Here is a 72089-nt window from a genome sequence, read left to right as displayed (position 1 = left end):
TCGTTGGCTGAGGAAGAAGAGGATGATGAAGTCCCCCTCATCATGCGGCGGTGAGTTGTTTTTCATATTCTTGTTGCATTGAATTTCTCCTCTTTGTTTTGAATTTTAGTCTTGAACTTTTTGAAGTAATCGGAGGTCGGGTGTGAGTTCTTCCGAGGCTCCCGCGCCGACTTCTTCTGAAGCTCCAGTGTCGATTTCTTTGGTTGCCTCTGTCCCGAGCTGTACCGCTCCTCCGGTGCGGAGTTCTTCCACGACTCTAGCCCCGGCTTCTTCTGCGGCTCCGTTGTCGGCTGTCCCGCTCCCGTCGCCGGGTGGTGGGGACGTCTTCACCATCGTGGTTCCCCCTGCGAGACTTTCTCTTAGCTTCGCGAAGAAAAAAGTAGTCGGGTGAGTTGATTCTAGCTTTATCTTTTTGGCTTTTATCTTTCTTCCTCTGGTTTTTATTGGTGCTTCCTTTTATCACTTTTCAGTGTTTCGTCTTCTCTAATTTCTTCATCGACTTCTTCTCTGCCTCCCGCTGTGTCAACGAGTTCCGAGCCTCGAGACTCACAACATTCTGTTGATGAAGTCGCTACGGGGGCTTTAGAGCTACCTGGCGGAGTTGCGGACTTGGTCGCTCCGGAGGTAACTGTGGCCGTCGCACCGGGTCCTTCTGAGGGTTTGGCTCCAGCTTCCCTGGAGGTTGCTTTGGTCGTTCCTTCTTCGCCCCAGCCGGCCTCTCCTTCCCCTTCTCTTGCTTCCGGCGGCCCCTCCTTTTCTAGTGACGTGGTGCAACAGTTCGATGCCACTCATCGGTTATCGGAGCTGACCGCAGCCTGGGGGAGCTTGTCAACCCTCACGACTTCTTTTGGTGAAAACCTCCAGGTAGGTTTTACTGCCACTCCTCTTTTGCATGCTTGTTTTTCTTCTATCCTTACGCCTTGTTTCTCTTTGCTTCTTTTTGCTCAGTCTTTCTCTCGTGATCATTCTGGCTTCTTTTTCTCATCTGAAAATGAGAGGAAGTTGTCTTCGGAGGTGGACGCTCTGAAAGCTGATCTTGACCTCCTCCGGGCTGAGTTGGAGATGGAGCGTCAAATGCACCAAAAGGAGGAGAAAGCCCTTCGCGCCCGGGTAGTGGAGACGGAGAAACAGAGAGATGCTGCAGTGGAGTCTGTGAAGAATGAATGCAAAGGTGCTGCGGGTTCTGCCTGTTTCTTCTTGTATTTTGACTTCTTTTTCCGCTGACTTATTCTTGGGTGTCCTGTCTAGCTCTCCGAGTTGAGAAGCAGAAGCTCTCAGAGAGTATTGATGAAATGAGGGCCCTTGTCCGTTCTAGTCATAATAGAGTTGAGGATGTAATTACTCATGCTGAGGAAGAACTCGCCCTTGCTAAGCTGATTAGGCGTGGAGCTGACAGAGATCTTGTGCAGGCCCAAAAAACTATTGAAGGCTTGTCCGGGAAGCTAGCGACGACTACTGAGAATTGGAATGTTTTGTGGAAATCTTTTCGTTCAGTAGCCAATGTCCTCCGGACTCCAGTGGATGACGGGCAATCTTGGGCGCAGTTCATTCCCCGGATTCTGACTCGTTTCCAAGAGTTCGCGAAGAGGTGTGCCCAAGTATGTACCAAGAATGTGCTGGCCCAGGTCCGGGTCCTTGCTCCAGAGGCGCCTCTCTCCAAGATAGCAGAAGAAGCTGAAAGCCAAGAATATCTTGATGCCATTGAGAGGATGGAGTCTGAGGTCGAAGGTCTAGCCAGTAGGGTTGTAGACAGTCTAAATATTGACATTTCCCTTTCTGATGACAACGCCTGACTCAATTGAGCATCCCCTTGTAATATTACACTCCTTTTTAAATGAAGATTCTTTATTTTTGTTGATGTATTCTTTGCCTGGGTGCAGTTGAAGTTACTTGACTTGCTGAGTACTTTGTCCTGTTCCCGTCTCTGCTCCGCAAAAACAACTCTGTGCGTTATTCTGATGAGACCCCTCAATTTGTCGAGTACTTTTCTTTTCTTCCTCCTTTGTGATCCGTCGAGTGCTTTGTCCGTGCTATGACTTGTTAGATGTAGATCTTTGCGTTAACAACCTTTCGCCTGCGCTATATAAAACGACTCGGTATAGAATGTTGCCTTGACAAACTTCGGCATCCGAGTGCTTTCTTGAGTGGCGCTTGTGCTTTTCTGAGGAAAAAGTATTCCTATCTGGATGTAGCCCCCGAGCCTCTTGCTTTTCAGAACAAAGTGCTGGAGGGTCTTTTGAAGTTAAATTTCGGTCGACTCAGCCATTTTGCTTTTTGTTTTGGGTGTTAGCTTTTAGCTACCCTCATCGGCGAGCTCAAGCATTTTTTAGCTATTTTGCTCTCGGCCGGGATGCTCAGGCATGTTTTTAGCCATTTTGCTTTTTTGTTTTGGGTGTTAGCTTTTAGCTACCCTCATCGGCGGGCTCAAGCGTTTTTCAGCTATTTTGCTCTTGGCCGGGATGCTCAGGCATGTTTTCAGCCATTTTGCTTTTTTGTTTCGGGTGTTAGCTTTTAGCTACCCTCATCGGTGGGCTCAAGCGTTTTTTAGCTATTTTGCTCTCGGCCGGGATGCTCAGGCATGTTTTCAGCCATTTTGCTTTTTTGTTTTGGGTGTTAGCTTTTAGCTACCCTCATCGGTGGGCTCAAGCATTTTTTCAGCTATTTTGCTCTCGGCCGGGATGCTCAGGCATATTTTCAGCCATTTTGCTTTTTTGTTTAGGGTGTTAGTTTTTAGCTACCCTCATCGGCGGGCTCAAGCGTTTTTTTCAGCTATTTTGCTCTCGGCCGGGATGCTCAGGCATGTTTTCAGCCATTTTGCTTTTTTGTTTCGGGTGTTAGCTTTTAGCTACCCTCATCGGCGGGCTCAAGCGTTTTTTCAGCTATTTTGCTCTCGGCCGGGATGCTCAGGCATGTTTTCAGCCATTTTGCTTTTTGTTTCGTGAAAACAACTCGTTGAAGGTTATGACAAGACATGATGTGGATGAATGCCATCTTTATTGATCATGAGTATAAACTACTACATATGTTGTTGAAGAGTATTGCTTTTCGTCAATTGTGAACGTTGGTCCCTTGTGGCTTGCATATCTGTTTTTTCTTGAGTTGTTTCTACGCGTAGAATCTTCTTAGCTGGCTGATGTGCCATGTATTGCTGACTTCTTTTCCATCTTCGGTTATTAACTTGTATGTGCCTGGTCCGGTGACTTTTGTGACAATGAAGGGACCTTCCCATAGACTGAGTAGCTTATGTCGTCCGTCAGTCTTCTGTATCCTTCTTAGTACTAAGTCTCCGACTTGTAGTGATCGAGGTTGGGTACTCTTGTTGTAATGCCGTCTTAAACCTTGTAGGTATCTGGCTGATTGGAGGGTAGCGTTTACTCTGATTTCTTCTGAGCTGTCGAGTTCTAATCTTCTTGTGTGTTCCGCTTCTCCTTCATCGTATTGCTCTATCTTTGGGGATGTCCAGATCAAGTCGGCGGGCAGTACGGCCTCTGACCCATAAACTAGGAAGAAAGGTGAGTAGCCTGTTGCTCTGCTTATTTGAGTTCGTAGTCCCCATACTACTTTTGATAATTCTTCAATCCATTTGGACCCATAGTCCACTAGTTCTTCATATAATCTTGGCTTTAATCCGGCTAGTATGAGTCCATTAGCCCTTTCTACTTGTCCGTTGGCCTCTGGATGTGCAATAGACGCATAGTCTATACTGAAACCACAGTCTTGTGCCCAGCCCTTGAATTCTGTAGCTGTGAAAGGGGAGCCTAGATCTATAATGATTCGATTGGGCATGCCGAAGCGGTGCATAATGTCTTAGATGAACTCGACTGCTTTGGTTGCGCTGTACTTCACGAGTGGTTTGTATTCAATCCACTTGGTGAATTTGTCGATTGCTACGAAGATGTACTCGAAGCTGCCTTTTGCTTTTTTCAGGGGTCCTACTTGATCTAGCCCCCAGCAGGAAAAAGGCCAAGCGGGTGGGATGCAGATAAGATTGTGAGCTGGTACGTGGGCTTGTCTTGCAAACATTTGGCAACCTTTGCATTTTTTGACAAGCTCTTCTGCGTCTTTCAAAGCGGTTGGCCAGTAGAATCTGGTGTGAAATGCTTTGCCAACCAGTGTCCTTGAAGCGGCATGATTTCCACAGCAACCTGAGTGTATTTCATCTAGGATTTCTTTGCCTTCTTCAAATGAGACACATTTTAGTAGTACTCCTGATGATGCTGCTCTTCTGTAGAGTTTATCCCCTACTAGAATGTAGTTTTTGCTTCTGCGAACAACTTGTGTGGCCTCTGCTTTATCTGCTGGCAGTTTATTTTCTTTGATATAGTCAATGAAAACTTGGGTCCATGAAATGTTGATTATCAAGATCTGAACGCTTTTAGCCTGAATTTCATGTGTTGTTTCACCGGGTTGTTTGATAGAGGGAACTGATAGCTCTTCTATGAATACGCCGGGTGGAACTTTTGCTCTGTCTGATCCAAGCTTGGCAAGGACATCTGCTGCAATGTTGGAATCACGTAGGACGTGTAAAATTTCTAATCCTTGGAAATGTTTTTCAAGTTTTCGTATTTCAGCACAATAAGCACCCATGTTTTCTTTGGTGCAATCCCAATCTTTGTTGACTTGGTTGATGACCACTGCTGAATCGCCGTATACGAGTAATCTTTTTATTCCGAGGGTAATCGCCACTCGTAGCCCGTGGATGAGGGCTTCATATTCTGCTTTGTTATTTGTAGCTTGCCATAATATCTGAAGGACGTACTTGAGTTGTTTTCCTTCTGGAGAAATGAGGAGAACGCCTGCACCGGCCCCGCCTAGTTTGAGTGATCCGTCAAAGTACATCTTCTAGTGGTCAAGGATTGTATCTGATAAAGGCTGTTGAATCTCTGTCCATTCGGCCACGAAATCGGCGAGGGCTTGAGATTTGATTGCTTTCCGTGGGGTGAAATTGATGTCAAGAGCTCCAATTTCAACTGCCCACTTGGATATGCGCCCCGTGGCATCTTTATTGTGTAGGATGTCTCCGAGTGGAAAATCTGTCACCACGGTAATCTTGTGGCTTTTGAAATAGTGGCGAAGCTTCCATGAGGTAATGAGTAGAGCGTAGAGTAGTTTTTGTACATGCGGGTACCGGATTTTGGATTCTGATAGTACTTCGCTGATGTAGTATACGGGACGTTGCACTTTATACACGCGCCCTTGTTCTTCTCTTTCTATGACTATTGCTGTGCTGATTACGGTAGGAGTTGCTGCAATATATAGCATCATATCTTCATCTTTCTTTGGAGGTGTCAGGATAGGCGATGAAGTGAGGTATTCTTTAAGTTTTTTGAAAGCTTCGTCGGCCTCTATTGTCCACTCGAACTTGTCTGTCTTCTTTAGTAGTTTAAAGAAAGGTAACCCCTTTTCGCCGAGTCTTGATATGAAACGGTTGAGGGCCGCCATGCATCCTGTTAGTTTTTGCACATCTTTAACACTTCTAAGTGGTCCCATTTCTGTTATAGCTCGAATTTGCTTGGTGCTGGCTTCGATCCCGCGCTGACTGACCAAAAATCCGAGTAGTTGTCCTGAGGGAACTCCAAATACACATTTATTTGGGTTCAATTTCCATCTCCATTTCTTCAAGTTTTTGAAGGTTTGCTTTAAATCTTCAATTAGAGTGTCTGGGTTCTTTGTTTTCACCACCACATCGTCCACGTATGCCTCCACATTTTCACCGATTTGATTCCCAAGGCAAGTCTGGATAGCTCTTTGGTACGTGGTGCCAGCGTTCTTTAGTCCAAGCGACATGGTCTTGTAGCAATAGGCACCAAACGGGGTGATAAAAGATGTCTTGCTCTGGTCTTCTTCTTTTAGTGCGATCTGGTGATATCCTGAATAACAATCGAGAAAAGATAATAGCGCAGATCCTGCTGTCGAGTCAACTATCTGGTCAATGCGTGGTAGCCCGAACAGATCTTTTGGGCAATGTTTGTTGAGATCTGTGTAATCGACGCACATACGCCACTCGTCCATGTTTTTCTTCTGTACAAGGACCGGGTTTGCTAGCCAATCTGGATGAAGGATCTCCTTGATGAATCCGGCTGCCATCAGTTTTGTTATTTCCTTTTTAATTGCTGCCTTCTTGTCGGGTGAGAATCGTCGTAGTCGTTGTTTTATAGGTTTGGAGCTTTTGTTAACATCAATTCTGTGCTCAGCCAACTCCCTTGGGACTCCTAGCATGTCGGCTGGCTTCCAAGCGAAGATATCTTTGTTGTCCCGAAGAAAGTTGGTGAGCGCGAGTTCCTATTTTGCCGAGAGGTGAGCACTGATAGTTGCTGTCTTGGAGGTATCGCCTGTGCCTAAGTCGATTTGCTTGACGTCGGCTTCTTTTGGTGGTGCGATGATGCTGGGCTTTTTAGCCGGTATTTCTAATTCTTCTTGGCTTGTTTCTGCAGCGGTTGTGGCTATTTCTTTTCTTCCATTGTCGGCTTGCGCTTTAGCTGCAATTTGGATCGCCAGAACGTCGCAGTCAAAAGCGTGCTTTAAATCGCTTCGAAGAGAAAGGATACCATTGGGTCCTGGCATCTTAAGCAGTAAGTACGGATAATGTGGTATTGCCATGAATTTGGCCAGTGCTGGACGTCCGAGGATTGCATGATATGATGAATCGAAGTCGACGACTTCAAATTTGATAAACTCTGTTCGGTAGTTTGAAGGAGTTCCAAAGGTAACAGGTAAAGTAATTTGTCTGAGTGGCATGGCTGCTTTGCCAGGTACTATTCCATAAAAAGGTGTGCTTGTTGGCGTAATCATCTCGGCGAGTTGTAGTCCCATTTTCCTTAGAGTTTCTGAAAAGATGATGTTAAGTCCAGCTCCTCCATTGATTAGTACTTTGGTGACGGTCATACCAGCAATAGTCAGATCTAGAACTAGTGGATAATGGCCTGCATTTCCCACGCTAGTCCATTGGTCTTCTCTGGTAAATTGGATAGGATACTGTGACCAATTGAGGTATTTTGGTGTAGCCGGTTCTGCTGTCATAATGGTCCGCAGTGCTAGTTTTTCTTGATGTTTGCTTCTGCAATCCGGAGCCCCTGAGAAAATCACTGCTACCGTTCCCCTGGGTTTTTGGAATCCTTTGTCCTCGTGGTTGTTTTCTTCTCTTTTCTGATTGTCCTCTTTGGTGTTTTCCTTACTATCTTTTCTTGTGTATCGATCATTGAAAGTGTAGCAATTTCCGATGGTGTGCCTCCCACTAGGGTGCAATGGGCAACGTATGTTTTCAATGTCATCATATCTTCTGGGTTTGGGAAACTTCTTTGATTTGTCGGCCATTGCCACAGTATTGTCTGGTCTACGTTTTCTTTCTTGATGTCTGCTATTTCGGTGATTTTGCTTGTCCGGGTTGTCTTGGTTGCTTCTGTCCGGGAACCTCTCTCGTGTTTTTTCTTCTGCAGTAATCATCTTTTCTACTGTACGTCTGAATTCTTCATTGTTTCTTGGATTTTCTTTGCAGAAGTCTTGAAATTGCCATCTAGCCATGATTCCGTGAGAGAAAGCTTCAATTACTTCTTGTTCGGTTATGTCATGCACTTGAGCTCATAGTTCGCCGAATCGTCGATAGTAGTTTCTAAGACTTTCACCTCCCTTTTGCTTGAGTCCTTTTAGTTCTGCATGAGTGATTGGGTGTGTAATGATTCCTGCGAAATTCTCACAAAAAGCTCTTTGCAAATCCTCCCAATTTCTGATAGATCCTGGATTTAGTTTATCGAACCATTGGAGGGGCATGGCCTCCAGTGCCATGGGGAAGAAAAGGGTTTTGATATCGTCGTCTCCTTCGGCTAGTTCAATTGATTGTGAATATATTCTGAGCCATTGCTTTGGTTTAGTTTTGCCATCATACTTAGAGTGATTAGACGATTTGAATTTGTGAGGTAATCGCACTAATGCGAGCCTGTTCGTGAAGCAGGGGAACCTATCATGTGCCTTGGTTTCTTTGAATTCAGATTCGGCGCCTTCCTCTAGCCAATTGTTGTTCTGATGGGAACAATCTTGCGAGGTTGTCTGGGTAGGTACCCTGCTCCTAGTCTTCCTTAGTTGTTCAAATCGGTGGCCTTAATTATGTTCCTTCCTACTTCCTCCGTCATGGCTTCCACCCGGCCCAAGTCTTTCAAAAGCGGATTTCCTTTGATTTTGATCTTCTTGCCGGTGGGTTGTTGATCTGGCGGGTAGTCTTGATCGAGCTTTCTCTTCATGCGTTCTCGGGATTGTCGATCGGAGCAAGTCCTAGAGCTATTCATACTTCTCACCAGGATGCGAAGTTGCTCCGAGTTCTTCTAATGCTTCTCGAATCTTATCGTAAGGCGTATTCGCCGTGCGTCTTCCTTCGACTTCTCGTTGCGATTTTCTTTTGTCGTACTCAGCCAATTCTGACTCGTATCTGATCCAAGCTTCCCTGCGCTGCCTAGCATGGTGTTGGCGCCCTTGCTTCAACTTGTTTTTTCTTTCTCTAGCTTGTTTCTGACTATCTGTTTCTCCGTCGTAGCCCTGGGCAAAGGGTGATATGTTGGATTCTGATTCATCTAATGATCTGACATCGGGTGCTTCTAGGGGATTTAATGGTGACCGCGGTCGTCGAACCATGAGCACTTCTCGTGCATGAGTCGTTCTGTTATTGGCGTTAGTTTTCATGCTGTCGGAGTCACTGATAACTTTAGTGGATGCCTCGGTGTCGTAGATCGAGTCTCCTTCTTGGTAAGGTAAAATAGCTGTTGTTGTTGTGCCAACTAGTTGGGTTCCGCTACCCTTAGGAACGGAATCCGGCCAGTGGATGATACAGTCCTACGATGTTATCGTTAGCACGAGACCCTCCTGAGCTCCTGTCAGTGGTATCCCGAATCTTGGATTGAAAAATCTTTTGATCTGTCCCTGATAGGATTTTGTCATGTTGTCGAGCCCAAATGGAAAAGAACTCGACTTCTTGAGAGAATTCTGGGGGTAATCCGAGTTGTTTTGGGTTATGCTCTAGAATCTTGCCAAAAAAGAACTCGGTTTCTTGAAAGCACTCGGATAAAACTTCGCCTTGGAGCTTGAATTCGAATCGGATACGAGTGGTCGTGAAATCCGATTTGACTCGGATACTATGAGCTGCGCGAATCTTCTGGTGAGCTGATCCATTGCAGTTGTTGAAATAGGAACTTCTTTTAGATGATCTAGATCTTCGAGGAAATGGCTTTGAAGCTTGCCGTTGTTGTCTGCCTCGCAAATCCATGAGCCAAAGATGAAAGTTGATCCCGTCGGGAAAATTATGTTGTCGAGGTCCATCGAGCTCTCGGAAGCAAAGTCGCCGAAAGCCCCTACCTGGCGCACCAGCTGTCGATGTTTTACCACCGATAGTCTGCCATGGGGGTACCTGGGGCAGTATGTTTGGGCTTCGGCGTATGCCGAACTCGATGGTTTACGTAAGAGACAGCCGATTTATCCTGGTTCAGGCCCTCGATCGTAGATCGAGTAATAACCTTATGTCCAGTCGACCTTAGCCTTTGCGTTGGATTGATTATGATCTGCTCTGTTCTCCCTTTTGACAGGAGCATTGCCCTCCTTTATATAGTCAGAAGGCCAGAGTCCTAGTCGGTTTACAATGAGATTTCCTAGTAGGATTACTTGATAGTTCTACTACTAAGATTTACATGGGAAGAATCCTAGTTGAACTAGATCTTCTCTCTCCCTTGCGGGGTATCCTATGGGTCCCGTATCGACACTAAGAGTGAATCATTTTTAGCATCAAGCTTTTCATTCTTAGCTCTACTCTTTCTAATGATCTTAGTGTATTTTCTTAGTATTTTGACAAGATCATCATATGAAGGTGAATCATCATCATCGCTATCGCTATCATCATCACTAGCTTGCTCATCATCACTACTATCATCATTATTAGTTACCTTGTGTTTACCCTTGGCTATAAGGCATAGGTGTGTAGAGGATGATGGTGATGGTGGCGGTGAAGATGAAAGATTAATAGCAATGGCCGCCACCTTCTCATTGTCACTATCATCATCGGATGATCCACTAGATGAATCAATATCCATGAGCCAATCATCGACAATATAGGCCTTTTCACTCTTCTTCTTCTTCTTATGGAAGTCTCTCTTCTTGTCATCTCTCTTCTTGTATGGCTTGTTCTTCTTCTTCTCATCTTCATCTTCATTACTTGAGTCATCTTTCTTGCCCTTGTTCTTATTCTTGAACTTGTCTTTCTTGGGCTTAGGGCATTGATGTGCTAGATGACCAAGTTCACCACAATTGAAGCAATCCATTTTGGAGATTGGCTTTCTTCTAGAGCTTGTGAAGAACTTCTTCTTCTTGCCGTCAAACTTGATGCCACTCTTGTTTAGCTTCTTTAGCATCTTAGCGGCTTTCTTCACCATGAGAGCAAGATTTTCATCTTCATCTTCTTCATCACTTGAGCTCTCATACTCAAGTCTTGCTTTGCCCTTGTCTTGGCTAGCTTTGAATGCTAAGTCCTTCTCTTTCTTCTTGGTAGAGGATGAGCCATCTTATAGCGTGATGTGTATGTACATCTCATGAGCATTGATTTTTCCCAAGATTTGTGTCGGTGTAGTGGTGGAAAGATCACCTTGGTGTAGCACGGTCACAATATGCCCATATTTATCAATGGAGAGGACACTCAAGATCTTTCTCACAACGTCAGATGGTGACATTTGAGTAAGTCCAAGCCCATTGACTTCCTCTACAAGAATATTTAAACGTGAATATATCTCATTAGCACATTCTTTGGGAAGTATCTCAAATGAATTTAGCTTTTTAATCATAAGATGATAGCATTCCTCATGCTCACTTTTGGTTCCCTCATGGAGCGCATAAATATCTGACCATAGTGCATGGACGTCTTTATGGTTCCTTACACGGTTGAACACATCTTTGCAAAGGCCTCTAAAGATGGTGTTTCGAGCCTTTGCATTCCACTTTTCATAATTGACCTCATCGCCTTATAAGTTAGTAGCATCCTGAGGTTTTGGGAAGCCTTGTGAGGTGGCTCTAAGAATACCAACATCTAGAGCTTCTAAGTACACCTCTATGCGGATTTTCCAATATGGAAAGTCATCTCCCTCAAAGATAGGAGGAGGTCCATCCCCATAAGACATCTTGCTCTAAGCGATTAAGTTTAAAAACGTGAGCACGAGGCTCTGATACCAATTGAAAGGATCAAGATGCCTAAGAGGGGGGTGAATTAGGCTAATTCTAAATTTTCTTGCAATAATTTAAATCATACGGTTAGCCTAATTAACCTCTTGTGCCTAAAAAAGTGTTTCTATTGATCTAACGCACAATGGACTTGCAACCTATGTTCCAAACTTACTCTAGCATGGTAATTCTATGAATGTAAAGATAAGTATTGAATTGCTCAAAGTAAATAGAGAGAGAGGAACACGGCGATGTTTTGCTGAGGTATCGGAGAGTCACCACTCCCCACTAGTCCTCGTTGGAGCACCCACATAAGGGTGTAGCTCCCCCTTGATCCGCACAAGGATCAAGTGCTCTCTATAGGTTGATTCTTCGACACTCCGTCGCGGCGAATCACCCAAAACCGCTCACAACTTGAGTTGGGTCACTTACAAGCTCCGCCGGGTGATCACCTAGCTCCCAATCACCACCAAGCCATCAGTGAATCATTTTTAGCATCAAGCTTTTCATTCTTAGCTCTACTCTTTCTAATGATCTTAGTGTATTTTCTTAGTATTTTGACAAGATCATCATATGAAGGTGAATCATCATCATTGCTATCGCTATCATCATCACTAGCTTGCTCATCATCACTACTATCATCATTATTAGTTACCTTGCGTTTACCCTTGGCTATAAGGCATAGGTGTGTAGAGGATGATGGTGATGGTGGCGGTGAAGATGAAAGATCAATAGCAATGGCCGTCACCTTCTCATTATCACTATCATCATCAGATGATCCACTAGATGAATCAATATCTATAAGCCAATCACCGATAATGTAGGCCTTTTCACTCTTCTTCTTCTTATGGAAGTCTCTCTTCTTGCCATCTCTCTTCTTGTATGGCTTGTTCTTCTTCTTCTCATCTTCATCTTCATTACTTGAGTCATCTTTCTTGCCCTTGTTCTTATTCTTGAACTTGTCTTTCTTGGGCTTAGGGCATTGATGTGCTAGATGACCAAGTTCACTACAATTGAAGCAATCCATTTTGGAGATTGGCTTTCTTCTAGAGCTTGTGAAGAACTTCTTCTTCTTGCCGTCAAACTTGATGCCACTCTTGTTTAGCTTCTTTAGCATCTTAGCGGCTTTCTTCACCATGAGAGCAAGATTTTCATCTTCATCTTCTTCATCACTTGAGCTCTCATACTCAAGTCTTGCTTTGCCCTTGTCTTGGCTAGCTTTGAATGCTAAGTCCTTCTCTTTCTTCTTGGTAGAGGATGAGCCATCTTGTAGCGTGATGTGCATGTACATCTCATGAGCATTGATTTTTCCCAAGATTTGTGTCGGTGTAGTGGTGGAAAGATCACCTTGGTGTAGCACGGTCACAATATGCCCATATTTGTCAATGGGGAGGACACTCAAGATCTTTCTCACAATGTCGGATGGTGACATTTGAGTAAGTCCAAGCCCATTGACTTCCTCTACAAGAACATTTAAACGTGAATATATCTCATTAGGACATTCTTTGGGAAGTATCTCAAATGAATTTAGCTTTTTAATCACAAGATGATAGCATTCCTCATGCTCACTCTTGGTTCCCTCATGGAGCGCATAAATATCCGACCATAGTGCATGGACGTCTTTATGGTTCCTTACACGATTGAACACATCTTTGTAAAGGCCTCTAAAGATGGTGTTTCGAGCCTTTGCATTCCACTTTTCATAATTGACCTCATCGCCTTATAAGTTAGTAGTATCCTGAGGTTTTGGGAAGCCTTATGAGGCGGCTCTAAGAATACCAACATCTAGAGCTTCTAAGTACGCCTCCATGCGGATTTTCCAATATGGAAAGTCATCTCCCTCAAAGATAGGAGGAGGTTCATCCCCGTAAGATATCTTGCTCTAAGCGATTAAGCTTAAAAACGTGAGCACGAGGCTCTGATACCAATTGAAAGGATCAAGATGCCCAAGAGGGGGGGTGAATTGGGCTAATTCTAAATTTTCTTGCAATAATTTAAATCATACGGTTAGCCTAATTAACCTCTTGTGTCTAGAAAAGTGTTTCTATTGATCTAACGTACAACGGACTTGCAACCTATGTTCCAAACTTACTCTAGCATGGTAATTCTATGAATGTAAAGACAAGTATTGAATTGCTCAAAGTAAATGCTCAAAGTAAATAGAGAGAGAGGAACACGATGATGTTTTGCTGAGGTATCGGAGAGTCACCACTCCCCACTAGTCCTCGTTGGAGCACCCACGTAAGGGTGTAGCTCCCCCTTGACCACGCAAGGATCAAGTGCTCTCTACGGGTTGATTCTTCGACACTCCGTCGCGGCGAATCACCCAAAACCGCTCACAACTTGAGTTGGGTCACTCACAAGCTCCGCCGGGTGATCACCGAGCTCCCAATTACCACCAAGCCGTCTAGGTGATGACGATTACCAAGAGTAACAAGCACGAACTCACTTGACCACTCGAAGCCTAATGAGAACGATGGATGCATATTTTGCTACTCTTGATTCACTAATGAGGCTACTCTCTTAGATTCATGAATCTCAATCACCTCACTAGGACCATACTCTTCTTAGCACTCACAAACGTGTTTCTCAGCTGTTGGAATGAGCAAAAATGACTTCACACATGAGTGGAGCTTCTATTTATAAGGCAGCCTAAAAAACGAACCATTATGTGCCTCTACGGGGTGATCGGACGCTCTAGTCATGTTGATCGGACGCTCCAGTCAGTTCAACCCGCACACTAGTGTTTAAGTGTTGACCGGACGCTGTCAGGGTCAGATCACCATTAATCAGACATGTCCGATCACATTAAACCCTCACTGGATGCTTACTGTACTCAACTGGACGCTGGATCCTCAGGGTCGGTCAGTATTGACCAGACGCGTTCGGTCGTAGATTTCCATCTCTGGAACCTTACTGGAGTCGACCGGACGCTGTCTCTCAGCGTCCGATCACTTGACCACTTCAGCGTCCGATCGCACCGAACATAATCACCTTGATCAAATGTACTGACCGGACCCTGTGGCCAGCGTCCGGTCGCACCGGAGCTAGTGTCCGGTCAGCATTTGACCCTCCATTCACTTCCAATTCTCGAACATATGTGAATGAAGTTTGCTTCATAGGATCATAGGGCTGTTGTGGAGCTACCTAGTGCCAGTTTTAATAAGTGTGCACCACACCTAACTCACTAGACTCATCTAGATCAAGCTACCCGTCCATACCCTCCTTAATAGTATGGCCAAAGGAAAAACAAAGTCATAAACTACTCTAAGTGTCACTCTAACTCCAATCGATACTTAGAACTAGTCATCCTTAACCTTGTCGTCCATCCTTTGAAAACCGAAACGATTTCCATCGTAGGGGCATGACAACCTTGATTGCCCAATTGATCTCCATTACCATGACCTAACTTAATTGCCTCTGCAAAACACATGTTAGTCATAGTAATCTTGTATTGTCATTAATCACCGAAACCCAACCAGGAGCCTAGATGCTTTCAGTACTGTAGCGCTACTGTAGCATTTCGTTTGTATTTGGTAATAATTATCGAAACATTGACTAATTAGGCTCAAAATGTTTATCTCACAAAGTATAACCAAACTGTACAATTAGTTTTTAATTTTGTCTACTTTTAGTATTCTATGCATGTACCGCAAGTTTGATATGACGGAGAATCTTCTTTTTGTATAGTGCTAAAGTTGGGAGTTTGGGAGGAACTAAACAAGGCGTAGGTTTGGGGAGGATGGATGCAAACGATTCCCCTAGTCGTGAATTTAAGGATTCATTCTTTAGGGAGTGTTTGGTTGCTCCTCCTAAATTTTAGTCGTTGTCCCATCGAATATTTAAACACATACATAGAGTATTAAATATAGACTAATTACGAAACTAATTGCATAGTTTACGACTAATTTGCAAGACGAATCTTTTAAGTCTAATTAGCCATGATTTTACAATGTGGTGCTACAGTAACCTGTGCTAATGATGGATTAATTAGGCTTAATAAATTCATTTCGTGGAGTACTGACGGATTCTGTAATTTATTTTTTTATTAGTATTCGAATACCCCATGCGATATCCTCACATGACACCTCCTAAATTTTAGTCACTAGATCCAAACACCCTTAGACGAGAAGACACTGGAGCTCGTGTCAACACAATGTTAGATAAATGCCCACGTGGCTGTTATGAGTCTATGGTGTAAAAAGCTAACTAAAAATTTGTCGTGGTCTTTAGCATAGTCTAGTGATTTAGAAATGTATTTTTAAAGTTTATGAATCTAAGTGATATTTTTTTGACAAGTTTAGATACCGTGTATATACATTTACTCTGTAACTCTCTTGATTGAAAATCTTAGAAGTGCAGTTATTTGGACATTTGGTACTGAAGGAGTATAATCTCATCTAAGGTTATCTCCAACAACACCACCTAAAATACAAGACACATTCGTACTTTGGGTAGTGCTATAGAAAAAATGTTCAATACCTATTCGGCATCTTCTCCAACAACAAGACCAAAAAAAAAAACCTTTCTGTAAATGAGTTTTTAGGAGAGAAGATACCCATATTTAAGTTGTGTCTCTCAGATAACCCAAAATAGACCTCATGTATAGGTACTCTGTTGAATGCTGATTTTAGGTCTCTCATTACCCATTTTGCGTTGGGAAAAAGGGCTACGTACCATTGAAAGATGTCAAGTTTAGCAAAGTACCATTAAAAGATTGCTTCTTTGCTATGTAGCACTAAAAGGTCTAAAGTTATTGGTTTCTACCACTTCCGTTAACTTCAATAACGTTGCCGTTGTATCTCCACTTCTCGAGTCATCTTCTTCGAAGCCTTTTCACGAAGAACACGGGCACACAGCCGGCGAGGATGGCGTCGAACTTGGGGCATACACACGTGCATGGGGAGGGCCATAGGCATGCCCGACACTCGTCATTGCCAGCCCGGGCGACGAAGGCTGCCAGGGCAGCGGGGCCTGTCTTAGGTGCGGCGAGCGGCGGCGCTCAGGGAAAAGCCCCAATGCTAAGCAGGTGGACACGATTAAGAGGTCAGGAGGGTTCGCGGGTGTGTGTGCTCACCGGAGAGTCTAATCGGGCAGGGGAGTGGCGCAGTACGTTGAGCCAGACCTCGGCGGCGTCGGTGGCGTTCCCTGCGGGCGAGCCCAAGTTTCCCATCCTCACCATGGCGGCGACGAAGTCGGTCGCGAAGACCGTCATGTTGGTGGCGTACACGTGAACGAGCGCAGCAGCAGCCGTGGTGCCTGGTCCGAGCAGTCGTTGCCATACAATGCCTGGTCCGAGCGCAGTAGCACGTGGCACCGTCCACCTCGGCCCGCCGAGCTACACGCCAACGTGGCACCGGGTCACGCTCGGCTTGCGCTGCGTGACACGTGCGGCCTTGAGCGGAGACCGAGGCCGGTCGGTCAAGGCTGAGTGGCCACCATGGATGGTGGTGCTGCCCCAGGTGGGGAAAAGCAGGAGAGAGATGGAGCGGAAGAGAGAGAGGGATCAGAGGTCATGGGGCTCCATGCTCGGCGTGGGTGGCAGTGGTGCAGGTGGGGCTGGGTCGTTGGTGAGGCAGCCTCGCTCCACGTCCAGGGTCCGAGGGAGAGGGAGATGACTTGGAGAGGGAAATGCTTCGAAGAAGATGACTTGAACAGAGAGACAACGGGAACGTTAGCGAAGTTAACGGAAGTGGTAAAAACCAATAACTTTGTGATCTTTCAGTGCTATATAGCAAAGAAGAAATCTTTTAATGGTACATAGCTAAACTTGACATCTTTTAATGGTACATAGCCAATTTTCTCTTTTGGGTTTGGATCTCTTTATTAGAGACAGTCTAGGGGTGTTTGGTTGCCCCTCCTAAATTTTAGTCGTTGTCCCATCGGATGTTTGGACACATGCATGGAGTATTAAATATAGACTAATTATAAAACTAATTACATAGTTTGCGACTAATTTGCGAGACTAATCTTTTGAGCCTAATTAGTCCATGATTTGATAATGTTTTTGCTACAGTAAACATATGCTAATGACGGATTAATTAGGCTTAAAAAATTCGTCTCGTGGAGTACTGACGGATTATATAATTTATTTTTTTATTAGTATCCAAACACCTTTTGCAACATCCTCCCAACATGTACCTTCTAAAAATCTTAGTAGCGGGATCTAAACACCGTAGACAAATTTGATTTGCGGTCTGCTGGATTCACCGGATCGTTTGCCTGCACACCACGGCACACCCCGCGCCGGCCGCCCCGACGAGCAGCCTGTTCGGTTGACTGATTCATATCGTTGCTGGTTTATAAAAAAATACTGCTGACTAATTTGTGTAAGAGAAAAATACTGACTAAAAATTTAGTATACGACGAACACGCTGGAGATCAGAGGGCGCGTTCCAAACCTGCAAAAGCTGAAAGCTCGGCGACTGGCACCCGGTCAGGCCGTCCGGGTCTCCGGCACAGGCTGAGCAGCCCTAGCGGCCTACTAGCCCCAGCAGGTCTCGCCTCTTCCACCACTTGCATTGGTGCTCGCGCGCTCGTCTCGCCCGCGCCCGCACAAGCACAAGCACAGAGCAAAACCCCAACCCCAAGCCAGTGCCAGTCCAAGGAAATTCGGATGGGATTCCACCTGCACTGGCTTGCTTCCGCTGCGGCGGCCTGCAGCAGAGGCAGCGCCAAAACCCTCGCGCTCGCGGCCGCGGCCGCGCCCAGCGCGGGGGCCGCAGCGCTCAATTCTCCGCCACCTCTCGCGCCGGCGCCAACCAAGACGCTCCTTTTCCCCGCTCGCCGCCACAGCAGCACCACCGCGGGCCACCACCAGATGGCGCCCGCCACGGCCGACCCCGCCACGCCCCCGCCCCCGATGACGTCGCCGTGGGTTATCCTCGGCAGCATCCCACGCGTCGCCGAGATCGAGGGCGGCACCGACCTGTCGCTGGCGCTGGCCGCGCCCCCGCGCGTGTCTCGCCTGTCCATCTCCCCGCGCGTCTTCCCGGACCGCCCGACGCCGCGGAACTTCCCGTTCGTGCTCGCCGCGGAACCCTCGGGCCTGCTCCTCCTCTCCGCGATCCTCGACGCCCCGCTCACCCGCGTCGACGTCGACCGCCCGGACGGCCACCAGTCCTTCTATTGGCGCGACTCCGACCCGCGCTACTTCGTCCTCGACGCCGCCACGGGCTCCGCTCTCCGCCTCCCGGCCCCGGCCCCGCATGAGCCCGTCGAGCACCAGGCGCTCCTCGGCCTCCTCGACTGCCCCGGCGGCAGCGGCCGCTACGTGGTCGCCGAGCTCCTGCCGCTCATCGGCAGCGACACGGCGACCCTCCGCTGCTACTACTCCGACGTCGGCGATTGGGTCGAGAAGCGCGTGCGCTACCCGCTCCCGCCGCGCCCGCTCGCGCCGCTCCGCACGCTCGCCCTCCACGGCAGGCTCTGGTGGGCCGACTACTCCTGGGGCGTCATCACCGCTGATCCCTTCGCTGACCAACCCGTGCTCGGCTTCGTCCCGCTGCCCCGCCCCTGCGTGCTCCAGAGCAGGGAGGCCTGGGGGGTGCTCGACCAGTTCCGCTACGTTGGGGTCAGCGCTGGCAACCTGCGCTTCGTCGACATCTACCGCCGGGGAGGCGCCCCCAACAAGGTCACCGTCTGGACCCTGCCCCACCCGTACGCCACGGAGTGGATGCTGGAGCATGAGGCCACCTTCGCCGACATCTGGGCTGACGACACGTACAAGGCCACTGTCCTCCCCAAGAAGCCCCCCGTGCTCGCGCTCATCCACCCCCTGAACCCTGCCATCGTCTACTTCTTCCTCGAGGACCACCTCTTCGCTGTCGACGTGCCCGCCCGCAAGGTCGTCGAGTGCGACCGCTACCACCTGGTGGCGCCACCCCGCGACTACGACATGGCCAACCGATTCGTCCGCGCGTGGGTGCTGCCTGGTGCAGTCTCCTCAGGTTTGTACCGTGCCTTGCCCTGATCTCACTACTTCAGCTCATTCTCATCTCTGGCTCTGTCTGCTGTTTATTATTAGTAGTATAGATGTTCATCTATATCGTTCTGAAAGGTGTTGCCTTTTCATCGATCGCTTGCCTCTGCCTGCCGCGCATTCACTTACTCTAGTTCATAGTTTGGTCACTTAGATGCATGTCTGCCAAACTCTCCTTCATGCTTGTGCAAGTTAAAGATTATATTTTGGTCTGGGGTCAGTGATGCATAATTATATGGCCATAAAGACATTGGCTTTTGACTAATTGCTTGCCTCTGCCTGCTGCATTCACTTACTACCGACATATATACTATTTAGTTTCTAGAGTTCATGCATGGTGTGATCAGTTGTAGCTGTTTCAGGTCACTACTGACATGAGCTGAAGTTCAGGATCCAAGCGATGCACAAGATAATCGATAGTATCAATTATATGCTGATTTACTATACTTGATGTCTCATTTGGTTGGAGCATATAAATAGGGACAACAATCCAACATATCCTCCTTAAGCATTGATGATTGAGATACTAGTTTTCCACATAATGGCATGCTATTAGACTAGCCTATTATGTTGATGCTTACACAAACTGAGACTCACTATTTGTAGGATATGTTTACTTCGGTTTTGTGCTTCGTATCAAGTTAGTTAGACGGCCAATGCCATTTGAAGTGAAGTTATTCCTGCTCAATGTGCTGCATTCACCGACAACTGACATACTCCCTCCGTTCCAAATTATAAGTCGCTTTAACTTTTTTGGTTCATCCATTTTGCTATGTATCTAGACTGTCTAGATACATAGCAAAATGGATGAACCAAAAAAGTCAAAGCGACTTATAATTCGGAACGGAAGGAGTATATACACTCATGTTCATAGCTTGATCGATGCACTCACCAATTGTAGATGTTTCATGGTTACAAGTTACATGTCTGCAAATTTTCTTTCATGTGCTTAAGTTCAAAATCTATTCTAATATTCCTTGGCAAGCAGTACCAAAGCGATGTGCTTGATGATTGATAGTACCAGTTATATGTCTATTTATTGCACTGTATGCCTCATATGTTCGAAGTCTATAAATTGGGCCAGCATATTTTCTTTCTATAATTGATGCTGACAAACCTGTACTATTCACTGGTGATGTGCTATTACATTAGTTTATTACTCTTGGTGTTACTGTTACCACTAGTGGAGATTAAGTAACTGTAGAAAATGTGTACATTTGTTGTGTGTTTCTTTTGTGAATAGAAGTGTTTACATCTTGGTCACATAATGTTGGATTGAATTAGGAAGCCAATGCTTGATGTGGACAAACTTCTCGATCACAATGAGACTAGTTATTTGTCGAATATTATTTGTAGAATATGCCACGCTGTGTTTAATTTGTATGTGAATATTGTGGACTAACTTCTCGATCACAATGAGACCATGTATGTGAATATTGTAATGTTTATTCTAACTTGTCTCATTTGGCATCTTAGTTATTTATAGAAAGACGTTTCATCTTTCTACACTCATGGTTATCCAAATAATGATTGCGCTTTAACCTTTACGCACCATAAATCCAGACTTGCATGATATCATGTGTTGTGTTCCGACAAGCATTGATTGATTTTCCTTGAAGGAATGGCGAATTGGTCGCATGACATTGACTCACCTGAACCAACCGAAGCGTCGCCATCGACGAAAATGCCCGGGGATTACCACTTGGTTGGTAACATGAGGATGACATTCGTAGGATGAGCTGAGGATGGGAGGAAGTGTTTGCAGCTGTTAAGTTCTCTACTAGGTGAACTCATTTCCACACACACATACATGGTTTCAGTTTGCTCTTTCTAACCCTCCCACATTATGCAAGGCAGGCATTTACTAATGCGACTTTGTTTTGCCGAAATTTCCTTTTGATCCAGGTTTAGCTAGCAGTGCTGGACTCAAGCTGGTAACATGTTTTGGGTGGGATATGGCATGCTCTGCGCCGGTGACATGCTTTGGGGGTCTAGCTGCACGTTCAGTTGTCAGCTCCATTTTTGTCCATGGCATGCTGTTGGAACACTATTTGTGCTATTTAGCTGAATGTTATGATCGATCCTGGCCCTTCTCTGATGGAACATTACTTGATCATCAGGTGTGACTTGGATCATGCTTGATTCTGGCGACTTTCAGCTGCAATGTGATTCTATGATATATGGTATTGGGCGACTGATTATATATTGTGCCTTGCATTTGGTGTTCCATGTTTTTAGAGAGAGAGAGAGAGAGAGAGAGAGAGAGAGAGAGAGAGAGAGAGAGAGGAGGTGTGTGTGGGTGGGTGGGGGGGTGTTGGGGTTATTGGTTCCTTATTTCGTGCTCCTTTCTATTCCCTGGTGTTACACTTGGACCATCTTTGATTTCTTAAAGACTTCAGGTAAGTGACATCCATTTCTTGGTGTTACACTTGATGCGCAAATCTTTGTGACTCCGTATGGAGTCCTGCATGATCCAATCCACAATCGTAGTGATGTTTTGATTATTCAGTCATAGTAATTAGTAAGTAGGGGTCAGCAACACTACCAGCTTAAGATAATTGCATCTAGATATGAGATATCTTAATCTGCCTGTGGTTTGGCATCTCAGCATCTCAAAATGATCAGCTTCCAGTGTGCCTGTTGTTTTGGCCTTAGATTTTATGGGATTTTTTTTTATGAGATTACTCGTTCTACCAGCTTGTAACAAAGCCAGTAGGAGCAGAGATGCACGCTGACGCAGTTTTGTCCTTGAACCGGCAATTAGATTTAGTTTTGCAGGTTACCTACAAACAAAATAAAACTTATTTGTGGATTTGTGAAACCCACTTGCATCCTGAGTACGGAGTAGGAGCTAGGACTTCTAGCGTTTATGTAGCACTACAAAAATACATGCATAAAACCTATTTGTGGATTCGTGGATAAACCTACTTGCATCCCTGAGTAGGAACAAGAACTTCTAGCGTGTATATGTAGCGCTACAAAAATACATGCAAGAGTACATGACAAAGCATATTAAAAACTCCATACGTTAAACTCCATACGTTTTCTTTACAAGGCGTGTTTTCATTTCACCAACATAAAACTTTGGCCAGCAATTACTCTATTAAAACTAGTACTTTATTTATATGACAGAAAATTATAACTATAGGCAGTTTTGAATAAGGCTCTAATAACAATAATTATGCGCCACAAATATGTATTACTCCAACTTTAAGTACATTATTATAGTAGAACAAATAAATTACTTTATTTTGAACTAATAATTAAGATTTCCGACCGCCATTTGTTTTGATCGAAGGGAGTAATAACAAAACAGTATGATCAAATACTTGTCCTAACGAAAAAAAAATTAGCGTTAATTTTTCTCTTCCAACAACCATAATTTGAGTAGCAACCTCTTGCACTGAACAAGGGCGACCAAATCAGGTTTATGTACAATACCGTGTCCGAACTTCAGCACTCCACAACGAAATCTGATAACAGCAGACCACACACATCATCTTATATATGGATATGGATCACCTCTTAAACCTCTTATATATATGTTTGATACAAAATGCATATCTTAGTAAGACTCAAGGCTTTACAGTTGACGAGGGGGCTCTTTGACAGATGCGTTCTAAGTTAACCCTAGTTTTGTCGGAATGTCACTTTATATATTTCATATCTTCTTCGCTACAAGGCACAAACAAAACTTCAGTTCCACAAATTCAGTGCCCATTAACTGTTGACTGCTGGAAATTCTCTCTCTGGTATAGTGCCTTCCACCGCTCAAGCTCTTCCCTGCAGATGCATAACAGCCTAAACATTAGCATTTTTTTATTGTAAGGTACTAGGAAGCACAAGGGTTCTCCTATGTCAGTCAATAAGTTACCTCACACTTGTTCGGTTACAGTCAAATGCTGAAATGCTTCTACAATCAGGCTCTTAGGGAAACTGTGGTGTTTGGTAGTATTTAGTGCTAGAAACTTTTGGACCCAGAAAACAGAATCCTAGTTTGTCAGTTTTCTGTGCGGGGTATCTGGGTGCCAAAACAGTTTGCTCCTCTCAAATTCAATTCTAGATTTGCAATATTTCAAGGTTTTCTAAGAATTCTGGTGTAATTAATGATAAGAAAGGAGGTCTACAGGGAATCTGAGCCCTGAAGAATGGGTGCTGGAAAACCAAAACATGATCAACAACAACAACATAGCCTTTTAGTCCCAAGCAAGTTGGGGTAGACTAGAGTTGAATCCCACCAAGAGCCTCAAGTCACGGTTCAGACACTTCATTAGCTGTTTTTCAAGTACTCCTATTCAAACATAGATCTCTAGGTATATCTCAAGCTTTCAAATCTCTTTTTATTGCCTCCCTCATGTCAATTTCGGCCTTCCTCTACCTCTCCTCATATTATTAGCCTGGCTTAGGACTCCATAATGCACTTGTGCCTCAGGAGGTCTCCTTTAGACATGGCCAAACCACCTCAACCGATGTTGGACAAACTTTTCTTCAATTGGTGCTACCTCTAGGCGATCACGTATATCATCGTTCCGAACTCGGTCCATTCTTGTGTGACCGCAAATCCATCGCAACATACGCATTTCTGCAACACTCATTGTTGAACATGTCGAATCTTCGCCGTTTTATAGAACTTGCCTTTTAGCTTTTGTGGTACCCTCTTGTCACAGAGAATGCCAGAAGCTTGTCGCCACTTGATCCACCCTGCTTTGATTCTATGGCTAACGTCCGCATCAATATCTACATCCCTCTATAGCATCGATCCCAGATACCGAAAGGTATCCTTCTTAGGCACTACTTGACCTTCCAAACTCACATCTCCCTCCTCCTGTACAACTCCGCCAAAGTCGCATCTCAAGTATTCGGTTTTAGTTCTGCTCAATCTAAAACCAAAACATGATCACCTTCAGTTTTTCATCCAGTTACTTTAAAGTTTTCAAAACACTGGTTGTGTTACTGTACATGTGAAAGTCAACTACTCATGGTTATATACTTATATATCTCATTAACAAAGCAAATATGACATGTTAACATAGAAAACAAGAAGCGGATTATTAATAAGACAACTAAAGTAAAAAAAAAAGGGCGTACCCAGTGCAGAGAGCTCCCGCTCTGTGCGGGGTCTGGGGAAGGGTGTCAGTGGCAAGCCTTACCCTCGCCTGTGCAATGTGAGGAGACCGCGACTCGAACCCGGGACCTTCCGGTCACAGGCGGTAAGACTCTACCGCTTGCACCAGGCCCGCCCTTCAATAAGACAACTAAAGTAATAAACCGAAAACATAAACAGGGGAAAGGGATTACCTTAAGCACCATCCTATTGAATCATAATGAAGAAGGCCAAGGACCTTACGCCTCCCATCATTTCTACGGCCAGCACCACGTTTGACTACTGGAAGTTGTTTAATCCCTTTAACTTCCATAAGAACCTTGGCAGTGCTCAGGTCTGTATCTGGAAAGCAGGTCACCAGTCCTCTTTCATTGCCATGGAACTGAAAACCTCGAGTGAGGCATGATGACACAAGAGAAGAATTTGCCTGCAAAGTTGCCAAGTAAATGTTTGTAGTGCTAACATAACGAGTAAATAACACGAAGGACTAAAATTGCAGCCACAATATAAGCAGTTTACATACATCCAAGGTCGATGAATTTGCCTGGGTACTATCAGAGTTTTCACTTGGCACAAATCCTTTTCGACGAAGGTCACCTAATGTTACAATTCCCTCAAGAAAATCTTCATTATCTACAACAACAACACAATTTTGCTGCTTCTCTTGCATAAGCCTTGTTGTCTCCTCGATGGTGAATGTAGGTGTGACCTTCACATAATGCTTTGTCATTGCTTGCGATACCTGGAAAAGTGATGTTAGTAAGTTGCAAAATAACTTGAGCATCACATTTCACAAATGTATTAATCATTTAACTTTGCACAAACAAAAAAAGAGAATAACTTCAATTATCAACCTTCAAGTCATCAAGAAGCATCTCCTCATTGTTACTACCATAGTGGTAGGGATCAACGTCTAAAATTGCGAGTTCCACGTCGTCTCCATCTTGTCGCCTCCAATCTGTCTCATTCCTATCCGTGGGAGGTAACAGTGACGAATAGCCATGACGAGGTGATGTTGCCTCGAATGTATCTTTGCTACCAGATTGATTTACAACAGATGGGACCCATATCGCTAAACCAACAGCTCCCTGTTAATCAGCACAAAATAATGAATATATTGAATTATAGGGCAGTAAAAAAAATGCAAACCCAATGTAGAGTACCATTAGAGGAAGTAGAATTCTGTAATCCTTAGTCAATTCAAAGAGCAGCAGCACAGATGTCAGTGGAACAGAACACACTGAAGCCAGTGTAGCAGCCATTCCCACCTAAATCGTATGGAAAGTTAGCACACTCTTGGAGTTATCAAGTGTTAAACTGACTGACAAAAAATAAGAAACTTACCAGTGCATAAGCTTGAGGATGTGCGACAGCAGTGTTACCCGGAATCGCAGAGTTTATTAATTCTGCAGCTGAGCCTCCAAAAACAGCACCGACAGCAGCACCAATCATCAAACTTGGAGCATAAAGGCCACCAACAAGACCAGAACCTTTGCAAAGTGCCGTTGCTACAACTTTCGCAGCAGCTAATTGAGCCAAGAGCCAGATTCCAGGGGCTGAAGCACTTTTACCCGTATGTAGAATCTCATCGACATTGGTGAAACCCCAATACAATATTCCAGGATACCTTAGAGCTATTAAACCTGCTCCAAGACCACCTAGAGCAGGACATACTACAGCAGGAAGGCCAAACTTCTTCCTTATCAAGTCAAAAGCCTTAGTGAACCAAACAACCAACAGCCTGAATGCCACACTCACAACACCACAAAGCATGCCCAGAATAAGGTAGAGTGGCAGCTCTGGTGAATATAATCTTAGTCAGTTTTATGTTGAAACAAAGTAACATTAACAGTAAAAAATTTGGACAAATACAGCTCATGTTAGACCACAAAGTATTGCAAGGTACCAAATTCTAAACGTCAATAAAAAATGCTAGCTCATGAAAACACTAATAAAACAGAGTTGTAAATACTTCTACATGGAATCACACATGCTGCATCGTGGTGGTAATTAGAACAGCAACAAAATCATGAACCTGCCACATTTGATTATTAAAAGACTACAGAAGGACAATACAACTATCTGCTTTTGCTCCTGGGAAAGCAATTAACACCAAAATGAAAAAGAAAAAAGAACACATGTTCGAGCTCTTACCATAAGCCTAGAGGAGGATTAAGGAGTCAGATAGAGTTCAATTGGGCACTAGAGCCTAAGGTAGGAAATAAAAGCTTTACATGAGTTCCCAGGTTTCAAAAAGAGAATGCTAGACAGGCTGCTGGAGGAAAATATAGAAGTTGGAGACATAAGATGGCATGGTAATGAACAATAGCTATAAATGATTTACAATCGGAAGATCGCAAGAGTTGATTACAGATATTCACTCACAATAATGTTTCTCGAAATAGCAAAAGCGCAAAAAAAATGTATGGACCGTGTATCACACAATGAAAGACTGAAATTATCTCAAAAAATATAGATGGAAATTAGAGCCAACAATAAGTTGAGAAAACATGCTTCCCTATATCTTGAAGGTAACTAAGAAACATCTACCTTATTAACACAAAAAATGATCAGAATAAGGTAAAATACCAGCAGCAGATTTTAGTTCATACGTCGGGACAATAAATGCTGCCTTTTCCCCTAGCAAAACATTGGAAACAGTTGATGATATAACTGATGCCAATATGATCATAGCAGTAGTAAATGGTGGAGAATTTTCTGCTCGAAGTGGCCTTAATACTGTTTCGATAGCAAAAAAGCATCCAGCAACTGCAGCATTGAAACCTAAAGGAACATAGTAACACAAGTTAGGGGAGGATATAGGGCAACAGTAGCATGACGGTTATAAAAAGGAATTTAACCAAAGATTTATTATTCCCGAAAATATTTCATGTTTCCACTTCCTAAACAAAAGTGCAATTTTTGAGATAAAAATGGCGAGTATCTTAACAGGCTGAAACAAAACTGGAAATACACCCCATTCATTTTCGATCCATCGAGTCCATATCACGAATGGAATAGATAATTAATTAATTAAATACCTGAAGCGATTCCAGCAGCTGATCCAGCAGCAACAAGAGCAATTCTCCGTTCCCTATTGTTCTCCATCATTTCAGCACACCCATTTGCGCACGATTTACCAATATCAACACTGGGTCCTTCTGGCCCCAGTGAACACCCTGTCCCTAAAGTAATTGCGGCTTGGATGGCTTTGATTGTGGGAAAAATCGCAGCCATGAAATCAATACCCTCCCTTTGAGATGATAACGATTGCTTTATCTGTTCAAAAATCTCCAATAATCCATGCATCATACCCACAACTACTCCACCAGTCACTGGAATTAACAATATCCTATGCCAAGTATCAGAAAGCCTCTGCAGACGGAGCCAAGCAGCACCCTCAGTGGGAGTGCCTGCCCATGCCCATTCATGTATGACGTGTACCTGAAAAAGCCAGGCAGGCACTTCTGAGACAGAGTAACAGACATTTGGGAAGGTTCAAATAAGAACTTTGTGTAAATAAAAAAATGCACAGCCAAACACAATCGAATAGCCCTCATACAATGACAATATGTTCTTGCAAAGTAAGATATTCTCATTTTGATTTGAATAGCTAACTTAAGTACACAGCACAACAGATGTGCAACGGATTTAGATCTAACCCTGTATTGGAAATTGCTTGCCGATTGCCAGTGGCTCAAGATCACAGCAAGAGAGCAAACAGGTGAGTAAAATCACCTTGATTGTATAGAATAATAAATCCACACCAAATGGTATGGAATCACCAAGATATCACTCCAAAGACCAGTGACTCACAAAATGAGAATCATGTTAATTAATTCACTAGTAGCACTAAGTAGTAAAACAACAAATTGAGCCATCTTTACATAAGGTTAGCTTAAATTCTGTGTGTCTGTGAGTGGCTTTTGTTTTTTTGCGCATTCTGAGGAAAATAAAACAGTCATCCACCTAATCAATTGAGCATTACCAGAAGCTACCAAATCAATTAACAGCACAAAACAGAAAACACGGAACAAAGTCATTCACAAAAATCGCCAGCAAGAAGACACTAGGCAGTCAGTAGCACTACAATACAACAAATGATTCTGGCTGCAAACCCTTAGCCTCAGACAGTAGAGTTGAAATCGAATTACTGTGAAACATGCTACCATCCCCACGGTATGAAATTTCACATTTATAGGAGGCACAAAAAATACATTGAGGTCTCTTAGCATAGCATCCTAAACAGCAAATCACGATTGTAACGGGTAATAAACTAATTAACACTAGCATACCGGTAGAAAATAAAAAGATGGCACAGATTATTCCGTAAGAAACAACGCGATTCCCCCACAAGGAGAGATCTCGGCACTCACCCCGAGATTGAACGCGGCGACGCAGATGCCGGTGGCGAGCCCGAGGAGGCAGCCGACGAGCAGCATCGCCCACTCGGGCGGCGCGCCGTCGCCGAGCTCGTCGCTGTCCTCCTCGCCCCTCCTTGGCGACGCCCCGGCCTCCCCGCCGCCGTGCCCCGCGGCCGCGGCCGCGCCCACGCCCTCGCCGCCGCCGCGGCTCCGGTTGGAGAGCCGGCGGTCCAGGTTGCGCAGCAGGTCCCGCACGCGGCTCCGGCGCGGGGTCGCGGCGGGCGAGTCCGGGTCCGACGAGGACGGCAGCGCCGCCGCGCCAGTGCGCAGCGGCTCGAGGTCGCTCCCCGCCATATGGCGACAGCAGCGGCGGGAGGAGGAAGGCCCGGGCTCAGCGGTATCGCATGAGAGTGCGTACGGCCTCTCCCGGGTCCCGCGATCTCGCCGCCAGATCTGGGGCTGGTTTTCCCGCTCCGGATCTCGTCGGCGGTTGGCGATGGGCGACGCGGGGCGGAGACGGAGGGAGGCGAAGCGGACGAGGAAAGCAAAGCTGGGTGGGTGTGGCCGTGTGGGTCGGGCTGGGTGCGCGCGTGTTTTGCAGATAGCCCCCCGTGCGAGTTCGTATTCGCAAGCATGCGCCCACCTCGGGTTGGTCATCGTCGGGTGGGTTGGGTTGGGCCGACAAAGACAGGCACAGGCCCATTGACCACCCGAGTTGGTTTGGTAGGCCTCCACTCCACTACAGCCCACTTGGATCTGGGAGTGCATGTCACTCACAAAGTCAAAAAGGCAATGGCAGGTCGCCAGATGAACATGCCATTTGTCATCTTCGTCGTCAAAGTGCGTGAAGAGCAGAGATGTCGTCCTGCTGTCCATGTAGACGAAGCTCAAAGAACAGAAGTTGTTCAGGGAGGCATGGAAAGTTCCTTTGGACGAACAAAAGGGCGGCGCCTGTTGCTGCTAGCCTCCCTCTAGGCCTCTATTACTATCCTTTCAGTAAAAAAAAAACATTGCCTTTTCTTTCTGCTTCGTACTATTGCTTTCGGCGAAAGAATCGTTTCGTTGGGTCATTGGGTGAAATGTCGCGAGATCAGATTCAGACGTCGCAGTTTTCCCCGACAAACCTTGCATCAAAAGCTGAGCTCGTAAACACCACGAGCTTGCGTATCAGGCAGCAAGCAACAGGACTGTTCATAGCTATTACCACCCACCTGATGATGGTGCGGTGACAAAGAAGACATTTCAGAAAGACTACAGATTCTTGTTTGGCATTCAGATTTGACCATAGATGCATGTTTTTTTTTTTTTGAGAAAACATAGCAGTTTGCAGCAGCTTTAAGGCATGACGCAGCTCTTTGCTCACCAAATCTGAACTCGAGATGATAAAAGGAAGAACATCTTCATTTCTGAAAGTTCAGCCTGGGAAGCTCAATGGTAAGATGAAAATGAAGTTCTACCAGATAGCAGATGGACTGTACTGTACATAACACCTCCACTTACATATGGCACCTGCGCTAAAATAAGTTACACATGGCATCATGGACCTTGGCTAGCCTGTTCGGTTGGCTGGTTCGTATCGTTGCTGGTTTGTGAAGAAGTACTGCTGGCTGGTTTGTGTGAAAGGAAAATACTGTTCCGACTAGAAATTTACGATCGTTTACGACAAGCCACAGCCAAACGAACAGGGTGCGTTGCTAACAAAACTGTAGCTGGTGGTATAACAGATTCAGGAAAAAAAAATGGGGGCGTGAAAACTTCTGAACCCTTTGTAATACAGCAGAGGGATGTCACATTATCCAAGGAGCTTGCGAGGGTCTTGGACATCATCTCATCTCAGATCTTACTCCTGTTCCTGACCAGCTTCGCCAGTGTCTCCTGAGCAGCCAGCGTCTGGGCATGGCCATGGCCGAGCATGACAGTCCGGATGCTGATGCAGGTCCTGCACAGCTCCTCGCCGGTGTCGAACAGCCCGCCGCGGAGCAGTAGCTTCGCCCTCGTCTCCAGCAGCGTCGCCTTGAGCAGTGTCACCTCCTGCCAGACGAATTCGTCGATGCGGTGGTTCGGCTGCAGCTTCTTCCTCCAGCACAGCGACCCGCGGTTCCAGTCCTGCATCCGTGACGCGTACGACTTCTCCACCTCCTCGAGGACGTTGGTGCACACCTTGAGCAGCTCCAGAGCCGAGCCGCACCGCGAGAACGACATGAAGGAGTCGATTGCCAGGGGCAGCGCCGTCTTCTTGATGAAGAGGACCATGTCGACTGCTTTAAGCTGGACGGCGGGTGGCTCGGACTTGAAACCAAACACAAGGAAGGCACTAGCCCATAAGTGGTCAGAGTATACTGAGGGGTTTCCAGCCCTCATCACTCCATTCACTGCTGCAGTCGTTGGTGCCAAACCTCCTCTGATCTTGCCGAAGAGCTGTGTGATAGGATGGAATTGGATCCAGCAACCAGGATGTCGATTTGCCTTTCTTGCCAACCCAAGATTAACAAGCAAGAGCACTGACTCCACCTCAGCCTTCCGCCCATTTGGAGCTAGGAAACAGTGTGTGCCACATAGAAATGCAGTCTTGAGGGATTCACCAAACAGGTGCATACCACTGCCTTTCATCGGTAGCTTGCTCGCTGTTGCAGCTAATAGTGTGGATGATACAGGAGCGGGAGCTAACCAAGAACCGGCAATAACCATTCTTGACGTAAGGCTTCCTCCTTTTGCTCGGTCCATCAAAGCAAAACAGAAGACCAATACCTTTATCAAGAAAGAATTGTTACGGCAGAAGCCATCGTCATTGGCGCCAATGGGGAACAAGTTCTCGCTCAGTGATATTCTATCAACAGCCTCAAAGAGAGTGGAAGGAGCAATCATGAGCTCAGACAGCAGCGAACCGACAACCCACAGGCCAAAGCTCAGCCTGCCTAACCGCTCATCAAACTTTCTGAGAACTTCGGTTTCCTCAGGTGGATAGTCCTTCTTTCTTTTCCCCTGTATCAAGGCCATCGCATCAATGTAGGAGAGCTGTGGCAACTGCATCGGCTCAAGATTCATCACGCGTGGCAAACGTGTGGTCACGATGACATGTGATGCTCCAGTGTTCCTTGGTATGAGGTCATGGAGATCCTTGCCTTCCCACCAATCCCTCTCGCTCTCAAGATTGTCAATAATGAGCAAATAGGGCACGTCACGGAACAACTCCCGCTTCACCCGCTGGAACACATCAAGCTCTTGCTCCTCAAAGCTCCGAATCCTACCCCTCTCCTTCTCAGCCTCAGCGCTGATATCCAGTCCCAAATTCATGGATACATTGAGTATGTTCTGCCTCAAATACCGAGCCTCGCCTCCAATCCACAGTACCATCTTGTACCTCTGTGAGTACCTGTAGGCAAACTCCAATGCCAGTTCAGTCTTGCCAATGCCTGAAGAACCATTGATGCAGATTACGTTGGCACCGCTATAGCCCTTGCTGTTGCACCGAAACCTTGACCTCCTGTGCCTTGATCTCTGCTTCTGCAGGCTCCTGCTTTTACCAGATGATAACTCAATCACTGGGTCAATCCAAGCCTCCAGTGTGGGTTCCTTGCACTTGAGCATCTCCAAACTGATGTACCTGGCATTAGATTTCCTCGCAGTATCACTATCCTCATCAGCAAATCCATCAGATACACCGCTTGACCTCTCATTTGTACTGGAAGCCCCCGGGCAATCCACTTCTTGGATATCCACGGTCGACCCAAAGAGTATGCCTTCAATTTCGCTCAGCTCCTTCTCCCTTCCCACAAAATGCCGGTTGCGCGGAAAAGGCAGGTCCTCAGAAGCTTCGCTCTCCTTCTCGGTGATATTCTTCCGTCCCAGCTTGGACCGAAGCAGTGTAACTGTCCTCGACACACAGCTTCTTGAACTGCTCTCATTCGCCTCAAGCTTGAATTCATGGCATCGCATCAGCCCTTCAAACGCTTCCTTCCCTTCCTTATCCTCCAATTTACCATCGAAAAGCCCGGTGATCTCTGCTGGCTCGGTGCCAAACAGTATCGGCACCAGGTTCTTCTTCTGAGCAAAGAATCTGATCTCCTCGAGGCTGAACGGATTGAGGAAACTGGACATGGTGACCACCACGACGCCGAACGCGACCGAGCAAATAATCCGGTCGGCAATCTCATGGCTCTGCGAGTCCGAGTACTTGGCGCGGTCGGCGACGAACGAGGCGATGCCCTGCAGCTCGAGCTCCGACTTGAGCCACTTGCAGAACCTGGAGAGGCCGCCGTTGCCGTGGTAGCCAATGTACACGTCGCAGCTCCGGAGCTTGGCGTTGGAGGACGGCGACGCGACGGAGCACCTGGTGAAGGACACCCGCGGCACGGGGAACGAGAACGACACGCGCGGCGGCAGGGCGCCGCCGCCGTCGGAAATCTTGGCCCTGTCGATGCCGGTGGAGTCGTAGCGCTCGGACGGCGGCGTGCGGGACGCGCTGGGCGCGTCGATATCGGACCCGTTGGAGCACGACGTCGGCGATGGCGCCGCGGTGGTGGTGACGCTGGTGCCGGCGCCGGCGCCGGCGGCCTTGGTTTCCTGCCGCGGCTGAGGCTCCGGCTCCGCCGCCGGCGGAGGAGGCGGCGGGTCGAGAACCCGAGGCGAGATGTACGGGGACTGCAGCGCGGAGACGAACGCGGACGACGGTGGCGACGGCGAGTAGAGGTGCGGCGTGATGGAGATGGCCGGCGAGATGGGGCAGGAGCGGTCGGAGCCGGATGCGGCGGCGCTGGTCCGGATGGTGAGGGGCTTGGTGGTGGCAATGGGGATATCCTTGGGCACATCAGGAAAGCTCGGCGCTTTTCGGTCGTCCTCCATGGCTACCACCGAATCACAAAGCTTCGGAAGCTTGCTGGAAAGTGCCGCACGATCTGGCGCACCTCATTTCCTTCCTTCCCTATCAAACATTGGGAGCAAAAGGGGAAGAAAATAACGGAGCTTATTAGAATCCACACAAAAAAAAATTGTTCAGAGAAACAAAGAATATACTGCCACATATCGTTCAGAAAACTAGCAGCAGCACAAAAGAGTGTAGTAATAACCCGCAGCAATCTGAAGATGCTGCTCTCGACTCAGGAATAAAAAATGCGTAACGGAAACGGAAGCTTCAAGAAACAGGTCAAAGGGGGGAACGCGAACTCACTGGGGCCAAGCTAAGACAGCGAGCGGCCTTCAAGAATCCAGCCACATCAGAAGCGGGCGAGGGTGCTTGTGGTTCCCATGATGCTTCAAGAACAGCGAGCGGCCTTCAGGAACGGCAGGAGCCTGGAGGTGGATTTGGATTTTAAAAACGGGCTCGCTGCCTGCCTTTCCCACTCGAGCTATTGAATGGGATGGGTGGAACTATCCCCTTCCTGTTCCCTCCGCCTCCTGCGGCTGCGGCTGTGAGTGTGACTGTGACCTTGTCCTAGGAGGGAGGAAATGAAGGGTGTAGTGGAGCCCCATTCATGCCAAGCAATACAGGGTCGGTTCAAGGTCTCTCACTCTTCTCTTCCCTCGAGATGACTGACCAGCAGCTACCAGCCCCAGGCAGCCCTTAATAAAAAATCATCGTTATCAGGAAAAATACTCTACTACTCCTATCGGAAAGATGGAAACCATATGTGGGTGACATCAAAAGGTGCAAGGAAAATGTGAAGCTACTAGGATCGAGTCTCCAATCCTGCTAGGGTCTACTCGTAGTTCCACCCACGCCACTGCGAGAAGGGAAGACCAGCAGCATTCCCAATGGAGGCGAGCAGGGAAAGGCCTAAGCAGTGAAGCACCGTCCTGTGTCCGTCCGATCCTGAAGCTCACAATCACAACTGAGCGAAATCAAACTCCACCGCGAATGGATGGGTCTCTGCGTTTCGAATCTTGATGCGGCCGGCTGTGGATTCTCATTTGGAACAGTGCCTGCTGGAAAGCTCGGGTGATCGCAATTGATTGAATAATACTATAATGGCATCGTCTGATCGATGGATGGAGGCATGGAGCACTTGTTTTATCTCCGCTCTGGGTCACTGTTTGCTCAAGTATATATTAGTAATTTACAGTGCCCTAAGCTTAGCCAATGGAGCAGTACTAAACTACTCCTGCTGCTGCTAATGCAGTGTCTCGGAAAGAAGCCTAGGCTAGACTACCAGTGGGACACCGCGGTTTTTTTAGGGCATGCAATGCAAATTGCAAGGAACAACGAAGGGCAAAAGGCCAAAGCAAGGGTGAAAAGAGAGATCTTGCAGGCAGGGATTACCGTAGGACGGGAAGAGGACACGAGATACTACCACCACTCCACCAGGCACCAGTAGCAGTAATAATGGTGCGGGGCGCAGGTAGTCGGCGGAGATTGTCAGAGCAGTCCAAACAAAAGGAAACTAGTAGTTTTTATAATATAGGATACTAGTAATTTCTATAGTATAGAATATCGCACAAAAAAAAATACTGTTTTCTAACTCATGGTTTCTATGAATAATACTTATTTTCGCTTTCTCTCTCAACTTTATCTTCTTCCTTCAATAAAAGTGTGATACGAGCTCCTTAGAAACTGGTGGTTTTTCTCTAATGGCGATTTCATGGTTTCTTATGCATTGGGTCAAGAGTAGATCTAATTTCTTTATAAGGAAACCATTTTTATGATTTTTACTCTCTTTCTTCGTTAATTACGTTATCATGTTAACATTTTACCTACGTGATAAATCATTTAACGAAGATAGAAATCACCATCAATAAACCATGGCAACTGCCCTCGTGGTATGGCCGCATGGCCTCGCCTTTGTTTTACATCGGAATCCGTGCACCGGGGAGATGGGGGTAGTACTGGACCCGTTCCACGGTCCAACTGCGGCGGCCAGCGCTGCGGTACATGCTGCTCTCTGGCCTCTGCGCTTGGATTCAAATCCAATGCCAGTGGAGTACTCAAGGCCTTTAGATTGCAAATTTTTTAATTTGGACACCGTAGCATATTTCGTTTGTATTTGAAAAACTTTGTTCGATCAAACTAACTAAACTCAAAAGATTCGTCTCGTGATTTACAACCAAATTATACAATTAGTTATTTTTTTATCTATATTTAATACTCCGTACATACGTTCAAAAATTGATGTGATAAACAGAGTGAAAAAACTTAGAATTTTGAGGCAAATAAGGCCTCGTATGTTTCTCAGCGAGCACAGACTCGGCCTGTTTCGTAAAATTTCAGCATAAACATGTAAGCTCACAATACACGGATGACACGGCATCTCTCTCTGTACCCTCCACTGTCTCTCTCTCTCTAGCACATGTTGCACAGCAGACGTGGCAGAGATGGGTGGAGACAGTACTGATGATTTGAGTGGATTCTCTCGTGGCCTTTCTTGGGTGAGGACGACTCACATGTTGACCAAGGGCACGTGACGTGAGAGAAACAGGGATTACATACTAGTTTAGAGTTTTCATATTAATATTTATTAATCCAGAAAGGGATAGATACTGTAGAAAAATATTATTTATAATAACTTCAAATAGTATAATGTAAAAAATATACTCTTTACGTCACAAAATCTTTGCACATCCGCTTTGCGAGAAATCAAATTTTTAAAATTGAACTAAATTTATAGAAAATACTATTCATATTTGCATCTCTCAATATATTCATTATAAGATATATTCTACTGCTAATTTGTTGATATTTATTATACATCATAAACATTGGTATTTTTTTATATATTTGATCAAACTTAAAAATCTTGATGCACAATTATCAGGGGACAGGAGTATCTCATAACAAACCTTCTTATATAAATTTAGTTAAATATTAGTATCTTTTTTATATAAATTTAGATATGCTTAAAAAATGAGTTCATACTGTTAATCTGTTATAGACTTATAGCCGACTAAACTCTGCTATAATAAACAGCTTCAAATTGAGACAAACGGCATTTGTCCAAGTGCCTACAGAATTACTATGAGATTTTTTTTCGTTGTTCAAAATTACTGTGAGACAAAAGCCACTTGTGTAAGTGGCTGTAGAATTACTCGCCCTGTCTAAAATAAAGTGTAATGTGACTTCTAATTTTTTATAATATATTTTATGTGATGCTCATGCTCATCTTAACAAAGTTCGTTAAAAAGAAAATTGTAATTTGAGGAGAAACTTTTTGATTGGGTTTAACACATGGGTATATTCGCCATTTGAGTTTTTGTGTGAGTACTTATAGAATTACTCCATCCGTCCTAAATATAGTGCATTATAGCTTCGAAACATTTATTATAATATAGAGGGTGTTTGGCACGGCTCCTCCTGAGGGGCTCCTCTGGAGGAGCCAGAGCCGTTTTCGAGGAGCCACGATTTGTGGCCTCTCCAAAATGGCGCCCGCTCCTCTGCTTTTTATAGAAAAATGACTCCTCTAGGAAAACATTTTGCAGGGCTCCTCTGGAGGAGTCAGAGCTAGAGCCAGAGAGGAGCCCTGCCAAACATACGGGCCCATAGTATATTTTATGTGTGATGCTCATGCTCAGTTTACCAAAGTTTGTTAAAAAGGAAATCATAATTTGAGAGAAACTTCTTAATTGGGTTTTAACACATGGGTACATTCATCATTTGAGTGTTACATTAAGTTGTCTTAAAGTTTTTGAAATATAGTATATTACGTAGGGAACACTATGAGATTCTTTTTCTTTGCCCCGTTCGCTTGAACTTATCAGCCATGGTATAATATTTTTCTCTCATAACAAATTGTGGTAGAACCACCTAATCTAATGTCTTCCAGGATTGCTTGTCTTTTATTAGACACTAAGTACTCAAGGGAGGACACCAAATTATATGGTTCCGTCGGGCACACCCCAGGGGAGAACCCGAAAATTCATATTTTTCCATTAGGATCACAAATGAGAGAATAAAGCTTACAACATTCTTAAACCATTTCTTACATCACTTTTATTACAACATCAGAGTATAATATTTATTGTTATACAGCAGAATGTAATCATGCTATCAGAGTTATGAACAATTTAATTTGACAGCAGAATATAAACATGTGATCAGAATTTAAGCGAAAATAAATATCTATTCATGACATGATGAAGTATTGATATATAAAAACTATAACAATATATTATGAACTTTTATTAATAAAAACATTCGGTAAAAGTTATAAATAAAAACTATGATCGCAGCGTAAAGAAAATCCTCTTTAAGCCTACTAGGAGGAATTCACACACAAAGGTAAGCTTTAGCATCCACCTGTCACTTGCAACAGGGGGAAATAAAACCCAAGTACTCAATTGTACTCAGCAAGACTTACTCGACAGGAGGAAAGAAAAGACTCCAAGGATATGCAAGGCTCTCTGGCTCGTGGGTTTATTGCATCTACAGGAAGCATTACTAAAAGTGTGTCCTTATATTCGATTTTTATTAGCAGTGTATTAGTTCATTAACTAACCATTCTATGTAAGCATCTGTGCTACTTTCAAGCAGGTGGTAAGCAATTAGATTTTCTTTCACCATCTTTCATCTTTCAGTTCTTACTATGGTGCTAGACCATCGACAAGTCGTACCGGATTGCCCAATGATTTGTGAATCAATGCCCCCAGCTGGGTACCCTAAAAACAAATGCTATCATTTTTCTACACCCACCAATACCTAAACCATATCCCTACCCGGTCATCATTTTTTCTTTCCACCATTTATATTTTTCAAGTGATAATAATACAGTAATATGTTTCCTATCTCTCGCGAGTGATAGGCCATCACTCAACTTCTACCGGAGTCCTGTAGCATAGCAATCTACACGATCCTGTCATACTAATAAGACTCATGGGATAAAGATATATATGCAAGTGAGTTTTATTCAACTCATTAAAACTTAATGCACAAATATAATTTAAAGTACAGAAAAATAGGGGTTATGCACCGGGGCATGCCTTGGTAAACTTTAATCAAAAGTTAGCTTTCTATCATAGCAACACGATCTCCAAAAGCACTATTTCTCCAGCAACTTTCGATGACTCCGCGATCCATCGACGTTCCTGTTATGATATGCAATACAAAGACGTAATTAATCAACTACAATCGTGACTTGTAATAGCAGATTTACGCATCTCAAGTTAATGAGCTAGTCCTAACGATGGCCATACTTAGGCTACATATCCATGTTGTCGAATAAGGCATTATTTCCCAACAAATATTGAAGTTATACAAACCCAAGTTATTTCTTTATTTTATTCTATCGATTTAATCATTATTTGAAATAGGGCATTATTATCTATCTAGTAATCTAATTATTCTGGTGCTACAAAAATTACATTGAGCTGCTAATAATATTAGTAATTTACTGTAAAATTTTTAGAGCTAACACTATCACCGATTTATCACGAAAATTCCTACAAGTTTACATTTTAACGATATTAAGCATGTTAAAATAATTAGAGCAACCCTAGAAACATTTTAAAACTAGATGACCTACTTACGCTAATAGATGGATAATGTTTTTAGGAATTCAACAAAACTGGTTTGGCATTTTTATGATTTTTCTACCATTTACTATGAATTTCCAAGCATTCAGTCGATTACTTAACATTAACAAACTACCAAAAGAAGAAAAGACCCTTAGGCCCGAAGCGGCCTAGCTCGCCTGGACCAGGGGCCAAAACAGCCTAGATGGGGCGGGCACGCGGGGTGCGAGTGACCATAGGCCGGCCCACGTGCGGACGAGCATGGCTAGAGGCCCAAGCAGGGCGCGCAGCCAGCGGCCCACGCGGATACGGCACAAGGCCGGCCCAAGCACGCAAGCACGAACAGCCTAGGCGGCAGGGTGCATGCGTGGGCGCGAGTGACCCAAGTGCGGCAGGCGTGGCCCAATGCGTGCGGGCACAAGCGGCCTAGGCGCGCAGTCAGCGGCAGGCTGGCCCAGCGTGTGGCCTGCCCAAACCGGCCTGACGATTTTGCAAAAACGTCCCCAAGTTTCTATCTATTTAGTATGCTATCATTTCTACTATTCATTCAAGTCGCAGTATTTACATCTAGCCCCTCAGAAAATCTCGGATTTACATTTATACGTCCTCACCTTCTCCTCCAGAGCAGAGTACGTGGTGGGGAAGCCATCCGCCGGCCAAGGGGCAGCTCGCCGGTGGCGGCGCAGTTGCGGGGCGGCGTGGGGAAAAGTAAATGAAGGCTGCTAAGCTGCTGTGCTATCTCACGTCTATAACATGTTTCACACCAACCACGTAAATTTATGAAGTGGCCAGACGGGCAGCTGTCGCGGGTACGTTACCAACTTATCATAGGGACTAAAACGAGTCTATACTTAAAAAAACATGTCACTAGACTGAGGCTTGCCAACTGAGCGTGCTTCTCAAAATAAACACGTGAGTGTATATATATACCTATAGATATTTCTATCGGTTTACTAATTTAGACAATTAGCAACATCTAGGCACAAAGAGATTTTCAACAAAGCTCAAATTTAATTTAGATTCCAATGCTATATATATATATATATATATATATATATATATATCATTCTATTTATTAATGGATTCTATTTTATTTATAAAAGTTGTTTTTTCTGCTTAATGTAATAGAACAAACCGTTCGCTATCTATTGGCTAGAATTGTCGTTCGATATTCCTAAATATCTTTACGCACTGAGTAATTTAACTTGGGTGTTTATTTGAGTCCACAAAACTATGTCACATAGGATTCACTTATCACATCAGGTATGTTTTAAATCAAAATTTTGAGAAACCCGTTTTGAAAATTTTTCTTAGGCCTAAATCTCGGTGCTAAATGAGCTCATAACACCAGAGATGTTATAACCAACCCCTCTTAAAAAGAATCTCGTCCTGAGATTCAAAGCAAGAACCAGAAGAGGGGAAACGCGATTATATTTCATAGATCAGGGATTACACGAAAGATTATACGACTTTGAATGCTAAACCACATAGGGATTTAGGGATATATGGTTCAGAGCAACCTAATACAACCGAGACTTAATCCAGAAGTCGAGATAGACGAGGACAATGGAGAAACAACAAGATAATGATTATCCAAAATATAGCGTATGACCAACAAATCCAAAAACAGTCGACTGAGAAGCCAAACATCGTGAACCCTATGATCGACTAACCAACGGTAGACTTGAACTTCTTCGATGAAACCAGATCCTTTCTTCTCACATTACACCATCACCTTAGACTGACAAACCTAGCTCCCCCAATAACAACTGGATCTCATAGATCTACTCTGAATACGAGGAGAATGGGGATGAAGGAGAAGAAGAAGGACCAAGGGTATCTTATAGTGGTGAACAGAGGTGGGGCACAACACCCTAGAAGCGGATGCGGCGTGGATGGGATACACAGACAGTTCATGCTATGGAGATAAGGTTAGCCATAGTGCGCTTCCTGCGCGAGCAGCAGAGGGGGAAATAAAGGAGAGGAGAGGGGGTCCGCTCTATGAGGTAGGCGTGCAGGCGGCCATGTCCCTAAAAGGAGAAAAAGAGAAAGGGAAAGGGGGGGGGTCCGGTACAAGGGACGAGGCATGAGAATCGAGAGCCGATCGGATGCCAGGAAAAGGAAAAGCGCATAGTGCACAAGAACAGCGAGTGTGACATGATGCTATGGCCATGCGAGAACGGGGAGCTAAAGGGCCCAACACAGACGGCGTCCATAGGGCACGCAGCGAAATAATCTGGCAGACGTAGTGCGGACAACTAAACATAGGGCTTGGGACATGACATCCACTAAGGCTTCTACAGTTACTCCCAACTACCCGCGGCTACCTTCCTTACTACTCTTCTTTTTCTTTCCCTTCCTTGACCACAATATGTACCAATCTTTGTATGAACTGAGATCATGACCTACACCCTTCCTCCAAAACCACCTCCTCTTGTTCACTTTGAGAGAACACTATTTTATCAACCTGTTGTGGATTTTCTATTTGAAACACCCGAATATTTTTAAGGAGAATATTTGTAGTCAAAGCGGTACGACGGTGTAACTTGGTAAAGGTACTTGGCCAACAACCTCGATACCAGCACGTGCTAGGCAGCGACACCATGTGGCAGCTGTTCCACAGGGAGCCCTCGGTTTCATCGTGGCACCATAAGTTTTTAACCAGGCAACTATTACCAACTTACACATCATGAAAGCGGTGGGGTCATAGACCACAGAGTAAGAGGAGTATTGCAAGGGAAGATTCAAACAATAAGGGTTTCCTTCATAACAAGAGATAAGGAATTCAAATCCAATGATGGATCGATTTTAAAGAGATTCAAGTGTTCTGCTGGGATATCCATAATTAGTCGATACAGTGCCCTATGTTCTCTAATCACGACTGGTTTACTAATATCTGAATGGTAACTTCTCTTGTAACCTATTTCATATCATCCTTGAAAACCCTAAACACATCTAACGAGACTTAAAGTAGACGGACGCAAATAAACACAGCGAAACAAACAAAATTCATATTCCGAACGACCTTATATGGGTACAACATATAGGCATTCAGTCTCCCTTGCACGGCACATCATTCACCTTCCCTACTATCGAACGATCTCAACAACTACGGATGAAGAACAACGGCAAGACTACAACACTGGAGGACAATGACGAACAACACTACTACTACGGGTACAACATCCTAAGGCAACCAATCTACTCTAGGCCACGCATCTTCATTCCTAGGCTCATCAGATTCTTCTACCACCCAGGCTATGGATCTGTCTCTTCTCTTGGTAGTAGTTGAGTGAGAGGAACCAAGGGTTCTACTTCTAACACTTCTAAGGGTGGGGGTGCTGGCAGCACTGCGACACCAGTTCTCCTTCTTTCTAGCGGGTGGACAGGGATCCCCTCCACGATCAAGGGATCCTACTGTTCAGCAGCCAGCGTCCTCCGCTTGGCCCTGGTGACAAGATAGGCCTCACCCAGTTGATGAACATGTCAGTCTTTAGCCTCCTTCAGAACTTCCGACATGGTAGTCTCTCGACTCTCAGCAGCTGCAGCACTGGTAGGCGCTTCGATAAGTTACACGTGGAGCATCTGGGTGAAGATGTCAGCTTCCTCGGCTCGATGGAGACACTTCCTCATCTCCAAAGCTTGCCAGTCATACTACTCATCCAGAGCAAGCAGGTATGTGGTCAAGTGCACCATGGTTAGACTGTCCTCTTGTGCATCCTACCCTTGCAAAGTCTCCATGCGAGCCCTCCATGCCCGTCAATTCTTATCTAAAGGTGGAAAGAACCTCATAGGGGTACGGACAATGAGCTCTTCATAGATCTGGCAAAGGTACCGTAAGGCTTTACATGCCACAACCAGGTAGGTGTCGATGAAGCAAAACCCGATTGCGGTCACATTCCAGGCTTAAGTGAGGTTAGGAAACTCTTCACTCTTCCTGATGTAGACACTAACCTCACACCGCTCGGTGCCATGCTCCTCATACTCATGGCCCTCATACTCGAGACGATCTTTGACTTTGAGCTTTTGTAGAGTGACATGCAGGATTCTAGGAAAACCCTCAATGTTCAGAAAGTAACTACTAACCTAGGCTCCTGCTATCTCTAGCGATGGTGGTGAGGAAGGACTGAGCGAAAAGCTTGCTCAAAAGAAAAAGCTAAGCGAGCTAAAGTGCACCGAGTGGTGATACCAATGGCTAAGCCAAGCTCTGCTTATAAAGGCAGAGCGTTCAGTGGTCCTGGCATGGTCCATCAGGGTTCCTGTGTGGAGTCACTATGAATGAATCGACCAAATCCTTCTTGCATTCGAGGCGAGCGATGTTCGAGGCCATTACTGACTAGTACGACTGTAGGGCAAGAGGCTGACAAGAGCACAAAAAAGAGTATAGGAAGACGTGGATCACGACCGACGTGAACCATGGGCAAACACAGAGCACGAAGCCACAGTGCAGAAATAACTATAGAACATGAATGAGTCAGTCATGCATAATACGACATGCGTGACACCTATGGAGGGCGTATCTGTAAGCAATATGAGCGCTACAATGCACAAACAAGATATGCATGAATCACATCCTATACGTCATTCCACTGTTGCCAACATATAGGGCAACCGTTCTCAGATTTTTGGCATATTGTTCTCTCCCTGCAATTAGTCGATACTATCGGACTATGCCCGGGTCAGTGTACCTACAAAAAAATTGATTAAGCCAACTAAGTCAGCAACGTGCCATCTATCCTGCATACATAACCATAGTAATAGGGCTACTTATATAACTTCACAGTTGAACGCCCTAACTTTTTGCAAAAATAGGTTGTCAAATTTTATTTTAGAAAAGATTTTTAAAGCTTTATTTCCTCATTTATACTCTGATACCACCTGTGGCAGAACTTCCTAATATAATGCCTCTTAGGAGTGCTTGTTTTGCATTAGACACTAAGCACTCAAGGAAGGACACCAAATTACACGGTTTTATCTGGCACACCCTAGGGGAGAACCCGAAAATCTATATTTTTCATTAGGATCACAAATGAAAGAATAAAGCTTACAACATTCTTAAACCATTTCTTGCATCACTTTTATTACAACATCAGAGTATAATATTGATTGTTATACAACAGAATATAATCATGCTATCAGAGTTATGAACAATTTAATTTAACAGCGAAATATAAACAAGCGATCAAAATTATAGTGGAAATAAATATCTATTCATGATATGATGAAGTATTGATATATAAAAACTATGACAACAGATTATAAACTTTCACTTATAAAAACATTTGGTAAGAGTTATAAATAAAAACTATGATCGCAACGTAAAGAAAATCCTCTCTTAGCCCACCAGGAGGAATCTACACACAAAGGTTAGCTTTAACATCCACCCTTCACCTACAACAGGGGGAAATAAAACCCTAAGTACTCAACTATACTCAGCAAGACTTACTCGACAGAAGGAAAGAAAAGACTCTAAGGATATGTAAAGCCCTCTAGCTTGTGGGTTTATTGCATCTGCAGGAAGCATTACTAAAAGTACGTCCTTATATTCGATTTTTATTAGCTATATATTAGTTCATTAACTAACCATTCTATGTAATCACTTGTGCTACTTTCAAGCAGGTGGTAAGCAATTAGATTTTCTTTCACCATCTTTCATCTTCTAGTTCTTACTACGGTGCTAGACCGTCGACAAGCCATACCGGATTGCCCGACGATTTGCGAATCAATGCCCCCAACTAGGTACCCCAAAAACACAAGTCCCACTTATACCTCAGGCACAAGCAGGACCAACCCACTATCCTCCTATCATGGGGTCTAGGTCCTCGTCTAAGCTGGGACTCCAAGCCCCCGCCCCTAAATTTTGGACTTAGTGCGGTGCAAGGACCTCCTAACCTAAAAACCACCCTAACAGTTGGTCTGGAAAGAGCCAGAACCTATGACAAGAGAGTAACAAGTCTTCCAAGCACCCATACCTAAGTATGTGCTCGGGATAATAAGTCTGTGACTTGCCTAGAGTCTTATGCAATGGCCGGTCCTTAACCGACACAGACAGGAAAAGCAGTGTAACCAAGCTATGCTCCATGGTCGTAGGACACAACCTCTTACACTCACCAATACTCAAACCATATCCCTACCCGGTCACTATTTTCCTTTCCACCATTTATATTTTTCAAGTGATAATAATACAGTAATATATTTCCTATCTCTCGCGAGTGACAGGCCATCACTCGACTTTTATCGGAGTCCTGTAGCATAGCAATCTACACGATCCTATCATACTAGTAAGAATCATGAGATAAATATATATATATATATATATATATATATATATATATATATATATATATATATATATATATATATATATATATATATATGCAAGTGGGTTTTATTCAACTCCTTAAAACTTAATGCACAAATATAATTTAAAGTGAAGAAAAGTAGGGGTTATGCATCGGGGCTTGCCTAGGTAAAATTTAATCAGAAGTTAGCTTTCCATCATGGTGACACGATCTCCAAAAGCACCATTTCTCTAGCAACTCCCGATGACTCCGTGATCTATCGATGTCCCTATTATGATATGCAAATGCGATGCAATGTAAAGACGTAATTAATCAACTGCAATCGTGACTCGTAATAAAAGATTTACGCCTCTCATGTTAATGAGCTAGTCCTAATGGCGACCATACTTAGGCTACATATCCATGTTGTCGAATAAGGCATTATTTCCCAACAAATATTGAAGTTATATAAACCCAAGTTGTTTCTTTATTTCATTCTATCAATTTAATCATTATTCAAAATAGGGCATCATTATCTATCTAGCAAACTAATTATTCTAGTGCTATAAAATTTACATTGAGCAGCAAATAATATTATTAATTTACTATAAAATTTTTAGAGCTAACACTATCACCGATTTATCACAGAAATTGCTACAGGTTTTTTAACGATATTAAGCATGTTAAAATAATTAGAGCAACCCTGGAAACATTTTAAAACTAGATGAACCACTTACGCTAATAGACGAATCATGATTTTAGAAACTCGACAAAACTAGTTTGGCATTTTTATGATTTTTCTACCATTTACTATGAATTTCTAAGCATTTAGTCGATTACTTAACATTAACAAACTACCGAAAGAAGAAAAGACCCTTGGGCCCGAAGCGGCCCAGCTCGCCTGGACCAGGGGCCAAAACAGTCCAGACGGGGCGGGTGCGCGCGGCGCGGGTGGCCTAGTCACGGTGGCCACAGGGCGGCCCACGCGTGGACGCGCGCGGCCAGCGGCCTAGGCGGATGCGGCACATGGTCGGACCAAGCATGCGGGCGTGAATGGCCCAGGCGGCAAGGTGCATGCGCGGGCACGAGCAGCCCAAGTGCGACGAGCGTGGCCCAACGCGGGCAGGCACAAGCGGCCCAGGCGCACAGTCCTCGGTAGGCCGGCCCAATGCGTGGCCTGCCCAAACCGGCCTGATGATTTTGCAAAAACGTCCCCAAGTTTCTATCTATTTAGTATGCTACCATTTTAACTATTCATTTGAGTCACAGTATTTAATTCTAGCCCCGCGAAAAATCTCGTATTTATATTTATACGTCCTCACCTTCTCCTCCAAAGCAGAGTACGCGGTGGAGAAGCCATCCACCGTCCAAGGGGCAACTCAGCGGGGGCGGCGCAAGGAGGTGCCAGCGGCTCCGGCCGCCCCCGAGGACAGAAACAGCATGGCCCGACGGGACCCATGGAGCACCCGCCACGCGCGCACACGGACGGCCACGGGGCGATGGCAGCGGCTACCTCGTTGGCGCTAGGCAGCAGGCGGTGGCAGGCGAGGGTGGGCTCCACGGCACCGGGCAGACACGACGCACCCCTAGCTAGGCCCTGGTCGAGCCTTGCGGCGGCATCAGCAATAGGGATGGGGCGCGCGCGGCCACGGACGACGAAGATGTGGCGCGGAACCCGGGCGCACCTATGTGTGCAACGGTCGGCGACGGGAATGGCCGTAGGTGGCTACGGGAGGCAGCAAGAGTGCAGCTACGCCGATGCTACATGCGAAGGAGCAGTAGAGAGCGGTGGCGTGGAGCTACACTGGGCTTCATGCGCGGAGATAGGCGGGCGGTTGGCGATGTCGGAGTCAAAGACGCAGTAGTCGTACTCCTTGGCGGTGTCCAGGGTGATGTTGGCCCGGCTTCGTCGCTTCTCGGCAGCCACACCCACGACGACGGATGCCATCGCGAGCGAGCGAACGAGCTAGCCCGGCTTGCTCCTGTCGGTCGGTCTCTACTAGCTCGTGGCTGAGCTACAGGTCTAGGCTGGGTACTGCTGGGTGAGATTGGCGAGCCTCAAGAAGGCAGAGGGTAGGGCAGGCAGCAACATGTGCGGCCACGGCCGGAAGGACGAGAGCGGGACCGACGAGGCCCGAGCAAGACATAAGCTGCCGACAAGGTGCATGTAGGGCAATGCCAGCAACGCAGTGGCCATGTGCCAGCACAGAAACACACTTGGCCAGACGTAGGACAACAGAGACAGGCAAGACAAGTAAAGTAGGCAGAGACAAGCAAGGCAGACAACGACATTCATTACAGCAGAGATGATGCGATAAAACATGTAGTCGACGGTGGCGCTTAGCGGGTCGTGGGCACGACAGGGCTAGTGCTCCCATTAAAAATTTCGGACACGACGCAAGCGATGGAGAGAAAGATAGGGGCGTAGGCAAACGGACGCGCCAGGGTGCAGAGACACGACGGAAAATGAGACGGTGCATAATTGCAAAGCAAGGCGAGCACACTGAAGCCGCGCTAAGAAAAGTAAATGAAGCTTGCTAAGCTGCTGTGCTACCTCACGTCTATAACGTGTTTCACACCAACCACATAAATTTATGAAGCGGCAGCTGTCGCAGGTACGTTACCAACTTATCATAGGGAGTAAAACGAGTCTATACTTTAAAAAACATGTCAATAGACCAAGGCTTGCCAACTCAGCGTGCTTCTCAAAATAAACACGTGAGTATATATATGTACATATATATGTGTGTGTATATATATATACATGTATATTTCTATCGGTTTACTAATTTAGACAATTAGCAACATCTAGGCACAAGGAGATTTTCAACAAAGCTCGAATTTAATTTAGATTCCAAAGCTATATATATATCGTTCTATTTATTAATGGATTTTATTTTATTTATAAAAGTTGCTTTTCCTGCTTAATCTAATAGGACAAATCGTTCGTCATCTATTAGCTAGAATTATCGTTCGATATTCCTAAATATCTTTACGCACTGAGTAATTTTATTTGGGTGTTTATTTTAGTCCATAAAACTAAGTCACACAGGATTCACTTATCACATCAAGTATGTTTTAAATAAAAAATTCGAGAAACTCGTTTCAAAATTTTTTCTTAAGCCTAAATCTCGATGCTAAACGAGCTCGTAACACTAGAGGTGTTACACAAATCAGCCAACAATAATTTTCAACCTGGCTTTTCAAAACGAATAGGGCCTAATATAGGCACTTGTAATAGAAACCTAACATCTAATACTTTTGGTGTGCAAACCAAATTTAACGGCAGGAGCACTCTCGTGTTGTCAATGCTTTTGGTGTGCAACCCTCAAACGCATCTTTTTTAAGGGAATTCATATGTATTTCAGGCCTCGTTTGGCAGGACTTCTTCATCGGTTTCAGAAGCTGTTTGGAGCCGTTTTCTATCAAACGTGGTAAAATAAAATAGCTTCACTTGTGAAGCCCCTAAAAACATGCTCTCACAGTGATTTGTGGTATGATAGAGCAAAAAAAAAGTGGCATCTCCCGGCTCCTCCTCCAGGCCCCTAAAAAATGCTCTCACAGGGAAGCCATTTTGCCAAACTGTTTACCAAAACCGTTTCAGCTCCACCGGTGGAACTGTTCGTGGAGCTGAAGTAAAAAAAAATAGCTTCACCAGTGAAGTGAAGCCCTGCCAAATGGGACCTCAGAGTTGGATAGTTATGGCATTTGGTTCTTGCATTTCTCTTTTCACTCTGCCCAAATGTTTTTCGTTTGTAAGGTCCGTACGTATCCTGTAGCTCTGCGTGGTGTTAGGACGTCCATAATTGCATATACAGTATAATCGTTACATATATGCATGTGCAGTAAACTTTTTTTGTATTCAAATTTACGTCCGGCATGATTATTAACTAACCTCCGTGTACAAAACAGTACCACCAATAAGAACAGCCAAGAACTGACCAGGAGTAGATACAGGCCCTGTTCGCTTAAACTTATCGGTCGTACTGTTTCAGTAAAATAATAGTATTTTTCTCTCACAACAAATCTGCATTAGCATCAACCATTTTTCCCGCCAGCCCAATCAAGGACAGGGTCTTGCATTATAAATTAACCATTAACTCTAGTAAAGCAATTTGAAATTACGGTTAGTACTTCCTGTTCGAGCACTGTAGTACCATAAAAGCTTTTTGTGCAAATATTTTTTCAAAGAAAAAAAAGGCAAAAGGCAATATGTTTATTGAAAAGGTAATTACTGCCTAACGAACGGAAACATTAATTTCACATTAACTGGCCGGGCTTATCTGAAGTGTATTTGTTTTTTTATACAATAGTATTATCAAAAATCTGTTCAACCCATTTTCATGAACATGATGCTATACTAATAGTCTCCCACCCTGTTCTACAGTTCTTCACTTTGACTTTGGCCTATATTTGAAGATGTAAATGTTTCTTTTCTAAACAACTTGATCAAAATTAAAAAAGGTTTGCCTTTTTATGACACAGCTGCAATTTGGAAAGGAGTGATATATACTGTATTATTACATTCCACAAAGAAGAATCTGAAACCTATTCTGTTTTTCGTCACTATTCTTCTTGAGACTGTTCAGATATGTCAGTTCCTTATCTGAATAAATAAAAACAGCCATGCCATGTTTTAAAATAGCGGGTTCAGATTTCTGAAAGTACAAGGCGTCATGCTCTTCGTCTGAAAGGGGTAGTACTAGTCTAGTATCTTGTGTGGTCATCACTTCTCTTGCTCCTGTATTTGATAACAATAACAGAGGCAGAACAGTGTGGGAGCACACCGTCGGCCTGTTCGCTGGTTGGTTTCTGGGCTGGTTTGGGCTGGCTGGTGCTGGTTTATTGTGAGAGAAAAACACTGTTGACTGGCTGATTTTGACTGGCTGAAACCAACGAGCGAACAGGGTGCGTGTGTGCATGGTCATAGGGTGATTTTCATAGTGCTGCTGGCTGCTGCTTCAGTGAGTGGCTCTTTGAGGCATCACTTCTAGTACTAGTGAAACTACCGATCAATGGTTTTTGTTTAACAGCAATCAATGGAAAACCAAGCAATATTTTCGTACTCTGAATAAAGGAGTTGTAGTAAGAAACTAACCAATCAAGCCAATTTTGTTTTGGAAGGAATTGAACATGCATGCATGCATCCAAATTCAAGCCCTTCATCAAAATTTTAAAATGGAAACTAATCAGTCAATTACTCAATTACACCGGTCGATTTTGTGGTCCAACAAAAAAGAGAGTCCCATCTGATCACTGATCAATTGTTCCATTCTCCTAATAACGGTCAACATCTCTACTGATTGGACCTGCTATTTTTGTGTTTTGATTTTTTTTCTCTGTCACAATGTTAAGGTCTTGTTCAACCATATTTTCAAGCAACTGCGATACTAATGCATCACTTCTTAAACAAGAACTGGAAGGGATATGAAAATACATTGCCTGCTACAGCGCGTGATGCTTGTGGTTGACATCGCCTGTAGTAGTAGCTTGCTTTCTGGATTTGAAAACAGAGGCAGGCAGCACAGTGTGGGAGCCACAGCACACCATCAGCATGTGTGTACGTACATGGCCATCAGCCCATCAGGCCATGCTGCCATGGCCATCAGCCCATCAGGCCATGCTGCCATATCCGATTGCGAATCTGTTCGCTTGCTCCTAAACGATCGTAAATTTCCAGTTGGGAATAGTGTTTTTCTTTCACACCAAACTAATCAACAGTAAATAATCCACGATACGATACGGCCTCCCGAACAGGCTGCTAGCAGACGGGCCAATTATTTGTTCAGTCCAAGAGAGTAGGCACTGAATGATCTGACTCATAATAAATTGATGTACAATTAGTAGTAACCAATAAAAATTGCAGAGTAAAACACATGGAAGGCGATGTCATCTAGATAAACTTTCATTTTATTTTATTTTATTTTATTTTATTTTTGAGTCACTATACTTGTCCCAACGTTCTGCAGTAGTTCAAATGGGTTTCGACCCGCTCTATATGCTGACACGGCAATGCTGACTCGGCATTGATGTGGAGCTGTCGAGCTGATATGTGGGCTCCAGTATCTAAACTTGTGAAAGAAGTACTAAAGTTACATTACATAGCGGGAGAAGTACTAAAAAAACGATCAAAATTATAAGTCGTTTTGATTTTTTAGTCTAAAGAATTTGTTATATATCTAGATATATACTAGATCAATAGCAAAATGAATATGCCAGAAAAATCAAAACAACTTACTCAGTAAAAGAAAAGTCAAAGCGACTTGTAATTTGAAACACAATAGTACAACGAATAAAAAAGAACATTGTATACTGTTGTAGCATATATATAGCCTTGATTAGTTTCTCTCCTAAAGTTTAGTCCCTATCACATCGTGTGTTTGAACACAGGCATAGAGTAGTAAATATAGACTAAAAAATAACTAATTGTACAGATTGCGACTACTTTGTGAGACAAAATTTTTAAGCATAATTAGTCCATGATTTGACAATGTAGTGCTACAATAAACATGTGCTAGTGATGAATTAATTAGGCTTAATAAATTTGTCTCACGGATTACTGAGGACTTGTGTAATTTGTTTTATTACTACTATTCGAACACTCCCACGTGATACCTCGATGTGACACCTCTAAACTTTAGTCACTGAATTTAAACACCACCGTAATATACTGATGTATATAGAGCTGCTAGAAGCTTTGCAAGTGGCCCGAGTAGGAGGCCAGATGACCGGATCCGCTTCCAACTTCCAACTCCTTGACCCCCTGTTCGCTTTCGGGTACTCCACTCTCTGCATCATGAGATGAGGATCCACGAGAGGACGGCGAGACCCAGCGGCCGCCGACCTGGCAGCCCCAGCCAGGCAGCTGCTGCCGACGTGCCAAGTGCCAAATGCCAACCAGAGAGACGAGGGCGTGGACTTTTTCAGGTGCCCGGCCGGAGACTGGAGAATGTTGTTTTTTCTTTTTCAAAAAGAATAAAGTAATATTATTTATTACAAGGAAAATTGCAAAAGTAGGTGTCAAGACGGAAAAATAATAAAACCAGTAGCCAATCGGCTACTGGAACTAGACTAGAAGGCTGACCAGCGGATTTATCCAGGGTGCCATCCTACAACTACAAGTATGTCAGCGGATGCCATCCTAGTTTCTTTTGTTGTAATAATCCAAGATGAATGGCCTATAAAGCTCTGAAAAATCTTATGATTTCTCAGCTAAATGCTAAAAATCAAACACGGTCCATTTTATTTGTATCTGATACAACAGCTGCCACGATCCATCGTTGCTAGACTAGTTAAAACCCTAAAAATTATTTCTGCCACTATCTGTTCAGACGAATAGTCCGTCAGACGTGCCGTACTTAGCTAAACAACCAAAGTCCATTCAGACGGTCATTCGACATATCCAACAGTCTGTTCGAACATGATCATATATGATTTTGAGCTTGCGGATGTTACTTGATCTTCGTCGGCCTATTGGCCTCTTGATCTGCGCCCTGATCGAGGGCGCCCAACCCTAATATGGTTGGTGGGCTCTTATCGTACAACACTATAAAGAGAGGTGGAAAGACATGGCTCTAACTACGAGGTTGACCGGAACCGTCGTGACCCACCAGCAGAAAACCAAATCCGATCTAAAGTGAGTGTTGCTAGCGACGGGAAGCCCCCACCGACTCTGCCATCGCCTCTGCAGTGCCATCACCGGGACGTTGTACCTTGCGTCGCCGTAGGGACTGCGACTGCACTTCATCTCCGGTCTATGCGGGCGCACTAGCTACTAAGGTACACCAACAGATGTTTGTTCTTTACCCGCTAGATCTACACTTACAGTTTAGAAATTTCTAACAATGGTACTAGAGCCAAGGTTGTCAGTGTGTAGATCTAGTATGGGGTAGAGCATTGAAAAGAAATCGAAGAAAGAACAAGGGCTCGATCCGTTTCGGATTGAAACCCTAACCATAACCGGATAAAAGAAAACAGAAAGAGACCGCGAGGGTGGCGGGCGTCACTAACTGCCGATCACCACCGCCACCGCACGGGGAAAGGTGCCGCACCGCCGACTTCGCCGACGCGTGACAAGAAAAGAACAGACCTCCTTTCAGATCTGAGCAGATAGAAGAGGTTCCCTAACCCTAACCCTAACTAGGTGAAGGAAAGAACAAAAGAAGAGGGATTCGGCCGAACAAAGGAAGAGGGATTCGGCCTAGAAGAGAAACAAAGCCGAACCCTAACCCACAAAGCACTCACTGGAGAAGAAGAACAATGACTCTAGTGAGTCAAACTCTAACCCTAACCCCAACCCCAAATCAGTTCAACTCCAAAAGGAAAAGAAAGAAGATCCAAAAGAGAAGAAGGGGAAGAGGGGAAGGGGCTTATCTCGCTGATCTCGAATCAAAACCGAGAGAAAAACCGAATCGGGTTCAACCGAACCCTAACCCTAACTCGCGACGAGGAAGGGGAAGAGAGCGATTCGGTACAAATAGAAAAGAAAAGAAATCTAATGAAAGAGATAAACCGAATCGAACGAATCGAATCGGGAAAAGAAACCCTAACCCTAGATCCCCAAATCGGTTGAATCCAAGAAGAACAAACAAGACCCAAATCACAAGGGGAAGAAGGGGAAGGGAGGCCTGCCACGACCGCTGCTGACACCGCCGTAGTGCGGCTCGCCGGTGCGCGGGGAGAAGAAGGCCGAGCCGAGGGCGCTGCTCGTCGGGCTCGGCCAAGCGGGCGCCGTGGCCAGGCCGCTCGACCGTGGTGCGCTCACCCGCTGGGGAGCGCGCATGCCGGCGAGGGGGCCGGTGATAGCGCCATGGCTGCCCACTCCACCGCTTCGCTCGCTCGGTGCGCTACGCGGCGCGAGAGAGAAGGAGAGGGCGGAAGAGAGCAAATGAACTAGGGTTATGGTGGAGTCGGCGCCGAGCTGGTTTTGTTCGCCTGAGAACCATGCATAGTCGTCGAATCTGATCCAACGGCGACCAGAGAACATGGTCAGAATCAGGCCCAGGCGGGCGCGAGCGGGAGGCCGCTTTGCCGGCCTAGGCCCAGGTTGCGCCCTGGGTGCGGGCAGCGCGCGTGCGTGGGCTGCTGTGGCAGGCTGGGCCACACACGGTTGCTGATCGGCCGGTTACTATTCCTACAGGCCGGGCCAAAATGAATAGAAGAGCAATTTTTTTGTTTTATTTAATTTCAAAAGCTGATTTGAATGAATTTTGATGAATTTTAAAGGTTTAAAATTTCTAGTAAAATTACACCAACGTGTTATTTTTTCTAGAAAGTAGATATGAACAAGAAAAGCTTCTAAAAAATAGATAATGAATTTTTTCATGTTTTCGCTGCTAAAGAAATAGTTGATTCTCCAGTTATTTTGAACCAACGTGATATTTAATTAGAGAAAAAGAGATTTTGACATGATTATGATGTTGTTATTTTCTGACCAACGTTGTTAATAACAATATCGTAATTTTAATGATTTTATGCATTAATTCTATTTCTGCCCAACGGTGATGTAGAATTAGTGTATAAGAACAATTGTAAATTTTAATGATTTTATGCATTAATTCTATTTCTGTCCAAAGGTGATGTAGAATTAATGTATAAGAACAGTTGTAAATTTTAATGATTTTATGCATTAATTCTATTTCTGCCCAACGGTGATGTAGAATTAGTGTATAAGAACAGTTGTAAATTTTAATGATTTTATGCATTAATTCTTTTTCTGCCCAACGGTGATGTAGAATTAGTGTATAAGAACAGTCGTGAATTTTAATGATTTATGCATTAATTCTATTTCTGCCCAACGGTGATGTAGAATTAGTGTATAAGAACAGTTGTATGTTTTAATTTTGACCAACATTGGAATCAAGGCATGCAATTGTTGTTATTTTTTATGTTAAGAAAAAGATTGATCTGACCTTCATCTTGGCTGAGGTGGACTGAGTAGTCACCTCACCGTGTTCCATTGAGCATGTGGCATCGGTGAGTGAGACAAACGAGACTGATGCCGCTTGGGCAACTAAAGAGAGGGATTTTAAATCCCAAAAGATGTCATATGACCTTGAGCATAGGAAGTGGGTCACTGCCAATAAAAAATGTTTGGCTGTGATAAAGAACATCATTAAGCCTACAATTGTGGGTTCAATCCCAGAGTGTGACACGGTCACCGAGTACCTCGATAGAATAAAGAGTCATTTTACTGTCTCTTCAAAGATATATGCTAACCAGCTGATAAAGCAGCTGGTGACAGAGAGTTACTCTGGAAATGGTGGCATAAGAGAGCTCACGATGTGTCGTCGAAATTATGGCACTATCGTTTATGCCATATTTCGAAGGGGAGAATAGAAAGACTAGTTAATAATAATAATATACTCTCCATTAGAGCTCTTAGATTTAGAACAATACAGAGAATGCATAAAAGGAAAGTATGTAAAGAAAATTAAGAAAGATACCAAATGAAGCGCATGAATTTTACAGATTATTCACACAGACATCTGTGGTCTATTTTCCTGTAAAGAGTGTGGATGGTTATGATTAGTTCATAACATTCACAGACGATTACTCCCATTATGGCTACATTTATCCAATCAAAAAAAGAACAGAAGCATTAGATAAATTTAAGATATTTAAGGCAGAAGTTGAAAACCAACTTAATTTAAAGATTAAGATAGTCAGGTCCGACCGTAGGGGGAGAACTACGGTCGGCATATCCCATATGGCCAAATTCCTGGACCTTTTGCAAGGTTCTTACAGGAGAATGACATAGTAGCCCAGTATTCTACACCGAGCGAACGTCAGCAGAATGTAGTAGCTGAAAGACGCAATCGTACCCTGATGGATATGGTGCGTAGTACGATAAATTACTCCACCTTACCGTTGAGCATGTGGATGGATGCGCTAAAAATCGACATTCATATTCTCAATAGAGTACCAAGTAAGTCGATGACCAAAACACCATATGAGTTATGGACAGTAAGAGTACCCTCACTAAACCACTTATATATGTGGGGGGTCCTATTGAGGCTAAAGTATTTAACCCAAATATTAGGAAGCCAGATTCCAAAATAGTAAGTTACCATTTCATTGGCTACCTAGAAAAGTCAAAAGGTTTTTATTTCTACTGTCCAGACAGACATACAAAGTTTGTAAAAACGAGACACGCTGTCTTCCTAGAGGATGAAATGATGAGGGGAGCATGGTAGCTCGAGAAATTAACCTTGAAGAGAAGCGGGTGTATGCGCCCACTCCAAAAATTTATGAGCCAATTTTCTCACTACCTGCTATCGTTGCACCAACAGTGCAAGATACTGTGGTGCCAGCACCTGTTGTTATTTCGCCTGTGGCAACAATGAATGATGATAAGGAACCTGTTCTTCAGGATCCTGTAGAACCTATTGCCACATATGAGGGGGAGCAACAACAGCCTCAAACAGAAGATGTGCCAAATGTGGAGGTCCCTAGAAATTCAGCTATTTCTGTTGACTATGAAGTATACAACCCTGAGGAATTTCAAATGAAGGATGATCCCACCTCATTTGAAGAAGCCAAGAGAAGTGATCATTCATCAAAGTGGCTTGAGGCCATGGAAGATGAAATGAAATCTATGAATGCCAATAAAGTTTGGGACTTGGAAATAATTCCTAAAGGAGCCAAAACAGTAAGCTATAAATGGGTCTACAAAACAAAACTTGACTCTCAAGAAAATATAGAGAGATATAAAGCGTGACTTGTTGCAAAAGGCTTTACGCAAAGAAAAGGAATTGATTACAATGAGACCTTGTCTCCAGTCTCATGTAAGAATTCCTTCAGAATCATAATGGCATTAGTGGCTCATTACGATTTAGAATTGTATCAGACAGATGTAAAGACGGCATTTCTCAGCGGGGACTTGGAGGAAAATGTTTACATGGCACAACCGAAAGGTTTTGTCATGGAAGAAAAAGAACGAATAGGATGCCGCCTAAAGAAATTCATTTATGGATTAAAATGAGCTTCAAGACAGTGGTACTTGAAGTTTGATAAGACAATAAGGAATTTTTGGATTTAAAGAGAATATTGAGGACAATTGTGTCTCTGCAAAATTTAAGAATAGGAAGTTTATCTTCCTTGTCCTATATGTGGAGGATATCTTACTTGCTAGTAGTAATGTCAGTCTACTACTGGAGACAAAGAACTTTTGTCCTCAAAATTTGATATGAAAGATCTTGTTGAAGCCGCATTCGTTCTAGGGATCGAGATTCACCAAGATAGAAGTAAAGGGGTATTAGAACTGTCACAAAAGGCATACATAGAAAGAATCTTAAAGAAATTCAGTATGCACAAATGTAGTCCCTCACCTACTCCTATAGTCAAGGGCGATAGATATGGGGATTTACAATACCCCAGGAACCAGTATGAGGTCGATCAAATTGAAAATGGTTCCATATGCTTCAGTTGTCGGAAGCTTGCAATATGCTCAAGTATGTACGCGCCCTGACTTGGTATTTGTTACCGGGTTACTTGGCAGATTCCAGAGCAATCCTAGAACAGAACACTGGAAATTAGTAAAGAAAGTCTTGCGTTATTTACAACGAACGAAAAGCCTCATGCTGACGTATAGAAGATCTGATTCACTCCATATAGTGGGATATTCAGATTCTGATTATACGGGAGATGATTGAAAATTCACGTCTAGATATGTATCCACTCTCGCAGGGGAGCTATTTCATGGAAAAACTCAAAGCAAACCGTCACTACATCATCCACAATGTATGCCGAGTTTGTAGCGTGTTATGAGGCAACAGGGCAGGTGAACTGACTAAAGAATTTCATACCCGGTTTGAAGGTGGTTGACATCTATAGACCACTTAAGTTATACTGCGATAATAATCCGGCAGTACAGTATGCTCACAACAATAAGTCAAGTGGTGCTGCCAAACACATTGACATAAAGTATTATGTTGTGAAAGATAAAGTCTGGGATCATGTCATAAATCTTGAGCATATAAGTACCGAAAAGATGCTCGTGGATCCGCTTACAAAAGGCTTACCACCCAACGTGTTCAGAGAACATGTAGCTAGCATGGGTTTAAGGGAAAGCCTATAATTTCTGGACAAAAGAAAGCCCAAAGTTAAGTATCTATTTCAGAACAGAGTGGTGTGTTGTAGCTGTTAAATCTATCGGCAATTGACCGTGACGATGAAACATGCTCTATGCGCTAATCTGTAACGGAATGAATAAAAGTAAATGATATGAAATTAAAAGATGGTAGTGAGATCAAAGGGAATAATGTTAGTTGATCTCCACCATGGGCCCTTGGATCTGCGCACTGATCGGGGGCGCCCAACCCTAATATGGTTAGTGGGCCCCTGTCGCACAGCACTATAAAGAGAGGTGGGAAGGCAGGGCTCTAACTACAAGATTGACCGGAGTCGTCACGACCAACAGAAAACCTAATCCGATCTAAAGTGAGTGCTGCCAGCGACGGGAAGCCCCCACCGACTCTGCCGTCGCCTCTGTAGTGCCATCACCGGGACGTTGTACCTTGCGACTGCACTTCATCTTCGGTCGCTGCGGGCGCACTAGCTACTAAGGTACACCAACAGATGTTTATTCTTTACCCGCTAGATCTACACCTAGAGTTTAGAAATTTCTAACAGCAGCCACACCTAGTCTGTGGTTTGCAGAATACTTGAGCATCGGTGAGGTCAATAGTGATGTTGAAATACGTCTTCTTCATAATATATACATGTACACACATCGGAAAAGTTACTCATCTTGGTACACTAATGCGTTGCATATTCTCTAGACTCAACACAAATATCCCTAGAGTCCCTTTTTAAGGGCCACTGTAAGGTATTCATGCTCGTCAAACTTTCTTATATCTCTAAATAAATTTATTATAAAAAATAGATTCAACGATCTATCTAACGATAATAATTGTATACCATAAACATTAATATTTTATTATATATATTTGGTCAAAATTGAGCATGTTTGAATTCTCATGAAAGTGAGAACGACCGTTGCACGAAAGGGACAGAGGGAGCACGTCAAACAAAACTACATCACCTCGTGCGCGATAATATCTACGCGGAACAACTACTGTCATGAGGATGATATGTCATTTCGAAACAGTTGAGGTGGTGTGCCATATCTTTACTGTGCAGTAGATGATCCACGTAACAACTGTCCTTACAAATTTCTTAGCACTACTTTGACATCCAACGGTCTAACGTCACATGCATTAAAACAGAAGATTGATTGCCTGGATACAATGGTACCAGGCTTATCATACGTGTGTTTAAAAAAATACTAGCATGCTGAAAAGCGGATTTTTTTTCCTGCCTAGCATACCTGTGTGTGATCTAGCGATGAGATATTTCCTTTTCAATCTAAGAGAAAGCAACTTCCCAGTTGGCTCAAGTGCTTGGCTTTGCCACGACCGTTAATAAGGGGTCGGGGCAGACTACTCAACCGAAATGTACCTGCTAGAACCAATATTCTCATGTTGCCATTTGTATGTAGCGCTATCTAGAGCCATAGTAAGATCAAACATCAGGATTTTGGTCATGCTAGCTATTGAGAACGGCGTGAACAAGGGGTAGAAAGGGATATTGACGGTCCATAGAGAGGTTTTAACTCCATAAATAAAGTAATATCTCTCAGTTATATATCACATTAGTTTGATATAATGTTTTAATATGTCACATGTTTATGCTTCAAAATTTTGTTTGTCATTTTAACTTGTTATTCGTTGTCTTTTATTTATTTGCATATGTTAATAGATGATTTAGTACACAAGTTTTGTTAATAACAATCAACATTACTTCAGGTTTTAATATTATCAAATACTCCCTCTATTCTATTTTATCTGGCACAAGTTAGAATGACACGATCTCCTGATTACACTTTGATTATTAATTTGTTTTATATTATACATTTATACTACCTCTGTCCCTAGAAGAATCAACTTCTAGCCCAAAAATTTGTCTCCAAAACAATCGATTTCTGGAGGTGAACGGTCCACCAATCCACATTAATTTCTCTCGTAGTCTGGGTTGCATTTAACACAACCCCTCTCTCCCGCGTTATTATTGGATACTCTAAACGACACTACTTAATTAGGCTTCTCGGTAACTGGAGAGCTATTAAGGTTCAACAGTTTAATGAGGGGCAGCATGGTCTTTTATCTTCTTTACTAATCTGTCTTAAAGTTGCTAGGAATTCATTCTTTCATGGACAAAAGGAGTATTATTTATGTTTATAAACTTATAATCATTGGATAGTATAATTCGTTACAAATGTAATCATATAAAGTTTGTATTAAAATAGTTAAAAATAATTAGCCTAATTATTGGTAGTTTTTAAAATTTGAATCTTGATATGCGTGTGCGCCAGATAAAATGGAACGGAGGTAGTAGTTTATATGCAGGACACTCTCACTTTCAAGTTCCAACACAATCAAGAAAACACAGCAGACTGCTTGGCTGCTGGCGCTTTGTCGGGGCTGCGTTACCCTTAACAATTGACATAACGTGATACTTATATTCATTACATAATATACACTTAGGATGTGTTACCGTGTTTTTCAACGGTACTTTTTAGCCTGACTTTTCAGCGAAGCAAACGGGGCCATAAACATTTTCTCGGTAGCCCGAGCCAAGCGCAAATTTCAATTTTTGTAATGCGCATTAATGCACGGGCATATGATCCTTTCCTAACAAATACAATGTTGGAAAGAGAAAAAAATGAATGTATAACAAAATACAAATACAATGTTGGAAAGAGAAAAAAAATCAATGTATAACAAAATACTAATAAAAATCTTATACAAAAAGGAATTGGCAGGAAGGGGTCATCGTCAACTTCCGAGAGAGCTCTTGGATTTACTGTTACGGGGCTCGTTAGGGCAATTTCTTGCCTCAACTTTCGGTTGACATCATACAGCGTCCGGCCAACACTGGTCTGCCCAACAGGGGCTTATTAATCCAAGCCCTCAAACTTACCGTCTAGTGTCTAGACGTGTGAAAATAGAGCTCATCATCAAGAAATCGGTACGGCCCAAACCTGTCAACTCCTGCCCCCCAGAGCTGGGGTTACAAGCCTGCGCTACCAGGCCAGGCCAGAAGAGAGTTACGCGTCCCTTTTTATGCTAGTTTACTGTTGCTAAATACTTCTTCCGGTACAATCTTTTTTTTCTTTACTTGTGTGACTTGTGGAAATTCCTAAGTTGTGAGCGCGTGTTCCTTACCGGACTCATTTGTTGCATGGATCAAAACAGGCCTCAGATGGGCTACAAGTGGATCGATGGGCTGCACAGACGGACAGGATACCGCACGTGTCATGTAATGTTACATGTACCCTAAAAAAAAGCATGTGTGTGTATACAAAATTACAAAGTGAGTACGTATACGTACACTGCCACCGTGCCATTCTACAAACTTTTCTTTTTCCTGAAACACAGATTACAAGCGCTCCACAAAGTCTCTATGAAGTTACCTACGTGCACCACTAGTAGAGAAATCTTTTCTTATATAGGACTCACATTTTTTAGAGAGATATAAGAAATTGTCACGGTAGTAACAGACCCAACACTTTTATCAAATCCCGTGCGAATCTCAGTGCGCCGATTAGGTTTGCATGTCTTGGAGCTCCCAGCAAAGCGAGCTAGGATAGACGGCTTGTTCGCTGTTTGGTTTCTGGACTAGTTTGGACTGGCTGGTGCTGGTTTATTGTGAGAGGAAAATACTGTTGGCTGGCTGATTTGGACTGGCTGAAACCAACAAGCGAACGGGTGAGAGACGATCCAAGCATGCATCGAAACCGGAGCCCGAATAGACACCCACTAGGCGCGTTGCGCCTACCATTCATGTCATGGTTTGTTATTTATAGGTCTATAAATTATAAAAACCTGTGTTGGTGACTAAACTTGTCTAATAGTGTAACACGGGTTCATATTACCATGTCAGCCCCTAGCAATCTACGTGGTGTGCTAACCTTGACACTAACCCACGTGGGGTGATCCACTTGTCATCCATATCCCCTTTTCTCTTCTCACATTCCTTATTCTCTCTCGCACTCCACCTAACAATATACGACGGATGCTTCCTCGCTGTCGACAACGGCCAAGGCTTGGGGCTAGTGCAAGTTGTGGCAAATGATTTCACTCCTTTGGGTCCACATGTCATCCAAGCAGCTACTCAACCTATGCTAGTAGGACTTATGGGTAGGTATATCTATGTATGTAGTTTCAATAAATCGTGTAACGTAAATGCACATCACACACACACACACAGATATATATATATATATATATATATATATATATATATATATATATATATATATATATATATATATATATATATATATATATATATATATATATATATATCCAGTGATCATTTAAAATAAGGGTTATGCACTGGAGCTTGCCTTGGACATGCGCGGTGTCAGCTCAGTGAGTCAGTGACGGCTCTAGGACCTCCTCTGCACGAGGATCTCCTCCTCGTACTCCTCGATCACCTCCTCGAACTCGTGATCTCTGATGGTCACGATCTCCGCCAACTCATTCTCTACATGCATGCGATGATGATGCAACACTTAGTATTTTAGCAACAACAACTCCTAAAAAAAGAATACACATGGTAAACTACTAAGCTAGATCTAATAACTAAGATACTAAGCTAACTATCATCCTCATCAAGTAAAGTATTGGGTTCAACTAACAAACACCTAGCTTTACAAATAAAGGATATATCTCTATTTCTACTAATGATTTAATGTATATTTGAAACAAAGAGTATTTAACTACCCTTACGTTAAGTCTATTCTAAAGCTATAAAAATTACAACGAGCACATAATAATACCATGAAGCTACTGTAAAATTTTTAAAGTTAAAGCAATCACTATTTTGACACAAAAATTCCTACAATATTTAACCTAATAATATTAAGCACTCTCAAATGATTTAATAGTTCCTGGTATCAACATGTATATATATGAACTAAATACACTAACAAATAGAGGATAATTTTAGAAACTTAACCAAATTGGTTTCACAATTTTTGGATACCTACATAATTTTAATATTATTTTTCTCTCACAACAAATCAGCATCAACATCAGCCATTTTTCCAGCCAGCCGAACCCAGCCACAATCAAGGACAGGGGACATGTTTCTGTTCGTCTTGCATTATAAATTAACCATTAACTCTAGTAAAGCAATTTGAAATTACGGTTAGTACTTCCTGTTCGAGCACTGTAGTACCATAAAAGCTTTTTGTGCAAATATTTTTTTTCAAAGAAAAAAAAGGCAAAAGGCAATATGTTTATTGAAAAAGTAATTACTGCCTAACGAACGGAAACATTAATTTCACATTAACTGGCCGGGCTTATCTGAAGTGTATTTGTTTTTTTTAATACAATAGTATTATCAAAAATCTGTTCAACCCATTTTCATGAACATGATGCTATACTAATAGTCTCCCACCCTGTTCTACAGTTCTTCACTTTGACTTTGGCCTATATAAATTAAACTTTAACTAGTGTCCGTAACATATATATTTGAAGATGTAAATGTTTCTTTTCTAAACAACTTGATCAAAATTAAAAAAGGTTTGCCTTTTTATGACACAGCTGTAATTTGGAAAGGAGTGATATATACTGTATTATTACATTCCACAAAGAAGAATCTGAAACCTATTCTGTTTTTCGTCACTATTCTTCTTGAGACTGTTCAGATATGTCAGTTCCTTATCTGAATAAATAAAAATTATCTGAATAAATAAAAACAGTCATGCCATGTTTTTAAATAGCGGGTTCTGATTTCTGAAAGTACAAGGCGTCATGCTCTTCGTCTGAAAGGGGTAGTACTAGTCTAGTATCTTGTGTGGTCATCACTTCTCTTGCTCCTGTATTTAACAGAGGCAGAACAGTGTGGGAGCACACCATCAGCCTGTTCGCTTGTTGGTTTCAGCCAGCCCAAACCAGCCAGCCAACAGTATTTTTCTTTCACAATAAACCAGCACCAGCCAGCCCAAATCAGCCCAGAAACCAACCAGCGAACAGGCCGCATGTGTGCATGGTCATAGGGTGATTTTCGTAGTGCTGCTGGCTGCTGCTTCAGTGAGTGGCTCTTTGAGGCATCACTTCTAGTACTAGTATAGGCCGGGTTTTCTTGGATTCTGATTGTATAATCCTTCTGAAAGTGAACTAATGAAACTACCGATCAATGGTTTTTGTTTAACAGCAATCAATGGAAAACCAAGCAATATTTTCGTACTCTGAATAAAGGAGTTGTAGTAAGAAACTAACCAATCAAGCCAATTTTGTTTTGGAAGGAATTGAACATGCATGCATGCATCCAAATTCAAGCCCTTCATCAAAATTTTAAAATGGAAACTAATCAGTCAATTACTCAATTACACCGGTCGATTTTGTGGTCCAACAAAAAAAAGAGTCCCATCTGATCACTGATCAATTGTTCCATTCTCCTAATAACGGTCAACATCTCTACTGACTGGACCTGCTATTTTTGTGTTTTGATTTTTTTTTTCTCTGTCACAATGTTAAGGTCTTGTTCAACCATATTTTCAAGCAACTGCGATACTAATGCATCACTTCTTAAACAAGAACTGGAAGGGATATGAAAATACATTGCCTGCTACAGCGCGTGATGCTTGTGGTTGACATCGCCTCTAGTAGTAGCTTGCTTTCTGGTTTTGAAAACAGAGGCGGGCAGCACAGTGTGGGAGCCACAGCACACCATCAGCATGTGTGTACGTACGCGCATTGTTTGTTGGGGCTTGTTTGGCTCATAAGTTATGACTGAAAGTATTGTTGACTGATTTAGTATCAAAGAAATATACTATTCGTTGACTGAAAAAGTACGACTTATAAACGAAACAAGTCCCAACGAACTTGCCATCAGCCCATCAGGCCATGTTGCCATATCCGATTGCAGAGCATACGGAATCTAGCAGACGGGCCAATTATTTGTTCAGTCCAAGAGAGTAGGCACTGAATGATCTGACTCATAATAAGTTGATGTACAATTAGTAGTAACCAATAAAAATTACAGAGTAAAACACATGGAAGGCCATGTCATCTAGATATCAAACTTTCATTTTTTTTTCTGAGTCACTATACTTGTCCCGACATTCTGCAGTAGTTCAAATGGGTATATGCTAACGCGGCAATGCTGACTCGGCATGGATGTGGAGCTGTCGAGCTGATATGTGGGCTCCAGTATCTAAACTTGTGAAAGAAGGCCGTGTTTAGTTCCAAAAACTTTCCCAAAAAATGCTACAGTAGTCATCACATCGAATCTTGCGATACGTGCATGGAGCATTAAATGTAGACGAAAAAAAACTAATTGCACAGTTTGGTTGGAAATCGCGAGACGAACGTTTTGAGCCTAATCAGTCCATGATTGAACGCTAATTGCCAAATAAAAACGAAAGTGCTACCGTAGCCAAATTCCTAAATTTCACGAACTAAACACAGCCGAAGTACTATAGTTACATTGCATAGCGGAAGAAGTACTTAAAAAAACCGATCAAAATTATAAGTCATTTTGACTTTTTTTAATCCAAAGAATTTATTATATATGTAGACATATGCTAGATGTATAGCAAAATGAATATGATAGAAAAAACAAAACAACTTACTTAGTAAATTAAAAGAAAAGTCAAAGCGACGTGTAATTTGAAACGCAATAGTACAACGAATAAAAAAGAACACTGTATACTGTTTGTAGTATATATATATATGGCCTTATTTAGTTTCTTCCTCTAAAATTTAGTTCCTATCACATCGTATGTTTGACATATGTATGGAGTATAAATATGGTGCTACAGTAAACATATGTTAATGATGGATTAATTAAGTTTAATAAATTCGTCTCGCGGATTACTGATGACTTGTGTAATTTATTTTATTATTACTATTCGAACACTCCAACATGACACTCCTAAACTTTAGTTCCCGATTTAAACACCACCATAATATACTGTTGTAGTATATAGAGCTGCTAGAAGCTTTGCAAGTGGCCCGAGTAGGAGGCCGGATGACCGGATCCGCTTCCAACTTTCGTTTTCGGGTACTCCACTCTCTGCATCATGAGATGAGGATCCACGAGAGGACGGCGAGATCCAGCGGCCGCCGACCTGGCAGCCCCAGCCAGGCAGCTGCTGCCGACGTGCCAAGTGCCAAATGCCAACCAGAGAGACGAGGGCGTGGACTTTTTCAGGAGCCCGGCCGGAGACTGGAGAGTGTTGTTTTTTCTTTTTTAAAAAGAATCAAATAATATTATTTATTACAAGGAAAATTGCAAAAGTAGGTGTCAAGACGGAAAAATAATAAAAACCAGTAGCCAATCGGCTACTGGAACTAGACTAGAAGGCTGACCAGCGGATTTATCCAGGGTGCCATCCTACAACTACAAGTATGTCAGCGGATGCCGTCCTAATTTCTTTTGTTATAATAATCCAAGATGAATGGCCTATAAAGCTCTGAAAAATCTTATGATTTCTCAGCTAAATGCTAAAAATCAAACATGGGTCCATTTTATTTGTATCTGATACAACAGCTGCCACGATCCATCGTTGCTAGACTAGTTAAAACCCTAAAAATTATTTCTGCCACTATCTGTTCAGACGAATAGTCCGTCAGACGTGCCGTACTTAGCTAAACAACAAAGTCCATTCAGACGATCATTCGACATATCCAACAGTCTGTTCGAACATGATCATATATGATTTTGAGCTTGCGGATGTTACTTGATCTTCGTCGGCCTATTGGCCCCTTGGATGTGCGCTCTGATCGAGGGCGCCCAACCCTAATATGGTTGGTGGGCTCTTGTTGTACAACACTATAAAGAGAGGTGGAAAGACATGGCTCTAACTACGAGGTTGACCGGAACCGTCGTGACCCACCAACAGAAAACCAAATCCGATCTAAAGTGAGTGTTGCTAGCGACGGGAAGCCCCCACCGACTCCGCCATCGCCTCTGCAGTGCCATCACCGGGACGTTGTACCTTGCGTCGCCGTAGGGACTGCGACTGCACTTCATCTCCGGTCTATGCGGGCGCACTAGCTACTAAGGTACACCAACAGATGTTTGTTCTTTACCCGCTAGATCTACACCTACAGTTTAGAAATTTCTAACAATGGTACCAGAGCCAAGGTTGTCAGTGTGTAGATCTAGTATGGGGTAGAGCATTGAAAAGAAATCGAAGAAAGAACAAGGGCTCGATCCGTTTCGGATTGAAACCCTAACCATAACCGGATAAAAGAAAACAGAAAGAGACCGCGAGGGTGGCGGGCGTCACTGACTGCCGATCACCACCGCCACCGCACGGGGAAAGGTGCCGCACCGCCGACTTCGCCGACGCGCGACAAGAAAAGAACAGACCTCCTTTCAGATCTGAGCAGACAGAAGAGGTTCCCTAACCCTAACCCTAACTGGGTGAAGGAAAGAACAAAAGAAGAGGGATTCGGCCGAACAAAGGAAGAGGGATTCGGCCTAGAAGAGAAACAAAGCCGAACCCTAACCCACAAAGCACTCACTGGAGAAGAAGAACAGTGACTCTAGTGAGTCAAACTCTAACCCTAACCCCAACCCCAAATCAGTTCAACTCCAAAAGGAAAAGAAAGAAGATCCAAAAGAGAAGAAGGGGAAGAGGGGAAGGGGCTTATCTCGCTGATCTCGAATCAAAACCGAGAGAAAAACCGAATTGGGTTCAACCGAACCCTAACCATAACTCGCGACGAGGAAGGGGAAGAGAGCGATTCGGTACAAATAGAAAAGAAAAGAAATCTAATGAAAGAGATGAACCGAATCGAACGAATCGAATCGGGAAAAGAAACCCTAACCCTAGATCCCCAAATCGGTTGAATCCAAGAAGAACAAACAAGACCCAAATCACAAGGGGAAGAAGGGGAAGGGAGGCCTGCCATGACCGCTGCTGACACCGCCGTAGTGCGGCTCGCCGGCGCGCGGGGAGAAGAAGGCCGAGCCGAGGGCGCTGCTCGTCGGGCTCGGCCAAGCGGGCGCCGTGGCCAGGCCGCTCGACCGTGGTGCGCTCACCCGCTGGGGAGCGCGCACGTCGGCGAGGGGGCCGGTGACAGCGCCATGGCTGCCCACTCCACCGCTTCGCTCGCTCGGTGCGCTGCGCGGCGCGAGAGAGAAGGAGAGGGCAGAAGAGAGCAAATGAACTAGGGTTATGGTGGAGTCGGCGCCGAGCTGGTTTTGTTCGCCCGAGAACCATGCACAGTCGTCGAATCTGATCCAACGGCGTCCAGAGAACATGGTCAGAATCAGGCCCAGGCGGGCGCGAGCGGGAGGCCGCTTTGCCGGCCTAGGCCTAGGTTGCGCCCTGGGTGCGGGCAGCGCGCGTGCGTGGGCTGCTGTGGCAGGCTGGGCCACACACTATTGCTGATCGGCCGATTACTATTCCTACAGGCCGGGCCAAAATGAATAGAAGAGCAATTTTTTTGTTTTATTTAATTTCAGAAGCTGATTTGAATGAATTTTGATGAATTTTAAAGGTTTAAAATTTCTAGTAAAATTACACCAACGTGTTATTTTTTCTAGAAAGTAGATATGAACAAGAAAAGCTTCTAAAAAATAGATAATGAATTTTTTCATGTTTCCGCTGCTAAAGAAATAGTTGATTCTCCAGTTATTTTGAACCAACGTGATATTTAATTAGAGAAAAAGAGATTTTGATATGATTATGATGTTGTTATTTTCTGACCAACGTTGTTAATAATAATATCGTAATTTTAATGATTTTATGCATTAATTCTATTTCTGCCCAACGGTGATGTAGAATTAGTGTATAAGAACAATTGTAAATTTTAATGATTTTATGCATTAATTCTATTTCTGTCCAACGGTGATGTAGAATTAGTGTATAAGAACAGTTGTAAATTTTAATGATTTTATGCATTAATTCTATTTCTGCCCAACGGTGATGTAGAATTAGTGTATAAGAACAGTTGTAAATTTTAATGATTTTATGCATTAATTCTTTTTCTGCCCAACGGTGATGTAGAATTAGTGTATAAGAACAGTCGTGAATTTTAATGATTTATGCATTAATTCTATTTCTGCCCAACGGTGATGTAGAATTAGTGTATAAGAACAGTTGTATGTTTTAATTTTGACCAACATTGGAATCAAGGCATGCAATTGTTGTTATTTTTTATGTTAAGAAAAAGATTGATCTGACCTTCATCTTGGCTGAGGTGGACTGAGTAGTCACCTCACCGTGTTCCATTGAGCATGTGGCACCGGTGAGGGAGACAAACGAGACTGATGCCGCTTGGGCAACTAAAGAGAGGGATTTTAAATCCCAAAAGATGCCATATGACCTTGAGCATAGGAAGTGGGTCACTGCCAACAAAAAATGTTTGGCTGTGATAAAGAACATCATTAAGCCTACAATTGTGGGTTCAATCCCAGAGTGTGACACGGTCACCGAGTACCTCGATAGAATAAAGAGTCATTTCACTGGCTCTTCAAAGATATATACTAACCAGCTGATAAAGCAGCTGGTGACAGAGAGTTACTCTGGAAATGGTGGCATAAGAGAGCTCACGATGTGTCGTCGAAATTATGGCACTATCGTTTATGCCATATTTTGAAGGAGAGAATAGAAAGACTAGTTAATAATAATAATATACTCTCCATTAGAGCTCTTAGATTTAGAACAATACAGAGAATGCATAAAAGGAAAGTATGTAAAGAAAATTAAGAAAGATACCAAATAAAACGCATGAATTTTACAGATTATTCACACAGACATCTGTGGTCTATTTTCCTGTAAAGAGTGTGGATGGTTATGATTAGTTCATAACATTCACAGATGATTACTCCCATTATGGCTATATTTATCCAATCAAAAAAAGAACAGAAACATTAGATAAATTTAAGATATTTAAGGCAGAAGTTGAAAACCAACTTAATTTAAAGATTAAGATAGTCAGGTCTGACCGTAGGGGGAGTACTACGGTCGGCATACCCCATATGGCTAAATTCCTGGACCTTTTGCAAGGTTCTTACAGGAGAATGACATAGTAGCCTAGTATTCTACACCGAGCGAACGTCAGCAGAATGGAGTAGCTGAAAGACGCAATCGTACCCTGATGGATATGGTGCACAGTACGATAAGTTACTCCACCTTACCGTTGAGCATGTGGATGGATGCGCTAAAAATCGACATTCATATTCTCAATAGAGTACCAAGTAAGTCGATGCCCAAAACACCATATGAGTTATGGACAGGAAGAGTACCCTCACTAAACCACTTATATATGTGGGGGAGTCCTGCTGAGGCTAAAGTATTTAACCCAAATATTAGGAAGCCAGATCCTAAAATAGTAAGTTACCATTTCATTGGCTACCTAGAAAAGTCAAAAGGTTTTTATTTCTACTGTCCAGACAGACATACAAAGTTTGTAAAAACGAGACACGCTGTCTTCCTAGAGGATGAAATGATGAGGGGGAGCATGGTAGCTCGAGAAATTAACCTTGAAGAGAAGCAGGTGTATGCGCCCGCTCCAAAAATTTATGAGCCAATTTTCTCACTACCTGCTATCGCTGCACCAACAGTGCAAGATACTGTGGTGCCAGCACCTGTTGTTATTCCGCCTGTGGCAACAATGAATGACGATAAAGAACCTGTTCTTCAGGATCCTATAGAACCTATTGCCACATATGAGGGGGAGCAACAACAGCCTCAAACAGAAGATGTGCCAAATGTGGAGGTCCCTAGAAGGTCTTAAAGAGTTAGAAAATCAGCTATTTCTACTGACTATGAAGTATACAACCCTGAGGAATTTCAAATGAAGGATGATCCCACCTCATTTGAAGAAGCCAAGAGAAGTGATCATTCATCAAAGTGGCTTGAGGCCATGGAACATGAAATGAAATCTATGAATGCCAATAAAATTTGGGACTTGGAAATAATTCCTAAAGGAGCCAAAACAGTAAGCTATAAATGGGTCTACAAAACAAAACTTGACTCTCAAGAGAATATAGAGAGATATAAAGCGTGACTTGTTGTAAAAGGCTTTACGCAAAGAAAAGGAATTGATTACAATGAGACCTTGTCTCCAGTCTCATGTAAGAATTCCTTCAGAATCATAATGGCATTAGTGGCTCATTACGATTTAGAATTATATCAGATAGATGTAAAGACGACATTTCTCAACGGGGACTTGGAGGAAAATGTTTACATGGCACAACCGAAAGGTTTTATCATGGAAGAAAAAGAACGAATAGGATGCCGCCTAAAGAAATTCATTTATGGATTAAAACGAGCTTCAAGACAGTGGTACTTGAAGTTTGATAAGACAATAAGGAATTTTTGGATTTAAAGAGAATATTGAGGACAATTGTGTCTCTGCAAAGTTTAAGAATAGGAAGTTTATCTTCCTTGTCCTATATGTGGAGGATATCTTACTTGCTAGTAGTGATGTCAGTCTACTACTGGAGACAAAGAAGTTTTGTTCTCAAAATTTGATATGAAAGATCTTGTTGAAGCCTCATTAGTTCTAGGGATCGAGATTCACCGAGATAGAAGTAAAGGGGTATTTGAACTGTCACAAAAGGCATACATAGAAAGAATCTTAAAGAAATTCAGTATGCACAAATGTAGTCCCTCACCTACTCCTATAGTCAAGGGCGATAGATATGGGGATTTACAATACCCCAGGAACCAGTATGAGGTCGATCAAATTGAAAATGGTTCCATA

General features: G+C 43.7%; 3 protein-coding genes and 1 long non-coding RNA gene across 5 annotated transcripts in view; 2 read left to right on the top strand and 2 right to left on the bottom strand.

The window, feature by feature from the left end:
* The window catches only part of LOC136478542 (uncharacterized), a 377-nt gene extending 191 nt beyond the window's left edge, over positions 1 to 186 (top strand). Inside the window, exons 2-3 of the long non-coding RNA XR_010764271.1 lie at positions 1 to 50; positions 127 to 186. The exon at positions 1 to 50 is cut by the window's left edge and continues 14 nt beyond it. This is a non-coding gene — a long non-coding RNA (uncharacterized lncRNA). The remainder of the gene's footprint in view (positions 51 to 126) is intronic.
* A 17546-nt stretch (positions 187 to 17732) lies between these two features.
* Positions 17733 to 21352, top strand: LOC136472668 (uncharacterized). Its single transcript, XM_066470375.1, has 3 exons — positions 17733 to 19133; positions 20785 to 20949; positions 21071 to 21352. The coding sequence occupies exons 1-2, from the start codon at positions 17801 to 17803 to the stop codon at positions 20901 to 20903; spliced, it is 1452 nt and encodes a 483-aa protein (XP_066326472.1). The 5' UTR covers positions 17733 to 17800; the 3' UTR covers positions 20904 to 20949; positions 21071 to 21352.
* A 1314-nt stretch (positions 21353 to 22666) lies between these two features.
* On the bottom strand, positions 22667 to 29208 carry LOC136476755 (chloride channel protein CLC-f-like). The gene is made up of 9 exons (XM_066474696.1): positions 28646 to 29208; positions 27311 to 27713; positions 26859 to 27053; positions 25614 to 26068; positions 25433 to 25537; positions 25124 to 25357; positions 24793 to 25011; positions 24464 to 24696; positions 22667 to 22948 (listed from the first exon to the last, which is right to left on the bottom strand). The coding sequence occupies exons 1-9, from the start codon at positions 28985 to 28987 to the stop codon at positions 22876 to 22878; spliced, it is 2259 nt and encodes a 752-aa protein (XP_066330793.1). The 5' UTR covers positions 28988 to 29208; the 3' UTR covers positions 22667 to 22875.
* Positions 29209 to 30066: 858 nt separating this feature from the next.
* LOC136472667 (uncharacterized) lies at positions 30067 to 34044 on the bottom strand. Of its 2 annotated transcripts, none has more exons than XM_066470373.1 (2): positions 33801 to 34044; positions 30067 to 33554 (listed from the first exon to the last, which is right to left on the bottom strand). In XM_066470373.1, the coding sequence occupies exon 2, from the start codon at positions 33473 to 33475 to the stop codon at positions 30467 to 30469; it is 3009 nt and encodes a 1002-aa protein (XP_066326470.1). In that variant the 5' UTR covers positions 33476 to 33554; positions 33801 to 34044; the 3' UTR covers positions 30067 to 30466. The 2 variants fall into 2 exon arrangements, with proteins under 2 accessions (XP_066326470.1, XP_066326471.1); XM_066470374.1 differs by having other exon boundaries at positions 30067 to 33549.
* Positions 34045 to 72089: the final 38045 nt, after the last annotated feature.

This window comes from Miscanthus floridulus, chromosome 8, assembly GCF_019320115.1.
Source record: "Miscanthus floridulus cultivar M001 chromosome 8, ASM1932011v1, whole genome shotgun sequence".
NCBI lineage: Eukaryota > Viridiplantae > Streptophyta > Magnoliopsida > Poales > Poaceae > Miscanthus > Miscanthus floridulus.
The sequence above is the reverse complement of the archived record's forward strand: the minus strand, read 5'-3'. Positions and strand labels throughout refer to the sequence as shown.

Bases quoted from the DNA above. Each gene is read 5' to 3' on its own strand.
- LOC136472668 (XM_066470375.1), top strand. From the start codon at position 17,801: ATGGGATTCCACCTGCACTGGCTTGCTTCCGCTGCGGCGGCCTGCAGC. The intron at 19,134-20,784 runs GTTTGTACCGTG...TTTTCCTTGAAG, and splicing joins GCCTGGTGCAGTCTCCTCAG to GAATGGCGAATTGGTCGCAT.
- LOC136476755 (XM_066474696.1), bottom strand. From the start codon at position 28,987: ATGGCGGGGAGCGACCTCGAGCCGCTGCGCACTGGCGCGGCGGCGCTG. The intron at 27,714-28,645 runs GTGAGTGCCGAG...TGGCTTTTTCAG, and splicing joins TCGCCGCGTTCAATCTCGGG to GTACACGTCATACATGAATG. The intron at 25,012-25,123 runs GTTGATAATTGA...TCACTTTTCCAG, and splicing joins TGCTTCTTGATGACTTGAAG to GTATCGCAAGCAATGACAAA.
- LOC136472667 (XM_066470373.1), bottom strand. From the start codon at position 33,475: ATGGAGGACGACCGAAAAGCGCCGAGCTTTCCTGATGTGCCCAAGGAT.